The sequence below is a fragment of the Acomys minous genome (assembly GCF_964271855.1).
Source record: "Acomys minous genome assembly, chromosome: 12".
Lineage (NCBI taxonomy): Eukaryota > Metazoa > Chordata > Mammalia > Rodentia > Muridae > Acomys > Acomys minous.
Window position 1 is genome coordinate 53,728,890 of NC_140493.1, and position 72,089 is coordinate 53,800,978.

A 72,089-nucleotide genomic window follows, 5' to 3' on the forward strand; every position below is an offset into this window, starting at 1 on the left:
CCAGTAGAACTTTGATATGTGTGTTCTTGTATGGTTGGATATTTGCTCTTCAGTACATAGTGTTAAGATAATTGGAGCAGCATAAAGAATCTCTTATGCCATACTTAGTCTGTATGACCTCATCAAATTAGCTCTCCAGGTAATAATTACATGAGAGAAAAATGTCTACTCAAAACAAAGAAACAAAAGTTAAGAGCCATCAAGTCAAGTAAAGCACAAGTAATTGCCCAACAAGAAAAGCAAAGTTTCTTTTAAATAATGTCCTGATTTCACAGCCTTGTATCACTTTCCTTAATTAATGTACTGGCTGGTTTTATGTCTACTTGATACACACTAGAGTCATCTGAGAGGAGAGAAACTCAGTTGTTAATTACTGGTCAATGGTGGAAGGCCTAGCCCATTGTAGGTAGTGCCATCCTAAGCTGGTGGTCCTGGGTTCTATAAGAAAGCAGGCTGAGTAAGCCAAGAGGAGCAAGTCAGTAAGCAGCACCCCTCCATGGACTCTGCGTCAGCTCTACCCACAGGTTCCTGCCCTGCATGAGTGCTTGTCCTCACTGCTTTTGATGAAGAATAATTATATAGAACTGTGAGCAAAACAGAGCCATTCCATCTCAAATTGCTTTTGGTCATTGTGTTTCATCACAGCATTAGTAATCCTAGCTAAGACAATTATTCAAAAAAGAAAAACAGTTGTTTTTTTTTAAATAACACCCTTAGAACAGAAGGAGACTTTTCACTGTAATCCATTTTTGTTGGATTTCATTTCACTTCATTGCAGTGAGATGATCGATGTTTGCCTTCCATTTTTTTCAGTTCTGCAACTTTCTCTAACTTTGGTTTTATCTAGAAATCCAAGTTCCAACTGTTTTGAAGTACGTCATAAACAATAAAATAACTTTTCAAGTGTTTCCAAACAGCGGAAAATTAGATAAAATCTGTTTTTAGAAAAAGAAAAGAAACAAGGAGCTGTCAATAACTTGCCAAATTCCACATCTTTAATTTACAAAGAACACATATAAATCTGTAGGACTTTTAATGTTTTATGTGACACATGCATGCTCCAACCATGTAAGGGACATGGATGAGCTATTGCTCCAGCAAGCTGAGTAGCTCAGAAATGCACCTCCCTGTTGTGTGGTATGAGGGGTCAGGGCTACAGTTAGTAACAAGTGAAAGTAGGAAGAAGCCTAGTTTGTCTTAGCATCATTTCACTGCCTTCCCTTAATTGTTCCTTCTCAGTATTCTGTCTCTTTACTCTGGTGTTCAAAGGATCCCTTACAACAGACATCCACCCAGCTTAGCTCTTCAGACCCACCTTTGCTTTCCCCTCTGAAAATATTAAAATACCAATTTCCTTAGGTTGATAAGCTGAAGTGCAAAGATCAGGTCTGCTCTTTAATACTTAGTCTGAACTTCCCAGTAGAAGTTTAACAAATTTTCATGAACCTAATATTCCAGATTCTATCTTCTTTTTAATAGGTGGGATTAGTTCCTATACCACAGAGTCAAACTCTCCAGTGATAGTTCATTCCCCCAAAAGATTCACTAACACCTCAGCACAAAGAGGTAAAACTTTAATTGAGGCTATTAAAATGTGAAAATAATCAAAGGATCTCACTGATGTCAAATAAATAACACAATAAAGGGAACCGCCTGCTTTTCCTTCTAATATGCCACGTACTTAATGCAGTTATTAATATTTTGTTCATAGCACACAAAGCTACCATTATTTTGAAACTGCCCCTCCCTGGAATGGCATACTTCAACACTTATAAGCTTATATACCTGGAGCTTTTTAGATACATATATGTATATTTTATTTCATAGACTTGCACAACAAATGGGATGAAGAAAGGTGGGAATGAGGGAGATGAGATGAAAGAAGAAAAACAGAACAACATGGTATATACCCCCCCCCCCCCGCCCTTAGGAGGTAAAGGTAGAAATACCAGGAGTTAAAGGCTACCTCTGGTTATATAGCAAGTTGGGTAATACCAGCCTGAAATAAAATAGATCTTGTCTCAAATAGATAAAACCAGAATTGTGAGTCTGGATAATGTATGCATAAATCAATTTTTTTCTTTAATTTTAAAGCTGGTTTATTAAGATATCGGTGATGGACAAAAATCTAAACGAATTTAACAGCAATTTTCAAGTTAAAAAAAAAAGACAATATATAGTCATTAAAAAAGAATTTAGAAAGAAGTGAAAGTCCAGGAATGGTGACACTAGTAACTCCATCACTTGCCAGGCTAAGGTAGGAAGGTCTCAAGTTCCATGTTAGCTTAGACTATAGAATTAAAGTCACTCTCATAGGGGACTGTGTATCAACTCATATGAAAGAACATATGAAGAATTATCCTATACATGTGTTATATTCATCCTAGAAATATGAACTATCTACTCTAAAAGCTGTTGATCACAGGCATCCCAGAGACTACTCAAACAATAACAGACCATTGCCACTGCTCTTGGTTGGCCATCAAAGCTCGGTGGTAAGATCTCATTTCTGAAGACACCACAACTATTGTTCACATAAATATTGTTACTGACCAGGAAGCTTTCTACCTGATGTACTAGTAGGTGCTATGTAGGTGGCCTGGGGGTGGGGGGGAAAGAAGGTCATGAATAGTATTACCTAGCTGTAAACTCTATGACTAAATGACTGTTGAGACAAGATATTCTAAAGAGTGCAATAGTGGCATAAATACCATGGGACAACCAACTACTTTCTGGTTGGATTTAAAGCCCACTATTCAAGAGGAAATTAATGCCTTTATTGTAAAGATGCTCATGGTTTAGGAGTTGGGCCCAGGGGTTGTACCTATTACTATTGTGTTGTCAAATGGAACCAGTATCAAGCTACCCTCTAAACTTACAGCTGTCTACCAATAGATTAGTGCAGCTCTCAGGCCTCATCAGAAAAGTTCCATTGTACAATGTACAGTGACTTACTCAGAAACTCACAACTGGTCAACATACAGAGCTAGGTATAGAGAGTAAGTGGCTGTTGAACGCTCAGTCTCCAGCGGAGCATGTTTTTCACATCCCCACCGAGGCTCTGGGATTATTATGGAAGGGCAGGCATAAAGATGGTAGGAACCAGGGGTTTAGGGAAGACTGAAGCAATGTCTTCTGGACTTGGTGGGACTAGTGCAGTCATGAACCGACTGCTTTGTGTTTGCCTGCACAAAACATCCCGAATGGAGTCAATCACATCAACAGCCAAGTATGGAATGAAAACGGAGGCACGGTGGCAGTTGATGGCCCTACACTCATGAGTATGTTGACCAACAATCTAGAGCATGAAGTAGGAGCAGGAATAGGGATGTAAGAGCAGATTAAGGTGAATATGATAGAAAGATATTGTTTTGAATTCTCAAAAATTAATAAAAATATTTTTAAAAAACCCTAGATACAGCATAAATTTCTTTCAGGTGCCCACTGTGTTTCTTGCCGATAAAAACCCAAATATAGTAAATCCCAGAAGTCTCCCTCTGGTGTCCTTAAATTATTTCAGGCGATGATGTAGTGCTTGCATTGCCCCGTGTCTCAAAAATACTCTGGATTGCAGATAACTTCTGAGGTGATGATGATGTGGTTACATCACAAAAAGTTTTGTGTTGTGGTGACCTTGAAGTACTTATCTTCCTACACTGAAACAGTCTAAAGGGATTCTCAAACTATTTATTGCTTAGTGAGGATAAAGGGTTTACCTCTTTATGTAAAGTATTACACACATAAACACACACATACAATCAGACACTATATGAAACTTTATATTTTTATATTACAGAGAGACTAACTATATAGTTTTGTATTCCAACTGTGACATCAGATCTATAGGTGTCTTGTAGTCACTTTACTAACTTGAAGTTTTAAATTCTTTATATATTCCTTTGAGGTATCTTAAAAGACCCTGTCAAGCTGACTGATTGTACTCAGGAGACTCTGAAACCACTGTGAAAGGGATCTGGCCCTTTGGTTTGAAATGTGTCACTATCTTTCCCAGAGAAGTTATGAACTGTAGCCAGTAGGCTTGCCCTTTTCAGTGCAAACGATGTCCAAGCAATAGACAATTTTCTTTTTTTTACTGTTTATTTTGCCCTTGGCATGTTGGCTTCCATTTGCCTCCTAAGTCTACTCCTTAGTGTCTAGCATTTCTTTATTGCTTTGTCAAAGACACCTCTTGGGAAGGCCTTGCTCCACTTCTGATGAGCACTTTCCTGAGAACCATGCTTAGTGCCTATCTGCCTTGCTCATTGTCATTTTAGATCCTGCATTGTACAACTGCCCAGATCTTCAGCAAAGCATGGAGAGGTGAGGATGAAAATATTTTATAGTGCTAGGAGTAGACTTTAGGCAGGAAGAAGAGCTGTGTTTCCATAAGGAAGCTGACAACTTAGGGAAAAGCATGTTGACAACAGAGTTCACACACTTCCGCAGATATCTCCGACTATGGTATTCTGCCACATGTTCTATGTTGGCCTTGGATAAAGTTTGACCAACTGCATCTGAGCTGCATGTATTGGTATCTTTTATTTTGCAAACAGCCAGACCCATCTCTTTTCCTGAGAGAAACTGGCATCTGACCCCATTTCTTCTGCTATGTCCTCCTGAATATTTTGAAGAACTCGGTGCCTTTCCTGCATCTGCCTGTTAAGTAATGAAGAGGCCACATCACTAGGTCATTTATTCACTCATCAGTATTCACAGGAAACGATAAAATAATTTTCTTAATTACAGTACTCGATGCTGCTGTGTGTCTCCCAGATTTCTGTGCCTGATTTCGCCTGCGTGGCAGGCGCTCTGCGTGAATTCAACACCTTTAATTGCTGAGGAACTTTTTCTCTAGGAGAGGTAAGAAACAAAAAGGGAAATCAGCTTTCAGGATTCCAGTTAAAGAATGCATATTTGACTCTGCTCCTATTGGGTTTGGGGACTCAGACTGAGCAGTGCGTTGTGATTTGCATGTACAAACAGAGGTGACATTTCTTCGGGGCACTTGATTATTTGCTAATAAAAATGCAGGCGAAGGTCTAGTTTTCACGGCTTTCTTATACCCCATGCGGAAGGACAGAACGGGTCATCTGATGGTCCCTGGAGCACGGAGGGAGCGATGCCGCAGCCTTTCTCTGAGCAATTGAGTTTTATGAATCGGTCAGATAGTGATCGCAGAAGTAGAGTGTGGTCTTTACCGTCTCCCTCCAAATGCGCTGGCGAGGTTCAGCAGTTTTAGGTTTGTTGGGCAGAATGTTGTATAATCTCAGTCCAGTCTCTAGATGCTCAAAAGAACAGCTGAAACGCAGGATAAATTCAGATGAATTTATTGGCTATAAAGATCTTAGCTCCTAAATCTGCCAGAATTCTACCTTAGCCCTCTCTCATGTCAGTTGCTTGCAATATGTGGATTTCTTTTTTTTCCATTCTGGTCATTTCTAGATTGGTGACAGTCAAATATGTAACGTTCTGGATTCTTCCTCTTTACACTTCCACCCCACAGACCAACTGATACCATTGGTGATGAAGAGGCATTTTGAAGCCCTGACCGATGATGTCTAGGAATCCTATTAGGTTTTCTTTATCTTAAGCGTTGTTCATTCAAGTCCACAGAAAATAAATAAAATAAGTGATACATTTACTTAATTCTTTTTTCTTAATCTTTTCTAGTTTTTTAATTAATTAATTAATTATTTTTTATTGAAAAATAAAATCATTCCTATTACATCTCAATTGCTAGCTCATCCCATGCGTCCTCCCATTCCTCCCTCCCTTCTGCTCTCACCCCATTCCCCTTCCCTATGACTGTGACTGAGTATGATGCTTGGGTACCAAGTTTCTTCTTGGTAGTCTGCTATCCTTCCTCCGAGTCATTTACTTAATTCTTAAATATCTATTTTCAACACAACAATAAACCTATTTTTTCTCTTTTTTCTTTATGAATTCCTTCCTTCCTTCTCTCTTTCCCCCTTTCTCCTTCCTTCTCCTTCTTCTTCCCTTCCTTTTTCTTGTTTCTCCTCCTTCCCTTTCTCTTTTTTCTTGGTTTTTAAGAATATTATTTTGAAGCTTACAGGTCTGGGTTTCCCCGAATACTGCTAATACAACTCAACATTCCATGACAAAACAAACTGTTGGTTTCTAAGATATGCTGTAATTTGTGAAATTCTGTAATTTGTGAAATTCTAAATCTTTTGCTTGTTCTTATTTTTTTTATTTTTGAGACTCTCATACATGGTTATGCTGTACATCATTTTTACTCCCCCTTTGGCTCCTTCCATGTCCCCTACACCCTTGAATTAAGGCTCTCTTATTCTATTGTTACATTTTACACACACACACACACACACACACACACACACACACACACACACACACACACCCACCACCACCACCACCACCACCACCACCAGACTGAATTTAATTCCTGTTGCCCCACATGTACTTGAGTTTAGGGCTGACCATATAGGATTGAGAAACATATTAAGGGGCTTTTATTTTTGTTTAATGCTGATGACTGAACTCGGGGTTTTCTGAATGACCTCCTTTTAGAGGTCTAACTAATTTGCACAAGCAGGCCCTGATTGTAATCCTCTTGCTGCAGCTTCCTGAGTAGCTGAAATTACAGCCCTGAACTTTCCCCAACTCTAGCTTGTAATTTTCCCTACAGTCATGTATTAGACCAGCTTGCTGTTCTGATCGGCCATGGTCTTCTGTTACTTACATTCATGGGTGGCCTCGTGTCAAGTGAAAAAATACAGTACAGGTGAGAATTTAATGACTGAAACTTAGAGAGAAGTAATAGAAGAGGCTGGGTCCAGTCTACATTCTATCTTCTAACCAGAGAACTATTGTTGGTGGAAACGGAGAGCCTGTTTTCATAGATATCATTTTCTACGTGGTATATAAAAGTGTTATTGACAGCTGCAGATACCTGCTGGGGTTCCCAGGTTTTTGTGTCCTAGAACAAAGAATTGAACAGGGACACTCAGTTACAGCAGCAACAGGGAGGGTTTTCCAAGAAACAGTATACTCCTGGGAAGCAGACCAGAGCAAAGAGAAAAGTTGGAATTCAACAGCAATGTTATGCAAAGGATGGAGGCATTTATAGAAAACAGGGGGGGTGTTTTGGAGTCATTTGTATAGTGAAGGCTTTTTCACATACGTGGTCAGTTATATACAATTTATAATGTCACAAGCAACCTTCTGACTCTGTGCCTGCCCTGAAGCCTAGGGTCTTCAGTTTTACTCTTTGCCAGCTAGCTTTCCTCATAGACTAATTTCCTGCCTCTGTGTGTACAAACAAGATCATGACACATATAGAAAGCAGTAGGAGGTCTAGGATATATAGGGCAGAGAATGCAATTCTTTTAGACGATGGAAAACTTTGGTTTTCTTTTAGGTCTGAAAAAGATGATTCCTCTATCAAAGGAGCACTTAAACTGCTTGGGATGGCACCGGAAGCCAGGCAAAGGAAGAATGCTATTACTGGCCAGTTTTGCATGGTGTGTTTTATTTCTAGGGCATAGAGGAACAGATGAAGAAGAAGCCAAAGCACGTTGGCTAGGCAGGTTATTGGATTACTCGTGCAACTGTCCATTAATATTAATGTGATTTAGTAACTACAGGCTGTGAAGGACAAAGGACCCCAAATTGCATTTGTTTCCATCACAGACAATTCAGATGCATATTTTGGATATTTCATGCACTTGGAAACAGAAGCACTGTCTTTTTTCCCCTGAAGGACCTGTGAATTAATATTAAATAATTGACAAATAAGACCTTATTTGTTTTATTTCTCTCATTTCATATTTGCATCTGACTTTTAAATTCAGATGAGAAAAACTTTGTTTGTTTTCAGAAGTGAAAACACTCAAAAATGTTTTCCCCTAAGGGTTAAAAAGAAAAAGTACAAAACCTAATTCTTGGAAAGCACAATACTCTGAGTAAATTGGTTTACTTAAATAGGGGTGAGAATGGATGATAAAGAATGTTGGAAAAACAATAGAGACAAGATTGAGGCGTCTGGTAGAAGGTGAGCTATTAGTGACAGTAGCAGGAAGATGTACACCAAGAGTAACTACATACATTAAAATGAAGCATTTAAATAAACAATATGGATACTCAATTGTTTGCTATCTGTCTGTCTGACACATTTTAACTCAATCTGAAGAAGAAAAATCATTAAAGGATCAATGGTTTTCCATTAGCCAGCAAGTCTTTAAGACAAACATCTTCATTTTGACTTGGAATTTCACAAGTTTAGTATTGGCACATGAGAATGGGATTAGGGTGCTTGGGTGTGGAATTTAAGGTTGACAAGAATAAGACACTAGCCACTGGCCACCACCTGTAGACAAAACACATGGATCAGGAGAGAAACTAATTTGCTAATCTTGATTCATTCAGTTGTTCCAAGCAAAGTGATGTTCACCCTTATAATGAGAATGCTCAATCTCAAAATAATAAATGCAAACTGGGCATGGTGGCATATGCCTGTAATCCTAACACTCTGGGGAGACAGAGGCAGGTGGATCTCCATGAGTTCAAGGCCCGCTTGGTCTACAAAATGAGTCCAAGAGAGATAAGGCTACACAAAATTAATAGATGCTGTTTCATAAGGCAGAGTGTCATCTGAGAGCTGTGCTCGAATGAGTGGGTTTATTAAGGATATGGCAGCAAAATCAGAGAATAAGCACAGACTAACAGATAGAGAGAAACGTCAGATAAATAACAACACATCATCAAATCAAGTATTTGCAGTGCTCATCAGAGGTGACTGGAGTAGTTCAGGAGAAGAGAGAGAGAGAGAGAGAGAGAGAGAGAGAGAGAGAGAGAGAGAGAGAGAGAGAGAGAGAGAGAGAGGAAGGCTAGCATTAGCAAGTTAAACACTCATCAGAAGCCAGCTGGGGAAGCCCTGAGGAAACCGCCATGCTGAAGTTCCTAACTGAGATATCCGAACAGGGCATAGCTTTCGCTCCACATCTCCTTCCCACTGTAGGAACTTTTTAATAAATATATTATGAAATTAACAATAGTAATTCCAGTTGGAATACCTTTTATCTATTCTTATAAGCATACTTTTTACTTGAGCTGTTTTTTAAAAAAACATTCGTGTATTTTTATTTTGTGTGTATAGATATTGGCTGCATGTTTCTATGTATAGTGCCCATGGAGGAGTCTGATCCATTGGAACTAGATTTACAGGCAGTTGTGAGATGCAATGTGGGTGCTGGGCCTCGAACCTAGGTCCTTTTAAAGAGCAGCAAGTGCTTTTGAGTGCTGAGCCATTTCTCCAGTCCTATTTTGTGCTGTTTCATTGTTCTTCATTCTCTATGTTACAGAGCCCGGGTTTGGGGGAGGGTGGGGGGGTGGGTGTGGAGGTGAGAGGAGGGCAGCCAATTTGCAGACAAGGGGTATTAAAAGACAATTGAAATACACATTCTGGAGACTGGAAGAGGAGAATCCCACTTACTCTCAGCATTTGCTTTCAACAAGCTTAATAAACACATGCCAGATTGCCAATATAATGCACTCTACAAAGCCACACAGGTTTGGATTTTTTTTTTCCTCTGCTTCCAAAGCTAAGTTATTCCTCATGTCATCTTCCTTCTCAGGGCTTGCTTCCTGCAGATGGCAGTTTTGATACAGCACCCCAGTCTTTTACAGTCTTCATTACATTACTTTATTTGGCTGTGGAATACCAATAATAAGACACGGCAGTATTAATTTCCACAAAACTTCTAAATGTATATAATTGACATCACAAGCTAAGGTTTAGCAATTCATAGTCACCATCTTCATTGCCATCTCATGTCAGCAAATATAGAAATGATTATGAGACAGACCCCAGGTGACCAATAAGGGGGAAAGCTCAGCAACTCCTGAGCTGTAGTTCATCGTCTGGCTATACAAAATTTATTTTCTGTTTTCTTTACACATTAAAAAGAATGTGTTTGGTATTCTAAGTTGATTCTTTCATCATCTCAAGTATTTCTGGTGGCCAATGGGATTCACTGCAGGGAAAATGATTCATTGTGAGTAACTTGTTGCTCATATGAAAGACTTTAATATCCAATGCTAACGCCGTTCCTTTTATTCAATAAATCCAAGTCAGCATATATGAGTTGGAAGCATTTTCACTAATTTTTGGTTTTATCCTTTTTATTTCTTTCTTTCCTTTTTTTTTTTTGAAAAAAATTTATTATGTTTCTTTTTAAAAAATATTTTATTAATTTATTCATATTACATCTCAGTTGTTAGCCTATCCCTTGTATCCTCCCATTCCTCCCTCCCTCTCTACTCCCCTCCCCTATATCTGTAACTGAGGGGGACCTCCTCCCCCTGTATATGCTCATAGGGTATCAAGTCTCTTCTTGGTAGACTGCTATCCTTCCTCTGGGTGCCACCAGGCCTCCCCATCAAGGGGACATAGTAAAAAATGGGGCACCAGGGTTTGTATGAAAGTCAGACCTCACTCTCCACTCAATGGTGGAGAATGTCCTGTCCACCGGCTAGGTCTGGGTAGAGGTTCAAAATTCACTGCCTATATTTTCCTTGGCTGGTGCCATAGTTTGAGCAGGACCCTAGGACTCAGATCTGCTCATCATAATGTTCTTCTTGTAGGTTTCCAGGACCCTCTGGATCCTTCTATTTCCCCATTCTCCCATGCTTCTCTCACCTAAAGTCCCAATAGAATGTCCTTCCCTCTGACCCACTTTCCTGGTAAGTAAAGTCTTTCATGGGACATGTCCGTTGGGCTAGTGTGTCCTGATATAGGTGAGTGTATACCATTTGTCTCTTTTTGCTTCTGGGTGAACTCACTCATTATGATAATTTCTAGTTGAATCCATTTGTCCACAAATTTCGGGAATTCCTTGTTTTTATTAGTTGAATAGTATTCCATAGTGTAAATGTACACAGTTTCTTTATCCATTCTTCTACTGAGGGACACTTAGGCTGCTTCCGTGTTCTAGTTATTATGAATAAGGCTGCTATGAACATGATTGAGCATAGGTCCCTGTTGTGTGGAAGAGCATTTTCTGAGTATATTCCAAGGAGTGGAATATCTGGGTCTTGAGGAAGCCCTATTCTCATTTTTCTGAGGAAGCTCCAGATAGATTTCCAAAGTGGTTGTACTAGTTTGCATTCTCACCAGCAATGAAGGAGTGTTCCTCTCTCTCCACATCCTTGCCAGCATGTGGTGTTGCTTGAATTTTTGATCTTAGCCATTCTGATGGGTATAAGATGGAATCTCAGTGTCGTTTTGATTTGCATTTCTCTGATGACTAACGAGGCCGAGCATTTCTTTAAGTGTTTCTCAGCCATTTGATATTCCTTTGTTGAGAATTCTGTTTAGTTCTGAGCCCCATTTTATGTTTCTTTTTTAACATATACATTTATATTATTACACGTGAGTAAAATAAAGTACACACAGCAGAAAGAACCACGAGACAATCAGGAATTATATAAATGTTACATTCATAGTGGTTTGGCCACTTGTATTTGGCAAACTTGAAGTAAATGTCTTGCCTATCTTGTTGGGTCTAAATTTCTGAATGTAGATCAATATCTATCATATCTTATCTCTATTAACTTAAAACACTTATCTTGATCTAAAAAAATCTTAACCCCTAACTTGCTAAGCTTAATTGAAAGACTAAACTATCTGGTCTTCAACCCCATCAGAGATTTGAGAAGGGATAAAACTTAAATATCTGAGTGACCCTGGAGTACGGGTTAGTAGCTTCCAAAATGAAAAAAAAATGACTGAAACAGTTTATTGTCTGAACAGTCACCCAACACTCTCTATAACATTGGAGCATGATCTTCAGCCTTCTGGCTCAATATTTCTGACAGACGTATTTGCGAGACAGGAACTATGAGGACTTACTTGCCCTGTCTTGGCAGAATTTGGCCATTGACTCTGCCTGCATCTAAACTTGCTCAGAGGCTAGTTCATCTTTTTTAAAAATTCTTATTTTACTTGCCTTCATCTACCTGGTTAGGGGCAATATTTCTATAGGTGTCTGTACAAGTCTGTTCAGTGATAAGGGAAAGGATTTAATACTCTACTTATTGCTATTCCCATTTGCTTTTTGGGTTTTGTTTTGTTTTGTCCAGTAGTTAGAATTAGTGTTCCATAAACCTTATATCACCACCAGTAATAAATTAATAATTTAAGGCATAGACTATGAAGGAAAATTGAAACACCTCTTTTTAACCATCAGTGAGTAATTTTATAAGGATAACATGGCAAAATCAGAGTCTTTATAAACTCATTTTTGGTGGTTTCCAGCTTCCAATAGCATAAGTATTCCCAAGGTCATATAGAAGGCATAGCATATATGTTGATTGATGAGTAATAAAAGTATGGAGTGAAGGGAAAAGCTATTTTCATTTTATTTCATCTTATTTTTTACTTCTGAAAAATTTATGAAAGAAGGGGAATATTCTTATTGTGGGTTCTTTGATGACTTATCCTGCTACATAAGAAATCATAGGGCCAACTGACTGAAGTGCAGTCTGTTCATAAAGATCCTGCTTTCCTGCACATAAATTGTGTTTGACACTTAGGAACATTGTTAGTCATTTTAAAAAGAAAGTTTGCATAATTCTGTCATTTGCCTAATGTTTAAAAGACCTATCTTGATGGTAAAATCATTCTGGAGCTTATAGAGGGGAACATTCAAGACAGAGCCAAATGCACACCCATTGCTAGTATGTCTGTTTGCTTGCTTGTCTTTCAGCAAGCATATTTTTGGATAATTTTAGATATGAAGAGTAGTTCCAACTATTACCATTATTCTAAGCCAGAAAACATTTAAGTAAAATAGTACTATTATTATTATTATTATTATTATTATTATTATTATTATTATTATTACTGTTATCATGCTTTATATTTTCAAGAAAATTTCTTAGTTAGGAAGTAAGGCATAGCTCAATGAAATATCTCGTTTGAATGAAAATATCTTGATTTCAGAGTGTTACGCAATTCTTGACATCCCACTGAAAAACATGCATACCAGGTATCTTATGACTACTTTTAAATGTAACTTAACCCATTTAGTTAATCCATAAATTATGTTTTCCTGTTTATATTTTATATGAATGATTACAGTTTCTGAGAGTCAAATATTCATAGGCTATATTAGAGATAGTGAAAAGAACAAAGTTAAGTTTAAAACTTAAAACTATTATAACATTGATGGCTGAAGGTATCATAAAGCAGGTCATGAAAAGAAGATTTGGATACAGATGGCTCATTTTGGAAGTTCTTTAGAAAAAAGAGGTGAAGGACTCTGGGCAGTCAGATAATAAAAAAAAAAGCAAGTGTTTGGGGGTATGTTTCCAATATGGGCAGGGGAGGCTTAGCCATGCACAGACACCTCAGACGTATTCCACCAGAGATGAGTGCCTTTTATCAGTGAGCTTCGTCATTCACTATTTGCTTCTTCCAGGTGTCTTAAATCCCTTGAAATTCTTGGTTACTTGTGTTCACTGTGAGGGCTTTCCGTAGCTTTGAACAATGTGCTGGATGGACAGGCTGTCCCTTCACTTTCTTGTACTTGGAAGAACTGCAGTGCGTGAACCTGTCTACCGCAGCTGTGGTGAAACCACAGACTCACAATGCAGTTGGGAACAAGGTACCACAATGACATAATAAGTGTCAGATTTTTACAACAGATGTCTCAGCAGAAAGGACATTTTGAGAAAAGCATGGGAAAGGCAAATGACTTTCATGTCAGAGGACATATAATTAAGTTATGAAGCTTACGTTGTTTTAAGGTTACTACAAATAAGTGAATGATGTTTGAAATTGAGTAGTCCTAATGCTTCCTGGTTTTTGTGGGGGGAATCTGCACTGTAGTTAGGATGTTTCATATACAATGTTTCATTGTCATTAAAACTGCTTTTAAAAAATAAACCCATTCATCTTCATCCAGTAGCAGAGGTTCTTGAAAAGTACACCATTTCCAAGGTACTGAGCAAATTGCTGCACTTGCCTGACCTTGGTGAGCAAAAATGTACTCTCATCACTTTTTATTGCCATTTCCAGGAGATCTAAAAGGAGAATATGTAACTTGGTAAAATATCATGAAGCTAATTACCTTAGAGAGTTGAAAGCATAAGGTGTTATGTGTCACAATATAAGGAAATATTCTTCGAATGGTGAATAGGGATTGATAATCTAAAAGCAGCTCAATGAATCTTTTCTTGCCCTCTGAACATTACAGTGTTTCAAGCACACACTCCAACCGTCCCCCCCATATTAAACCTCCGTGTTCAGTTGGATAGAATGGGGTCATTTAAACAAAACTGAGATTTAATTAAGTATTGAAATTAATTTTATATATGCCAAAATGCATGTTCTCTGTTTGCTGGTGGTGTGGCCCAGGCACTGGGAAAATCTGTCTCACCAGGTACAGCCATGTTTCAGATTATGTGGCATTGAAAGGGTATCTGGGTAGTCTGCTTTACACAGAGATACTTTGCTTTTGTTGAAAAAGTGACAATAGGATATATTTGAAGCAATTACTCCAAATAGCTCCCAAGTTTCAACTATTTATTAATAACTGGTTTTTGCCTCATTAAATTATTTAATAAACTCATTAATGTCAGTGTAATCATAGATAACACAACAAGTTAGCCATCTTTGTACCAATATACATTAAATTCCTTATTAACATAAAAAAGTATCTGCTTACGCATTACTTGTAATTATCTGGAAAAAAGTCAGTAACACATGCCAGATAACAATTATCAGAATAAAATGTTTGGAGTAAATGGTTTAGAGTCAAGCTGTATGAAAATGGGGTAATTTCCAAGAAAAGAAACCAAAGGACCTGGATCTCTCAGTTTCATACTTTATTCTTCTATACACAGACACAGGAACAGTTTCCCACTGTAGAGAGAACACACAATACTGCACTTTCTTAAAGAAGAATCATTGTCCACATGGACACAGTGGTTAATTTCCCAGTGATGAGATGAGTCAGCATGCAGCCCTCTACAACTAGCAAAGGGAAACTAAAATATTCAGAGGCATGGTGCGAGAAACCTAAGCATTCAGCTGCACGGTGGAAGCGACATGCAAGTCAGCAGGTCGCGGGGGCTAGAAGCTATTCGCCGCTCTTCTGTTTCACATTTAATATGGGTTTTTGGGCTCATGAACTGGCTTTGATATCTATGCTTAGCATCACAGGATAACTTCATGACCATTGAGGACCTCTGAGTCATATACACATAAATATATGTCCTCGTAGGATGACAATGTAACATAGAAAAGATATTCACATATCCAATATAGTCTTTATTTGGAAAATAATGACTTTAAGAACACTCTGAGAATTATAACACTTAGGAGACAAATAGTACACTATATTTTCTGTAGATGAAGTTCACAAGGTTTAGAAAACACACAACAGCTTAGGTGTATACGTATCTACCTACTGTGTCTGCGTACTTCCTCATCAGCTATAAGCATCTTCTCCCTCCTAGTACCTGCTTGTCTTAACTACTGTCTGATGAGTCACACTGCAGTAGACATAGACTCATAATACCTAGAGCTGTTTCTTTTCACCCTGCACTTATTCACCTATTTTCTCTTATATGGATTGTCTTTAATTATCTAAACCAAATCTATCCTTGAAAGTCTATCCAAGCTTCTCTACAAGGTTGTTCTAATGAGTCCAGCATTTCTTGATTCTTTTCCCGGTGAGGACTTCTAAAGTTTGTAGTCTGAAACCATATACTTGTCTTTCTACCATACATTCTGCACATTTTTTCATATTTCAGTGATAATTGTTGTCACTCCGAAAACATACAGACAATGCAATAATCTTGAACGTTATAAAATTAGGTGAGTACTAGTGAGTCCTGCACTCATAATATATACAAAAGGGATGGTTGTGACCATCATCTGACACGACACATTTTAATGAGCCAGGAGAATGTTTTAAGACAATAAAAACAAAGAACAATCCGATTATAGGATTGTAAAGATAATTCTATGGGAAAAATCAGGCATTATTGAAGGATATATGTGTAGGCTCAGAACAAAGCGGTTTCTCGGGTGTGTCCAAAGTCATCCAACAAATGACATAGTCTTTAGACAGAGATGGACAAAACATGTATTAAGATAAATTTTCCAGTAATTTTTATGTCTATCAAAACAGGAGTTGCTCGTACTCATGGATAGGGATGATGTCCCGCTTCAGCATCATGATGTTCTTACTGATCGAAGACCTTTGGTTAGCTGGAACCATTTTATTCTGAGTTATATTGTATTTGTTTTTTTTTTTCTGGAAAGGTTTCATCTTTATTAATACCAGTCCAAGATGTTCTTGAGAAAGTTCATATTTGCTCCTGTTTGGCAGCCAAAGAATAACCATATGCACAAGAACTGGGTCCGTTCTTCTCTAAGGAAGGAAGAGTCTCTTCTAGGCTTCTGGGTATGTTTGCTAACACCACTGGCTACCCCATCGTCTTAGCGTAACTGTCAACACATGCTTCATGTTTCCGTTATTGCAGTTGAGGGTCTGCAGTCCGGGCCTCCATTAAGACTTACCATCACGATGTGACTATGTAGTCTATTAGCCACTAACGTCTTTTCCTTCCCTCACTACATCCAGATTTGATAGTTTTGGACAATGTACATCTTATCTGGCATCAAATGTTCCAGCCTTTTTCCATGTTTCAAGTTATAGTTCTTAAAATATGAATTAAACATATTCTAATTTGGTTAGCATGAATTAGCTTGGTATAAAAGAATGCTATTTACATATTGTTTGACCTGTCAACATTGAATAAATCCATGATCACTCTCGTCAAATGGAGATTATTTGGATATTGAATTAGAAATGCGTAGGTTAAATTTGTCAGTCAATGTAATCCGTTTGTTGCTGAAAATCTTAATGGTGAACAGTTTCCCAGTGTGCAACTCTCCTGGATGACATCCGCTGTTGAGTGACTTGAGATCATAATTGTGAAATAAACATACAAGAACAACATCACAGCGTCGTTTATGGTCTTCTTTATGTCTGTGGTAAGTAAAAATAAGAGTTAAATTAGTTATTTTTAATCGTCTTAAACTAGACCATGGAAACAATCCTTATATCAAGCCGTCTTGGGTAGACTGTTAAAAACTGCTTTATTTTCTTTCTTTTTTTTATACTTTTATTTTATTACACATGTATAAAACAAACTACAGCAGGGAGAACCATGTGACAATCATGAGAATAATGAGTTCTATACATGTTACATTCACAGTGACTTGGCCATTTGCATTCGTCTCATTTGAAGTAAGTGTTTTTCCTGTCTTGTTGGGTCTAGATTTCCAAATGAGATTCAATATCTATCCTATCTCAACTCTAATAGCTTAACTTCTTTATCTTGATCTAAAATGATCTTGTCCCCTAACCAACTAGGCATTGAAGACAAGATAGTATAGTTTTTTTCTTTTTTTTCTCCTTTATTAATTTATTCTTGTTACATCTCAATGGTTATCCCATCTCTTGTATCCTCCCATTCTTCCCTCCCTCCCATTTTCCCCTTATTCCCCTCCCCTATGACTGTTCCTGAGGGGGATTACCTCCCCCTGTATATGTTCATAGGGTATCAAGTCTCTTCTTGGTAACCTGCTGTCCAAAAACTGCTTTATGCTGTATTTCTTATGACTCTAACTTGTATTCTAATCATTGACTGAAAATTCCATCTTGAGGTTACATCATACAGGTCTGCTTTCTTTCATTTGGTTGTGAGTTTTCTAAGAATAGAAAGACTTATTTCTCTCATAAAATTTTGGCAACATTTTTACATATTTTCCGCATTCTTTTTCTGGTTTCTGACTGAAGCTTGTGAAATGTAGAGCCTTTACCTTATTCTAGTAGGAAGAAAAAGCCATATTAAACAAGTCAACGCTACATGATTCCTACTATATAAATCATGACAAAGGTAAATAGGATTTTTAGAAGCAGTAGAACAGTTTTCTATAATTTAATAGGGAATTTTATAAAAATTAAAATTTGTGTGAGATTTTCCTATACGTAATGCAATCAATAGGATATTTGTGCTTTCACATTTACTCTTTGGGGAAGTTAGCAAAGTTCTCCAGCTCTGAGCCAAGAGATACTTGTGGAAGAATGAGAGTTTGAGATGAGACAAATGAGAGACAACATTATCAATAGAGGGTTCTATGAGATTTCCCCATGTGTGCTAATGTACCACTTTATATTTGTTCAGTTCAATGGTTGTTTTTGTGGATGCTTATTTTTTTTTTTACCAGCCGAAGAAATCCAAAATGAATTTCTTCATACTCTCATGTTTGTGCCCCTGTAGCCAAAAGGTGATTTCAAACATTGGGAATGTGTTTCTTCACATGTGGGGCTGAATCAGGGCTCATGAGTGTTTTCTCACTCACATATACTGACTTCATATACAAAATTCCATTCTTTCTAAGAGTGGAATAGAAATGAAAGTAATATTGAATATGTTATTTGTAAAATTTATAAAATTATTGGTTAATAATTTAAATTATTTTTCTCTGTCTTCTTTTTACTTTTCTCTTAAAAGTCAAATTTCCATCTTATAATTTTTATAGATTTAAAGTACTTTTGAATGACATCACTCTTTTCTAAAGAAGTGAGCTGAACAGAGTAGTTAGTCCTTACTTTCCTAAGACATATCCTTTGCATAAAGCAACTCCATTATCCACTTAAGGCCTAGTTAGATTTTACTGTGGTTTCTTTTACATGGATTTACTAAGCCTTTAGCATAAACTAATCATTACTTTCAGTAGATTGTCAAGCTGTATGCATAGTTCTGTGCATTTCATCTACTCATAAATGATTTTTGAGTTTGAGTTTGTTTTTCTATTTATCTTCAAGATGTAGAATACTTGTGATCTACGTCAAAGTTTAGAAACTAACCATACTGAAGAAGAAGAAAGCATAAGAAAGGTTTGTATTTGCTTGTGTTACTCACTCACCTTTACCCACTTTCCTCAGGTGTGGAGCTTTCCCCTAAGTCCCTTAGCAATTAATAGAATTGGAAGTAATATAACAACTCCAGGAGCTTTATCAAGGGAGTCGCTTAATAAGATTATTTCACTACAGCAGCACATTTTAATTTAGTCTTTTAGTTTCCATTTGATGATATATGGTTTTGATTATCAAGGGAGATATTTTCTGAGTTAATGTAGCATGCCTTAGAAAGGTATACCTTTTTGTGTAATTCAAGCTACCTTTTGGACATTACACAGGAACGTTTGATTTTATAATGGCATTTTCTTTAAAGTTGAAACACTATGAACTGTGTTTGTTTGAACTTTTCAAGTGGTCATAAAACAAGACTAACAAACAATTTTTCAAAATTAAAAAGGGAAAACAGGCTATATGGTAAACTTCCAAAGGTTAGGAGAGTGTATTTTATTTTGTGCATATTATGTAAAACATGCTATTTTTAATATCTGATATTGTCATATGTGTGTGTGTGGCCATTGGATACCAAGAATTTAATTGTTAATTTTACAAAAGGAAAAAAAATGTATTTTCTCTCTGTAGGCCACATTGTTTAGGAGAACATAATGGATACATTCTCAAAACATGGTAGTGGAGATAATGATGCTTAAGGATCCACTAATGTGTCCAAGACACAACAAATGTTCAACGATATTTCTTTTCCTTAATGTAAGAGGTCCAATTCTCTTTGTACATAAATTTATGCACATGTGGGCATATATTTGTTTGTACCTAAACCCATACTTAGGTGATTTGAGGTTCAATCATACTAGTGCCCTATTTATATCACTCCAACAATAATAATCAATCCAGAATTAAATTAAAACAGATTGCTTAGGGTAGTGCAGAAATACTTCTGGAACGTTCTGTAAATATTTTGTTACATTGTTTTACTGCTATGGTGGCAGAATGAAGAAATGCCTTCCTGGAGTAGATGATGAAAAGTTTCATACAAGCATTGCCTAGAATGGGTCTTGTTTGACAGGCTCTCTGTGAAGTCAATATATTCCTTATCAAGAAGGTGTGAAGGGTTAATTATCATTATCAATTAAGTTTTGAAGAAAATGCATGAACTAAAGATTTAGGCTGGAGTGTGTCAGCTTTGTGGGGCCACTTAAAATATGACTTTTTGACCCAACTTTTAAAAATTAATGACCATGAAGCTATCACCAAGGCCAGGTTATCTGATTGGCTGTATCCCAGTAGGTGAGTTATGTGAAGAGGATTAGAGAAAGATGTGTAAGCCTCCTGGATGCATGCACTTCACACCTGTCTAATAATAAACAGAACACTAGGTCAGCGTTCAAACTGTAAAGAAGAGATAGTGATAATAGCATGGAATAAAGCCAGCCGACTTGCAGGGCTTTGATTTGGAATTGTAAGCAAAATATCCTGAGTACCTGAAATAAAATGGATCTGAAAAGTGACATCGGGGAGCAATGAAAGACACTTGCAGGCAAGTTAAAGCCCACACTGGAGTGGGGCATCTTCACTTTGAGGCAAAATAGCCAGAATTTGGCTGATTTCAAATAACGACTAAACTTCAAAAACAGTTTCAGAACTTTCAGCTTGATTCAACTGGAAGGATTCATATGACAAATTGTTTATGAACAAGAATGGTCTAAGGGGATTTCACCCTTAAACGTTTTGAGGGGGAAAAAATTAAAGCAGTACTTCAATACTCAGCCCGGTACTTGCTATACATTTGAACATCCATTGTATGTTAGCTGGTATCTTCCCAGCTATTCATTATTAAGAACCCTAGAGTATTGATAAAACTTAGGTTTGTCTCAAAATCAAATCCACACATCTCTATAATTTGGGAGGTATTTTGAGTTTCTAGATTTTTTTAAGTGCAGTTCAGATAATCATGAAATAGCACTGTGCTTTGTTAAATGAAATATAAAATTAAAACATAACAATCACATGTTGTGAAATTACCAAATTTATAGATGCTTGGACAGTGTGTGAGAAATCACATTTGATATGGTTGTTGTGAACATTTAAACTGATACCTAGATTTTATGTAAATGTCCTTACTCTAGGAAAGAGAGTGATTCTCCACTTTAAGTGGAAGCAAACAGTCTTTTAGTTTCCATCATTTATCCCCTCCAGAGATAGACCCCATTTTTGTGATTCTAGTTTGGATAGCAGGAAAGTGAGAAAAAAAAAAAGAAAACACTATCATGGGTTTAAGTATTCTGGGTCAAAATTTCTAACAGCAAAGCCAGGTCTGCTTGCTAGGTCTCCAGGGTAAGTATTTACTGTTTTCTCTCTCATGGGTAACAGCACAGATTCAACATGAGCTGTGATTCATTTTCATCTCATTCGTGAATCATCTCTGGCTAAAGGTTACCTCAGAAGCCAAGCAGGTGTCATCAAATGACACTTTAGTGGTTGACACATAAGTGTCAGTAACGGTGATGTCATCCAGCTCTGTGCTGAACCGGTCTGACTCCTTGATGACACTGTAATTTAGGGCCATACTGTAGTTGGCAGGTTTCTCTGTGGGCTTCTGCTTGCAATTGCAGAGCTTTCTGAAGGCTGCACGGAATTTCTGAGACATGAGGTTGTAAATCACTGGGTTGATGGCACTGTTGAGATAAATGCAAATTCTGCAAAAGAGCAAGAACCAATTTTCCTGGAAAGGGCTGGGGAGAAACGAGTTGACAACCACAAGAGTCCTGTAGGGCATCCACAAAAGAGCAAACAGAATTACAACCACAGCCAGCATCTTGGTGACCTACGGAGAAACAGAGAGAAATGCAGTTCAAACCGTGGTGGAAACAGAGCAAGATAACCCTACCTCCCCCTTTTCTACCCAGGTTTATCTTTTCCAAGATGTAGTCTATGATTGCCTTTCAGTTAGGTTGTTTATTTGGAAGTTGAACCCAGAAAGCAGGTTGAGGGAGAAGAATATGACACATGAGTAATGAACAAAAATTTGATTGAGATGACTCTTGCTTGGGCAACTGGACTCAAATTCTGTAGTTTATCCCAATGCCCCAAAGGACCTTTATCCACCATATGCCTGCTGCTATTTGTTGAAGCATGCTTTAAGGATTTAAAAGCTTCTACATTTCCAGGGCTTTCTCTAAACTTGTCTGATAAAAGAGTCCTGACATAAGGGACCACTGAGTATCTGGAATGGAAGGCAGGCAGTAGTCACCCACTTCAACGGTGGCTGGATAATTCCAGCTAAGGCACTTACCACAGGCCCCCAAAGGTGTCTGTGATGACAGTTGAGATCCCATCTCCCTAGCTGTAGGAAATTATCCTAGCATTTCTCATATACCATCTGTAAAATGGGACAACGGAACCTTCCAGCATCCACTATAGTATTATAATTGTGCAAAAAAGATACAGCAAAATTGTAGAAACCATGAAAAGTCTACTCTAGACCAGAGACCACACTAATGGTCATTTTTTATATCACAATTGCAACAGTTAAAGGAAAATTCCATAATTTTACCCAGAGCTAAACTATTCTGGAGTACAGACAAGGCTCCAGAGGTAGGGAAGTGCTTGGCATGAGGTCAGTATCTAAGATCACCCAGGAGTGAGGTTAGCACATTTGTGAGGTTAGTGTCATTTAGCACATTCTTCCTACCTTGATGCTCAGTGAGAGCTGGCATTGTCAGCTTTGGGCTTACAGTAAGATCATCTGGCTTTGATTCTACAAGTGGCTTTAAGACCTTAATCAAGTTATTATTCCATTTTGACATTTGAAGGTCTGCCTGGTTATGTTTTCTTTACTTCACAGAGTTATAGAGGAATTAAAATGATGAGTGAAATGGGACTTAGAAACTCTAAAGCACCATGAAATTCTAACATCTCATTAAGGTATTATAAAGAAATCATAGTAGCTGGGTGGCCGTGGTGAATGACTTAATTTCTGCACTCAGGAGGCAGATTGAGGTGGATTTCTGTGAGTTTGAGGCCAGCCTGGTGTACAGAGTGAGTTCCAGATAGCCAAAGGTTTTACCAGAGAAAGCCTGTCTTGGAAAACACACACACACACACACACACACACACACACACACACACACACACACACACAGAGAGAGAGAGAGAGAGAGAGAGAGAGAGAGAGAGAGAGAGAGAGAGAGAGAAGATTATAGCGTTCCAAAAACGTGATGAATGTATATAATTATAGCAGAGATTATCTTTGCATACATAGATAAATAATAATTGATTTTCTTTAAATGTAAAACTTTACACATTTAACAAGTTTTCAGTCTTTGCTTTCATTTGAGAGCTTTCAACTTCCTTAGTCCACACTTTCTAGATGTCCTGAGAGCGAAGAGTATGAAAATAGAAGAAATATGTTTTTTCTCTTTCAATATTAAGGCGAAGTGTGCTGGAAAGAGGGGTCCTGTTGAGGTTTGATGTGTGACAATGTGGACGAAGTGAGCAGAGTACAGTGTACAAGTTCCAGCTGCAGGCTGTTCAACAGACCTGGAACTAGTTTGCACCTAGCAAGTGATAGGAACCATTTCCAAAGCCATTGTTTGAGGACAAAGAGATGCGACACTTCACGGAGTGTTTGGCCTCTGTTTTTAGGGCAGAAGGATGACGCAGCTGCCAAAGGAGCTGCTACAGCTGCAGGTAGGAGTCAAGCTCTGAAAGTGTCAGCTCCATGGAGGCATTGTTGATAGAGGCAGGCGGACTCTGAGCTTATTAAAGAGGAGCAAAGGAAATTATAAATGCCACAATTTGAACACGATATTTTAAAGAGACAGAATGCTAGCAGAGACAATAGAAATGAGCAAGCAGGGTGTAGATTTGCCAGGTCTCTGTCCTCCATCAGGGATCATCAGCTTCGCGATGCGAGTGTAGGTCAGAGGCCCATGATAGGCCCTTTAATATCTTCCCACCGTATTCCTTTGGAACAAGGTCTCACAATGAACCTGGACCTCATGGATTACCTAGACTGATTGGCTAATGAAAGGCGGAAATAGACGGAAGCACAACCTCCTTATGTATAAGCTGGGAATGCATGCTCGCCCAGCAAATCCTTTGGTAGCTGAGCCATCTCTTTAGCCCTTTTACTCTTTACTGTATTTGAACACATGAAAGAAGTGTTAAACAGTCCTCATGAGAGATTTTGAATTCATCTCTCAAAACGCATTCATTTTTAAAATTAATTAGTTTATATTTATACACTTTATTCTGATCACAGCCCCCTGTCGCTTCTCCTCTCAGTCCCTCTCCTTCCCTTATCCCCTTATTTTCCCTTTCCTACTCCTCAGAAAAGGGGATCCCTGCCAACCCAAGCGAGCACATCAAGGACTGAGCCTATGCTCTTCCCCTGTGGCCTGGCAAGGCAGCCGTGCCAGAGGGAAGTGATCAAAAAGCAGGCAGCAGAGTCCATGCCAGAGACAGCCCCTGCTTCCCTTACTAGAGGACCCAATGAGCTGCCCGTTGCCTGCATCTGTGTAGGGGACCTAGACCCAACACATGCATGGTCCTAGGTTGGGGCTTCAGTCTCTGCAAGACCCTCTGGGCCCTGGTTAGTTGGCTCCGTTGGTCTTCTTGTGGAGCTCCTGTCGCCTCCAGGTCTTTCTATTCTCCCCCTGCCCCATTTTTCCACAAGACTCCCTACCTTTGCCCAATATATGGCTGTGAGTCTCAGCATCTATTTCTATCTGCTGCTGGATGAAGCCTCTCAAAGGACACATATGCTAGGCTTCTGTCTGCAAGCATAGCAGAGTATCATTAATAGTTTCTGGGGCTGGCTCTCTCCCATGGGGTGGGTCTCAGGTTGGGGCAGGCGTTGGTTGGACATTCTATGAGTCTTGGCTCTATTTTTAGCCCTGCGCATCTTGTAGGCAGGGTAAATTTTGGGTGGAAGTTTTTGTGGGTGGGTTAGTGTTCCCCTCCCTCCACTAGGGGTTGCATCTACTTAGAGGGTGTCCTCTTCAATCTCCATGAGACCTGCTACTGGGAGTCTCAGCTAGAGTCACCCCCATATCCTTCCAGGAGCCTACCCTGTTCTACGTCTCCAGCTCATCACAGAGATGCCCCTACCTAGGGTTTCTCTTCTCTCTGCAGGCCCTCTGTCCTCCTGGCTACCTCCACTCCCCAGGTCTGGTCTCCACCCTCATTTCTCTCCCTGCTCACTCCCCTAGCTCACTCCCTGTCTTCAACTTCTTCCGCTGTCTATTCCATTTCCCCTTAGGAATGAGATTTGAGCATCCTCTACACATCCTTAAAGTGTTGGATCCAGGAACTTTCTATCATGTGAATTTATATATTCTACCTGACCATTAACATTACAGTTTCTGGAGGAAAGAAGTTCCAAAGCATGTGCATGTGCCTAGAAAAATAAGGCTAACTGTGGTCTTCTAGCCTTTAGAAATATCTATTATTACTGGACTTCAAGCTATTAACTAACATTTTCCTGCTACTTTTCTTTTTGTTTTTGAAATACTGATAATATATTTAAAATTGCAAAGACAATGCAGAGCTGCTACACACCCCACACAAACGTGTCTCTATCATTATCACTGACCTCCCTTACCTTAATGTGACTCGTTCATCTCAGCTAATGAATTAATGTTGAGTTATTGAACTTTAATTGCTCCCCACATGCGTTTTCTTTCATGTTCCTATATCCTATCTAGCATACCATATTATGTTTAATTAATTGCATTTATTTAAGCTCTTCTGAGCTCTGAGTTCCTTGCTTTTCCTTATATACATAACCATGATTGTTTTGAGGAGTGTATGCAATTCCTTATAGAAAACACCCCTACCTGAGTTTGACTGATGGTTTTCTCCTTAATAGGCTGAGTTCTAGAGTTTGAGGACCAGGCTACAGAAATGAAGGATCATTCTTGACACAAAGTTTATAAGATGCATGCTATAGTCGACTTATCTAATTATATTATTGTATATTGTTTTACTGAAACTATTTTATATGTAATTAAATTCATATATTTATAATGTCCAATTTAGGGGGGTTTTAGTATTTTAAGGGCTGTGAAACAGCACCATGATCAATTTTAATTCATCTCAGTATTCCAAAAGGAACCTACTGCTCTTTAGCAGTTATGTACTATCTTCTTTCCACCTTCTTAAGACTTCAACCATGACCAACCTGCATGATACTCCTACACAGTTACCTTTTTTGAATATTTCATATGAATGAAACATAGTCATTTGTGCACAACTTGACACATTTAGCATAATAGTCATAAGGTGAACCACAATGCAGCTTATGTTGATTCATTTTTACTGCTGAATAATATTTCATAATATATATCCATATATATCACATTAGGTTCATCCATTTTTACAATTTTAATTTTAATCACTAATTGTAATCACTAGTACTGCTGTGAACATTGGAGTTTAAGTTTTATGTCAATGTGCTGCTATTTTTGTTACCTTTACGTTTGTTTAATCTATAGCAGTGAAACTATTGGTTGGTACATGTTTAAAGTGACATACAATTATATGAAATGCTATCTTAACCTCTGAAAAATTTGGGATAATTCTCATTATGATTCATAGCAAAAATACTAATTGACTTCACAGAGACAATAGGACTCAAGAAAGGCACAAAGTAAACTAAAGCTAAAATTAAAGTGTTTGAGATGCATATTTTATGCTGTTCTTGACATTGGAGGAATAGGGGCTGGAAGGGTGGCTCCCTGGCTAAGAATGGTTGCTGTTCTTCCAGAGTCTGGTTCCCAGGACACTTATCAGGTGGCTCATAGCTCAAAGGAATCAGGAGCCATGGCATTTTTTAGACATTTTCCAGGCAAGTCTGTTTGGAATGTGTTCAAAAGAGAAAGAGAGAAATAGGTGTAGTCATGGGTATACATACATACATACATACATACATACATACATATATATATATATATATATATACACATACACACACACACACACACATACATATACATACATATATATGCCTTTTTGCAATGGAGAGTAGAGAAATCATGGGGTTAGCAGAGACATCGGTTTTATTTCTTTCTTTCAAAGACAGACTATAGCACAGCACTTTTGTTTCCTTAGGAACCAGTTCCACAAAGAAAAACATTTGTGATCATGCAGAGAATGAGGAACAGGGTGCCTGAAGGAACAGCGTTCAGGGTGGAGACCGTATCCAGTATCCAGTCCATCAGCAGTGGGGATAGGCTGGATCTCCTTTGCTTGTTTAGCCACATTTAAGAGATCAACACACACACACACACACACACACACACACACACACACACACACACAGACACAGACACACAGAGTCAACTTAAACAATTATTTTTTAAGCTTCAGAATGTAAGAGGATTTAAGCAGCTAATTATTGAAGTCTCTGGGGTTAACAAAATTCTTTTATATTCCTGGAGCATCTGCACTAATATCCACTGAGATCTGTGGAGAAGCATCAGTGTTTCCATTTTGCTGATAAGGAAAAGGGAACCGAGCTCATAGAAGCTGAGAAAAGGAACGTCCCACCTGTCCGCAGGTGACAGTGGCTGTTGAACCAACACCCTTCCTTGATCCTAGTTCTTATCTTCTTTCCAGTTAATGAAAAATTTAATGTATTTATTGAGCTGAGACATCTCCTTGTTATAGCTATTGTTTGCTGGAAACTGGAGAGGATGACAGTGGTGCCAGACATCACTGGTAACCCTGGGGTCTGCCCTCCCCCACTGTGTCTTTTGGCCCCGAATTGGGGTCTTGCATTTAGTGTCTTGATTAGGGAAAATAAAGTCGTCACGAAGCAGACAGGAGTCCTTCACACCAATCTACTTCCGAGGGACATAAGCAAACAGGAGAGTTGAATTGCAAAAATAATCATGGGAAGTAATGGGAACTCGCATTTCTTAGGAGACAGCCCAGTTAATTGCAAATCATTTACTAGGCTCTGGTTTCATGCGACCTGGGGACATTTTAATTAATTGTCAGAAATCAGCTTATTAGTCTGCCTAGGCAGCCAGGCGAGTTTGATTCATACCTCTGTTCCCTAGGGAATTTAGTTGGAATTCTTGACCGATTCAGAAAAAATACCTGGAATTTGATTCTGTGAATGAGTCAGGGGGAAAAGACGCCATGTGTGGACATGGGGCAAAACACATGATCCACGCTTGGGTTCTATACTTCACTTTCAAGCATAGGAAAGCTTTGATAATGCTAAAAATGTGAAGCCTAAGCTTGCCATTAAACGTCTATTAACAACTATTTACCTCTTTGTTTAATGAGTGGTTTTCCAGGCATCACAGCAGGAAATCTTAATTTATGAGCAGACTCTTTACCAATTTTGGATTCCCTGTAGTATAAAAGTTGCTGTTCTGCTTTTGGCCTCTGAAGAAACATAAATCAAGAAGACACTTAGGCAGCGTGTCTGAGGCACAAAAGGGTAGGAGGAGTCCTTAGTGCAGAAGTCTGACACATTACAAGTGCTCAATGCACGGTTGCATTACTGGGTAAATGTTTATTCTTACCAAATATATATGACGTAAGGTTCCTTTAAATTAGGAAAATGCTATTGTTCTTGCATTTTTTTAATAGCTGGAAGACTCTAACTTTCAGAACACTTCATTCTGGAAACGATGATTGGTTAATGAATACGAAACAGTTAGGCTTTAATATTCTAATGCCTTACTTTAAAGGGCAGCAATACATTGTGTGTCTGGACTCTATCCATGTTCTTCGGCTCTCTGCATATTAACAGAGTGTTCTGAAACTGGATGTGTTTTGCTCTAAGCCCTCAGAAAAATGATCAGTGACCTTTTGCCTTTTGTTATATTAATTGAGCTGGTTGAATGATAAACTGACTTGGTAATTAAATAAGTCTGAGTGTAGCCAAGCTTCAGTGCTGACTAGGGGCTCTGGGGTTTTCCTCCTGCAGAGTGCTCTGCCGTGTTTTGACATATGTCTGGACATTCAGTTTTGAAAAGATACTTATCATCAACGGGGGGGGGGGTGCTGTGTACCGCAGGGTGAGGTCATTAGCGCCGTTTAAAAGTTGAATGATGAGACAGGAAAGTGTCTTGGAATCATCTAAAGATCAGCTAAAGTACAATAAAAGTGAGTAAAAGCCGAGTGGTGATTCATGGGGGAGAGACTGTGTTCTGTCAGATTTGGCGTTCTCCACCAGTTATGGCTCTCTTGACAGGAAGCCGTGCACAAATGCAAATCCCCGGGTTTCCTGACTCCTCCTGACACCCGGGATTGAATGTTGCACTCAGAACTTCACATTGGCAGGAAGTAGACAGTGTAAATTTTGAGTTTTATTCTGGCTCATGTCCATGAAAGACTTTTTAAGGGATTCATAGTGGAGAAATTTTAAATTGTATATGGTAATATGCTCTTTGTCGAGATAGGGATTAAGGGAAAGTGACATGCTCCCGATGATTTAAAAGTATAGGATAACGATAGTAGCACCCACAACAAAAAGGTTATTGTTTTTCCCCTCCATAGTTCTAGAAGGTATTGAGGAGGGGGGGAGACTTTTTCCCCCCCCTAAATACACATGTAAAGAAACGAAACCAGACTTTAAGTCTCAGAGGGCCACAGGTGCAGTAGGGCTCCAAGATCTGCCATTGTGAGGACACCAGAGCTGAAGTTACACGCAGCACACAGTGTGAGTCTTCCTCTGAACTACCAGCCATCCCTCAGGGAAATATCCAAACGTCATCCAATGCAAATATGAACGCTCTCCTATGAGAAGTGGACAGGGCTTCACACAGACGTCTGATTCAGGAAGAATGTGAGGCAGAAGCACATGAAGATGTCCAAGGCGAACTTACATCAAAAGTTCTCAGCGTGCAAGAAAGATGAGTACCTGTTATATAGGGGATGTACGGTAATTTCTTAACATGTCTTTGTATAAAACTGGACCACATGATGCACGCTAGTAATAGGAAGTAGCAGGTTAAAGATGATGCTCCATGGAACATATTTTTTTCATATCATTCCTGCCTCATTTGCATTGTGGACGATATAATGGTTGGTAGAACATTAATTTGTTCATGATTGAGGGCTACCATGGAAAGACATGCATATTTGACACCACACTCTTCGTTATTGTTACTAAATACTTTAAGATTTAAGACAAAACATTTTCCCTAATGTTTTCAAAACAACAAAACGAGCAAGCAAACAAAAAGTTTGGCCTTATAGCTGGAATTGGTAGCGGCTGTATGTAGCAAGAAAGTCAACAAAAGAATCAATTCTGATTTCTAAACAGGGCCACGTGCCTGAGGCACAGGACAAGGCTATTTCTATTTTCACTGTGCTACTAAATCCTGTTGGGACATGTTTTTAAATGCTTCTTATTCCAGGGTTCTTTTGTTACAAGTGTAAGCAACTGTATTCTAGGTAACATTTGTAGTTAGGCTTGATGCAGAGCTTTTCATGATGCTAGCAACTATTGTCCGATGGCAGCTTCAGGATTGATTATTTAGTCTTGAGAGCGCTGCGTGATGAAAGGCTGGCTCTTCTCCTGTTGCTTCGATGTTTTCTTGCTCACAGGAGGTGGGTATTTGGAAACATGCTGGGAAAGGAAAATCTCTGCTGGCAGCAGTGAGATTCAAATTACAATAACGTCTGAATTTAGAAAGTAAAATGTCATTCTGATTTTATTTTTTATGAGCCGGAATACAGCAGTGCTTGCATTTTATTTGCTGTGCATTTTGGGCTGCTATTGGCCTTTCCATGTGTCTGTCATATCATCCAGGTGAGGTACTGACAAACTGCTAAGTGCAGGGAAAGGCTGCTTCGCACACCTTACTTTGGTGTTCTTGGCTCTGCTCTTTAGGGTATGGTTACTGATACTGGACATTTTTCTGCTTGGAGCCAGGCTTAGAGATTCTAAATGTCCAGGCGTCTTGGCTGGGCCACTGGGTTTTTGGCTTCTAGCTAGCTGTTAACATTTCTCTGCAGATAACGATTCTTTCTGAAGGCGATATTTCCCCGACCCTGTCTATTCGCCAGGTTTACCTGGCTATAGAGTCACAATCTAACAAGGGGAACATGGTAGAGTCAGACACAGAGCAGCAATCTGTTGTCATTTATTCACCCAATCAGAGCTGGGGAACCAGTCTTAAATAGAACGTTTGAGTAACAGAGGAGAAGAAAGGTGGGGTAACTTATATAGAAAACTAAAAGTTTCAAAGTAGTCAAGAGTTTTGTGGGTCAAGAGTAGTCATTCAGGTTTTATTTCCTCCAAAAACTCTTGGACAGCATCCTTTATCAAAGGACAGACAGTGCCCTGAAAGCATCCAGTTCCTTCCGTATCCAGGTTTCACTCAGGGCAGATAGTCTGTACCTTGGTGGGACCTGTCATGAGCTACCGAGCTAATTTTCCTGTTGGCATGGAAGAATAGAGACAAACTGGAGGCTGGCTATGTCTCATGCCTTCAATAAATCACACACTCAAAAGTTTTTTCATGATTTTGGATTTTTTTCTTTTATTAATTTTTAGTAGAGTCACACGTAGCCCAGGCTCGCCTTTAACTTTCTATATCTTGCCTTCACTTCCCAAGTGATGATGGGATTACAGACACGCATCACCACACCTGGGTTGTATTAGCTCTCTAATGTGCTACGCACCTTATTCAAGATCAAGACTTGCTTATTAATTTAAGTTCCCACCCGGTGTTACTTGGAGCTCTTTTTGAGTTTTGGTATGTGGAGTTGTATGCATGGTGATTAATCATAAAGAAGATATGAAATCCCAAAGTATCATGCATACATTCTTCCTGTATAAGGATATCTATATTCGCTGCCCTGTCATAGGATCTGCGTCCTTGGCAACGGTTGACCGCTTTATCATTGTATTGACCCCAATATGCTAAGTGAGTGTTTTGCATTTGTCTTCTTATCTATTTGACTAGAAACACATTTGAGTTTCTACTTGGCAAAGCAGTGCTTGGGAGGCCTAGGTATGCTATCTAGGCTTTTGGCAGAGATTTGAACACCACAAAGTCCTCTTCGAAGCGTATGGTCCAGGTTGTCTTGAGGATTATATAGAGACTAAATGGACAGGGTATTAAGACAGAGTTGGAGTCTATTTCTAGTTCTATCCATATTGGCATGACGGGGAACAAACCATTTTACTCCTTGAAGCTTCATTACTTTCCTGGGAAACTGAAGGAAGTATGGAATGTTGTCAATAAGACAGACAGGGTGGCACACATCTGTCTGCCCAGAAACATGGAGGATCATAAGCCCCAGGTCAGCCTCTATCACATAAAAGAACCCTATCTCAAAAACCAAATAAGAATAAATGAGCTAATGTATACAACGAACCATCATAAGTAGCATGCTTATTAAGTAACAGATAAATGAACATTAGATTGGTAAGATTTTTTTTTTACTATAATCGAGACATAGAAATTAACCAAATAATACCTCTTTGATAGTAGCAATGCTCAATATATCTTAAACACAGCACTATGTACTTTGTTGAATATGTAAGCTTTAGAGTATTTGGAAGGTATCCATTTTCTTCATTTTGTGGGTAAAAGGAGACCCAAATAAGTTATTATTTCTGGAGAGAAAGATGAGTGCTAGCCCTTCCCCAAGCTGTACTCACTCCTGTTCCATTGCCTTCCTCTTATTTTTGATGGTAGCAACGCTCCATGCCCATCATGTTCTTGCATTCACCTGACTCCTTATTCATGGCTCCTTTTCCTTCCTAGAACAACTCCTTTCCCCCCTAGAATGATGAATCCAACCCTACCCTACTTGTATTAAGTAAGTAGAAGAATTCTTGAAGTAGGTACAGTAAATATTCAGGAAATGAGTGGGGAAAGGGCTCACTGATGCTTTGTTTAGCCTTACTGCCTCCACCGTGTTTCAGGAGATGGGTTGGAGATGCTGTGGTCACACATATCACTATTGTACTGTGTCTCCTTTCTTCTCTGGTATATAAAATTCTGACAGCAGGAGTAATATTTTGGGCATATTTTTAGCTCTACCCTAAAACAAATTTTATTTTGTTTTTTTTTCCTAAAACAAATTTTAATTGGCACAAAAGTGCTTGAAATTACAAGTTAAAATTAGAAAAAAATAGAGTATTTTCTGTCAAAAAGAGAGATGGTTGATCAGACAATTTATGCTGACCCTTCAAAGTTTTTCAAGGGATAGTTTGTTAATCTGTGAAAATGAAGAATTACTGGGTATATTATTATCTAATAAGTTATGGGTCTGTGATATGGATTAAAAATTGCATATTTTAGCTCTGGTACCAAAGTTTAAACTTTAATTTTTATCATTCATTTTCTAGAAAGTTCTACATGTTGTCATGGCTGCACTTGCTTTTAACAAACACGGGATCTACTTTTATAAAGAGGAAGAGACCCAAGAATTATTAGGTCAGCAGTGAGGCCTTGGAAAAGACAGATTTCCAATTGATGGATGTGGGATTAGGGTTGCGACATCCTGGTTCTTAGCAAACCAGGAGATCAGCTTCCCTATCAAGCTTGCCTAATTTGCCAGCTGAAAAGCCTCACCTAGTCCACAGCAGCCGTTCTGCGTTAGCATCCTTGCCAGAGTACTTAGTAGTTATTAGACCCAGGTCATTACTATTTCTAGTTTTCCTCTTTCTCTTCAGTAAAATGGTGACAGAAATTTTGTCTCTCTTCTATGGATATTGTTGGGAGAAAAGTAGTGACAAAAGTGCCCATGTCAGTCCTCAGAACAGAATAAATACTGGAGAAGTCAAAGGAATTTATAGGAAACACATTACTTACTGTGCTTCAGGCTTCGCTGGAAATACTTCATATATGTTAGTTTATTTAATTTCTACAACAGCACATAGGAAAGTACTATGATTACTTCCATTTAGAAAATAATGGAGCTTGGGCTCCACTTATGAAGGATAAAACCAGTGTCTAAGCCAGTCAGAGCAGCATCATGTCTCATCTCCCCTACAAAGGTAACTTCTGGTCCCCAGGTTGGGAAATTGTTTCCCTTTCTTTCACAAGTGCCAACACAACATTTGGGCAGAAGATCAGTCATCACAACTTCTCTTAGCCATCACTCTACCTAACGGTCCCTATGCCAGCATGGGGGAGGGTTTCAGCTCTTAATTAGAACACTCAAGACATTTCCTTTTAGAATGAATGTTAATAAAGCTTAAGAAATAAAACTGATTGGTGTTACTAATGCCACACTTCTTTGCTTAAAAGCCAAATGACCTCTGTGGGTCAACCTGCTGTCTTAATGTTGCAGCTGTAAGAAAGACTTGGCTGAGTTCCAAGCATTGATTTTTTTTTTTCATGTCTGCATGCAGAATCAGAATTTCAGGATACTTTAAAAACCGTCAGTTTAAAAAATCACTAGTCTACCTCATCCTTTTCGTATTCCCCTTATAGTCACAAATTTACTTCAAAATCTTGTGTATTACATTTTGCAATAGTATTTGTGTTTACTTTTTATTTTCGTATTCCATTTCCTAATAGAATGTGAGGTTCATAGGATGAAACTTTGCTCATTGTCAGTTTCTCAATTTGAAATTTGTCACTAAAATATTTAAGGAGATAGTCAATGTACTTTTTGTGGTAGAATTACTACATTAAACTGCCATGTACATAGGGAAAGGTGTCATTTTCTTGGACAAACACAGCCTACTCTGTCTTTGTCTCATATTCAGCACACTGTTAACATGGGAAAGAACATGAGGTTGTGGGTCAAAGGCTGTGATTACATACTAGAATTAGATTTCTTGCTCTTCTAGTTTTTGAGGACCTTGAAGCTGCTAAGCCTCAAATTCTTTAGTTAAGCCTCTATTCTTTAGTAGCTATGGCATATGGCAGCTCCTTAGCACCATGCTTGGCACACAGAAAAGACCCAGCAACATTACATACTATAAGGTTAATACATCCCTGATGCCAGCACAAGTGGACAGATGGCTCTGTAACTGGCACTGTCAGAAAGACCAGACAAACAGTGTGGTGTGAGCCACTGAAGGAAGACTAAGTTGGCATGTTTTGACAGTGCTTCTTTTTTTCTTTTATTTACTTTTATTTTTGTTATTAATTCATTCATATTACATCTCAATAGTTATCCCATCCCTTGTATCATCCCATTCCTCCCTCCCTTCCATTTCCCCCTTACTCCTTTCCTCTATGACTGTGACTGAAGGGGACCTCCTCCCCCTGTATATGCTCATAGGGTACAAAGTCTCTTCTTGAAAGCCTGCTATCCTTCCTCTAAGTGCCACCAAGCCTCCCCATCAAGGGGACCGCTTTGGAAATCTATCTGTCACTATCTCAGAAAACTGGGAATAGGGCTTCCTCAAGACTATTCCACTCCTTGGAATATACCCAGAAGATGCTCCAGCACACAACAGGGACATATGCTCAACCATGTTTATAGCGGCCTTATTCATAATAGCCAGAACATGGAAACAGCCTCAGTAGAAGACTGGATAAAGAAACCGTGGTACATTTACACTATGGAATACTACTCAGCTATTAAAAACAAGGAATTTCCAAAATGTGTGGACAAATGGATTGAACTAGAAATGATCATAATGAGTGAGTTAACCCAGAAGCAGAAAGGGTCAAATGGTATATACTCACTTATATCTGGACACTAGCCCAAGGGGCATGTCCCATGAAAATCTTTACTTAGCAGGAAAGTGGGATAGAGGGGAGGACATCCTATTGGGACTCTAGGTGAGAGAAGTCTGGGAGAATGGGTTAACAGTGCTTCTTAAACTGGGATAAAAAGGTGTGGGGAGTGTTTTAAGAGAAAATCTGAAGGCTTTCCAAAAGTCTCCACAGTCCAGGAGAGCCTACAAAGCCGCCCCACCTTTAGAAGGTGAAGCAGTTACTAAAGAAACAGTTCTGTGTTACAGTAGATTGAGAGTGGAGTAAATGCTGAAAACAAACACATTGTTGAGATAAAATACATTCACATCTTTATGATGACTGTAAACATGTCAAACACATATACGATTGGCTAGCCAGTACACAATAAAAATCACTGCTTGCTCCACAGGCTTTTATGCATTGTATTTCCCACAGCACTAATATGGGACCATTTACCAAGCTGTTTTACCTCGCAGTGCTGACATTTAATTTCTGTTTAGGGAATGCTTCTTTGTGAATTCTGTGCTTGCTGGCCATTATTTTTCAAGGTGCTTTTATGAAAAGAATCTGAATGTTTCTGAAAAAATACACTTCTTATTGTTACAAAATACCTGGATTCTGTACTTTTAATTTAAAAGAACATATTTGGGCCAGTTTAGGTCAGTAAAAAGGCGGCCTTACTGAACAAATGGGATTCAGATAATAATAGCTTACCTTATATAGATAGCAGGATTATTTGATAATGGACATTTGCAAAGTTACTGTTTCTTTTCTCAATGCTTTTAAGACATTCTCAATGACCACTAATATTAATTTGAGGTAAATTAATGCTCTCATAGCCCAGAAATTTGTAAGAAAATGTTTCCTTCTAGTACTTGAGTAGTAATTATTTGAAACATTGTTTTAAAATCATGAGTGATTTTCAAACTTATAGTATGTATACACAGAGAGATTTGTCTATTTAGAAATATGATAATGATGGGGAAAATAAGCCTAGTGCAATTCAATATTATCTTGAGCATTATTCTGAGGAAGTGGGTGCAGACCGGGAGCAGCCGGCAATAGAGACTGTTGTTACTCATCAGTTTAAAAGACATGGCCGACCACAGTGGTTTCTCACCCTTCCGTTTTTGAGCCTGCCCTGGATTTTGAGTGACTGACACAAAAATCTGAAGCATTTCCCTCAGGAATAAAACAGACATCCTGTGGTGCTGATGTGTGAGAGTGATGCCCTGATAGAGAAAGGTTTTTGGTTTATTTCTCTAGTGCGCTCAGTGCTTGCGGCGAGGTAAACACACAGACTGTGCTCGCCTGTGAACAAGGAGTGAAGCGCTCTTGAAGCTAACTTGCTTTATTAAGAGCATTTACGTGTCCTGGCGCTGCGTAGTTTTGAGATGAAGTCAGCAGCAAAGTCAAGAACTGTGGGGGCTTTTATTCCAGGTCTAATTTCTTTTAAGTGGGTTTCCTGAGTTCTTCAGAGACCAAGTGGAAAGAGCCGAGACATCTGAGTTAAAGAGAGAAGAGGCTCAACACCTGATATATCCGCTGGGGAAGTAGCTTACAAGGCATGGGGCATGGCGGGTGGGGTGGGGGCATTTGGGTGAGCTTTTGTTTGATTTTTCAGTTTGGCGAGGCTTCTATTGATTTGGAGTTAGGGCTTCAGATGGAATTTTTTTAGCCATTAAAGAGAGCAGGTCCCAGTGGTAATGCACCCAGTCTGCGTCAGTCTAGCCTTAAGGCTCTTGCATCAGAGAAGTGAGTAGAGAGCTACGTGTGAAACTGTACTAATTGTGATTCCTACTGCATCTGAAAAGAAACAGCCTCAAGGACAGGACCAGCTTAGCTTGTGGAGAACACACTGGCTCATCCAAATGCGGTTTAGTGGGAATGAGTCCAGGATAGACCTACTGGAAAGTGAGTGTTTACATGGCAGTAACAGATTCAGATGTCCAGTAATTTATGATTTTACTAACCACTGATTGAATTTAACTCTCTCATCGCCCCATTCATTATCTTTCTCCGCTGTTTTCTTCAATGGACAGCTATGTCTTGTTCTAACAATGTACAAATAATTCCTTGTGTTCTATGGGCTCTTTCTCACAGGACTTAAAGGGCTTTGATTCCTCTGTCTTCAGAAGCAAAGGCAAATAAACGCAACAAAAAAAAATGCCTCGCCTCACTTCTCCATGTCACCTGTTCTCTTTCATCATCAGGCTTGTCTATGGCTGCTCCTCCAAGCTCTTTCTCCATACGGGTCCTACAATCTTCCTATAGCATCACTCATTTCCGTCAGTGCTTTATGGAGTTTGCACTCCCAGCATTTGAGTATTTTTCAGTGCTTATCTTTATGATTTCTCTTGATCACTATTCAAACAGTCTCCTCCTGGCTTTCCTGCTTACACTAGGGTATTTCCTTCTGTCTTCACAGTTGTTTATCCCTACAACTCTGGCTACTTTCAGGTTTCTTTACTCTACCACAGCATTCTGTGTGTGTCCGTTTGTGGGCCATCATGAGGATCTACATGCTACTTGCTCAGACCTCTGTCCTTATAGCACGGTTGTTTCTTTTGAGCCTTAAATCTAAATTCTTGACTGTGCCTGTGCAGACTCTAAATAGCTAATATGCAATGCAAGTTTGCCCTAGTTGGAATCTGTTGTGGTCTATTTATTGTCTTTCTTAACATACAGTACACTCTGAATGAAGAATAGTGTTCACTCAGGGTTATTGTCTCCAAGTACCCAATACTCTGGAATGTGCTTTAATTGTTTTTTTTTACTAATCTTAATTACTTTTGAACAAAGGCATTGCTATTATAATCTCTTGGACAAATGTATAAACTGAGGCTGAAGATTATAAATTAAATGGCGCACAAATGCAGTATCACTTTCTTTTCCAATAGTCCAAGTCTTGCCTTTGAACTGTTTCTTTCTTTTTCTGCCCATCTATTCACAGTATGTCCATTAATCCTATTCCAAATGGACTAATGCCTTCCCTTCCTCACTGCCGTTTATTTTGAGAACCTCTCTGCTTGATGACTCACATTGCTGCAGATATCAGCTAACAAATGTCTTTGACCCTGCCTTTCAATTATTTTCTTATATTGAAGATAAAGTGATATTCATAGATCTTGTTGCAATATAGTTTAAGCCTTGCAACCTGCTGGTGATTTTTCCTAGCCTGTAAATCCTGTCTAGCCCCTTCAATAGACCAGATAAAGAACTTTCCCAGCCCTTTTTTCCTTCATTGGTCTCAAGGAGCCACTGGTAGGTCCCTGGCAGGGTTGTTCTTCCAGGACTTTTTGTCTTTATGCGTATAGTTTCCTCTGCTGAAAACACAATTTTTCCATTCTGTCCTCAAATATCTATTAACTTTAAAAGGCTCATCTTAGGAGTCCTAGTTTCCACACGGATCCTTGGTTGCCCTCTTCTTCCCAGCCATTAGAATGTGATGCTCACTATTGCAGTAAGCCAGGCCCAGTGTCTCACTTTTCCTTCTGCTTGTCGATCCAGATGTAGAACTCCCAGCTTTTCCTCCAGCACTATGTCTGCTTGTATGATGCTAGGCTCTCTGTTCTGATGAAAATGGACTATATCTCTGAATCTGTCAACAAATTCCAATTAATGGCTTTCTTTTATAAGAGCTGCCTTGGTCATGGTGTCTTTTCACAGCAATAGAACACTTACCAAGATAGTTATTATTTTACTTTCTTTTTTGATGGCTGGATTCCAAACTCCTTGTGAGCAGGAAATTTGCCTCACTCAGACTTGAAACCTGGTGTCTTGCATATTATTATTATTATTATTATTATTATTATTATTATTATTATTATTACTATTACTACTACTATTATTATTATTATTATTATTATTATTATTATTTCTTCTTCTTCTTCTTCATCATCATCATCATCATCATCATCATCATCATCATCATATCATAGATGAAAAAGTGCAAATCTGTCCAGGATTTGTATATCTGCTCTTTATTTACTCCCTCACAGAACAACGTGCTAGAGGTCATTGTGATGCCTTAATAAGATGATGCTTAACACAGAGTAGGACTTCCACTTTGCACTGCAGTTGGTTTATACAGAAGAACTGATTTGATTGCACTTAGCATGAGATATGAATCTAATTGATTCATAAAGAAATCTCTAGAGATTCATCCTGGTACTTTATGATCTCTAGTTAAATATTTCTCCTATAATTTTACTGTTACTCTGAGCCTATTTCCATCTTTCTTGATAAAACATAAAAAGGACCAGGGCGTTCTTTTTTCCTAACCTGTCTCTTATCTGTGTCATCATTTAAATACTTGTAAAGTAGATGCAGTTGGAGCTGAACGCCATCGGAGGACGTGTGATGGGTGTCAGCCTTCTGTCCCTTCACTTCGTGATTTTCAGAATATCACGGGTGCTCAGCATTGCCTCACCTTAGTGTTCACAGTCTCATGATGACACCGCGTATCTTGCTGGGCCACTTATTTTCTAAGCTAACCACGCTGTATGCATAAATACACGGAGCTCTACCTGTATTCACAAATCTCCATAAAACTCAAGCAAGGATGGCTCCAATTGGAAAGACATAAAGGATACTTTGCCTGGTCACAGCTACTAAGCATTATGCCCCGGGCCGTCTGTGCAGGTCGCACAGTCAGAAAGGACTTGTGTTGTTTAAAAGAGGCTGCGACATTTTATTTTTCTATACATTTTGTTTCAACTATATATATGGCTATCATTCTCTTACATTATTTATCCAACTTCTATGTCTTTTTCCTTTGAATTTATTTGAATTCTTCTCATGCACCACCCTTCAACCCTACAGTGTTGCAACTGACTCCAGTGCAGCCCATGACTCTTGCTTTAGCTCAGTCCCGTGTCCTTTCATGCTTTCCAGCTGCTTCCTTTACTTATCTGTTCCTTCCAAACTGGACATCCATGGAGAGGGAAAATGGGCATCTTACCTTTAGTGAAGTCTCTCATCCTCTTTTGCTCCCTAAGTGCAGCATTAGGTGTTGGTCTGTCCTTCCCTCTTTAAATTCTTGCCACACCTTCTTTCTGTTATTCCAGTGATTCCTAAATCTATATATTTGATGCCGACGACTCATTATCTAATATTCTCAACTCCTACATACTGCCTGGAGTCTTAAGGGAAACGTCGCATTTAATACTGTTCATTGCTATTTTGCTTAGTTTTAAAAAATCATTTCCAATCATATAAAAGAAAATTGCAAGTAAATATTTGATTCTATTTCCTTCATCCTTCACGAGCAGGGTTTACTTATCACTTACGGTTCCAAGCAACAAAAGGCATCATGAACCCTGAGATTAATGGAATAATGCCTCTATTATTGTGAACATATGGTATGTGGGAGAAGTATATAAAGAATAAAAGTATCAATAGCAATATGGTGTGCTATCCCAGTGAAACAAAGAGAATGGAGAACCTCAAGTTCTACCCAGGAAGATCAGAAAACCCTGAACCAAATAATGATTCACTAAGGGATGGACTGAGAATAACAGACTCAGTAAGAGCTATCAGATGCTTAGGAATAAGAGATTACTGGCTTCAAGATGTGTTAGAGTGCAAAGGATAGGGGGAGGAGTTTGAGAAAGTAATGAGCAAACAGGTCACAAATGTCCCAGGATAGCATGATAGTAGCGAGATTTCAATATATAACAAATGAAAATATCAGATGATTTTAAGATGAAGAGTAAATGGCTTCGTCTGCATTTTAAATTATTCTAGTAATACTCTGAGTTGAAATGAAAGAGAAAATGAAGAGTCCGGGAAGTTGCTTTGTGAGCATCTCCAAGTTTGGTGAGATTTGCCACCTCACCTATGGTGCACAGAGGAAAGCATCACAGTAGAATTGAGGAAACTGCAATAGAGGGGAAGAGTTTGAAAGAGATGCACTTCAGAGCAAAGAGTGTTTTCAGGAGAAGAGGCAGTTTTGGAAATGGGAAACAAAAATTGAAAAAAGAAACTGATTATGGTCCTAAAATACTACCAGAAACCACTGAAGGCCTGTTTAGAGTGGCACTCCAAGAGTGAGGTGGCCATGATTTGTAAAATGGCTCTTCCTCTAGTATTGCTCCATGCATTGTGTTTTGTGTTCTGGACTCGCTATTTCAACTTCACTCTATGTGTCTGCTGAGTTTCTTTCCCATGCTTCCATAAAATGAACATTTGGCCCATATGTTAGCATACTTCAGAAAGAACATCCCTCATACTGGGCTCTCTTCTATTTCTTTATTCATAATATTTTCATTTCATGCTCTTTCTTTCCTTAATCAGAAATTAATTTTCTTCTGTCATTCTTTTAAATCATTTTTCTCAAGCCTCCATATACCTTTTATCCTTCCAGCTCCAAGAAATTTATTTAGCTTCTACTAAATTAATCGTTGAATTTTCCCCTTGCTCCTATACTCTGGAGCAGAAGTACTATTCTCGAACCCTAGCTTTATTACTAGAGATGTGATATGGGGCAATGACTAAGAATTCCTATTCTATGATTAATTCCCACTTCTCAAGATCGTTGTGGAGATTTACTGAGCTAATACGTTTATTCAAAGCACTGGAACAGTATAAAACCCATAACAAGAAATCAATGAATACTTAGCTTCTGTTGTGTATGCATCTTGGAGGTGTACTAAGTGTGCATCTCTCTGAACACATAAAATAGGCTCAAAAATGATTTAGTATTCTTTCTCTTCTGTTAGATGTTTTGACTATATATAGTATAGAAATATGTTAGTTTATAGTTTTGATATTTTATGGATGAGTAAATAAGCAATATTTAAAAAAATAAGTACCTGTGTTAGACACCATAGGCTAGCCAATAAAAACCCCATGGATTGGCTTATCTTGTTTTGAGTTGTTGGTCAATCACATACTATAGACCCAGAAATAATGCAGCCAATACCCTTATTTATCTTATCGATTATGACAGTAATGTTCTATTGCTAAAGAACCACTGACTTGAAATAAAATTGGTACTGACTTGGCATATTTTAAAAATTGCTCTTATTTCATGTGAGTGGTGTTTTGCCTTCACCAAAGTCTACGCACAACATGAATGCTTGGTGTACACAAAGGCCAGAAGAAAGCCTCAGATACCCTCTCACTGGAGTTACAGATGGTGTTGAACCACCATGTGAATGCTGGGAATTGAATTGGGGTCCTCTGGTAGAGCAACCAGTGATCTTAATTATTCTTTCCAGTCCCTTGACTTGGATGGAAGCTTACTTTCTACTAGATAGCTTTGATAGTTCTAGAATGTTCTATACATACTACTAGAGGATAGAAGTAATCATGAATCTTACCTGCCTGTGAACCCTGTGAGCTTCAATAATGACTTATGTGGAAAGACATGATCACTGTTACAATAGTGACATGAACATCATGGGACTAACCAACCACTTTCTGATTGCATTTAAGGTCCACTCCACAAGATGAAACCCATCCTTGGCATTTCATGAGGACCAAGAACCTGTTGCTAGACATATCATAGGGTCTATTAAAGAGCCTACAAGTATTATTCTAAAAACAAATATTTTATTAAATTAACCCCTAATGATGTATTGTACACATACATTAGTGCATTTCTCAAGCATGATTGGAGAAACTTCTTTCTGCAGTAGATGAGGATTAACACAGAAACTAACAACTGGTCAAGATACAGAGAAAAAGTGACTTCAGGGTGGTTAGCCCTAAATCGGACATCTATCTCACATCTCTGCCTCCCACGGCTCAGGGTCCATTGTAGGAAAGGAGACAGAAAGATTCTAAGAGCCGGAAGTTTTGAATGGCTATAAGGAAACTGTTTTCTGGTCACACCAGGGGAGTTGCAAATATGAACTCACAGTGCTTCTGACAGTATAGTCTCAAGCCGGACAAACCCCCAGCATGTTGATAGGCATGGAGTCTCACCCCTAGTTGAGGAGCTGCCTAAAATTAATAACTTCTGGGAGAAGAAAAGTAAATTTTCTTTGGGGATATGGGTTAACTACACTGCAGTTGATAGGTACACACCTAAGAGTATATGGGCAGCACAAACTGAACTTGATGGGATTAAACAAACAAGCAAACAAACAGAATGAGAATGCACAATGTTGTGTAGATAGAGAAGGGCATAATGCATTGTAAGAAATTCTTAAAGAAGTAATAAAAATACACAATTTACGTGTAGTGTCACCTTTTGAGTATTTTTGAAATAGTAGGCATTACTTCAGGGCAATCCAAGGAATGACATGACTGATGGAAGGAGTGAACCAATTTGTGCAAGTTGTTCTCTGGCCGCCACACACACAAACACACAGAGAATGAAATAAAAATTAAAATTTAAAGTTTAATCAGTTAGCATACCAAAAGTTATAGAGATTGTAGCCCGACTTGTACTGTGCTATCTGGAAATAGAAAACATGATTTCCTGCCTCCTAGTATATTTCTAGTGTATGGAATCCTTTGATTTACCCATAGCTTAAGCTGACATCCTGAATACAACATCCTAAAATACATTGAAGTGTGAAAGTGGAGAGGGCCTTACAGGGAAAGGTACAGAATCACATAAGTGAAAATTTGCAAGGCTAAAATAAAGGTGTGTGTGTGTGTGTGTGTGTGTGTGTGTGTGTGTGTGTGTGTGTGTGTGTGTGTTAGTTGATGTATTAAGATCTATGGAAAAGAAATAAATACAAATAAACATGCTCTTCTGCTGCCTGCATTCTGTGCCATGTGTAGTAATACCACTGAATTCCAGCTAAGGCTCTGTCTTCCTTACCTGTCAAATTTCATTGTTAAATTTTGCTTTTTGATTTTGCTTTTACATATTTCTATTTTTTCCTTTCCTTTCTTTCTTTCCTTTTGGTTTTTCAAGATATTGTTTCTCTGTGTAGCCTTGGCTGTTCTCGACTCACTTAGTAGACCATGCTGGCCTGCCTCTGCCTCCTGAATGCTGGGATTAAAGGCGTGCACCACCACACCTGGCACATGTTTCTCATCTGCATTTCTTCCTACTCACCTCAACCAATTGCTTTTTACCTCAAGTCTTTCATCCTTCTTGATGGATTGTGATAGCCTCATTTCTGGCTCCTTCCTTCTTGCTGGCTAGATCAAAAAATTTTAAGAACCACCTTCCAAAGGTTAAGTTCCATTTTCTGCTGTCACCAGGAAAGGCTGTAGTGGTTCCCCAGTGCTCTATGACCAAGTTTAAATGCTTTCAGATGGCAGAAAACACCTGCTAGGGTCTTATTCTGGACACCTTGGTTGCACAGATGACTTCTGCTCCTATGGAAGTCTTTGCTTTTTGTGTTGGCTTGGCCAATGCTTGCTTTTATGAACTAGAGTAGGTCTTACCGCATCTGAGGCTGGCTCTCCACTCTTAAGTGCTGTCATCACCCTCTATTGTTGCCTCATCTGTACACTATAGACCTTAACTGCCTGCTTCTCCCTAGTTATTAGTGTCAATCTTTTTCATCTTACTGTAAGTTCTATATAACAGTGACTGGTACTGCCTTTGTAAAATAGCATCTGGCACGAAGTTGGTGCTCAATAAATGATTATTAAATTAAAGAAACAACAGGTGAGGAAAGCCAGAAAACACGATGAGATTTTCAAAGCCAGTCAGAAGAGACTGGAAATGTTTTTGTTTTAAAAGATGTGATGTGTGCAAAGTATTTTAGGAAGATTAATCACTCAGGGACATTCACCCGATCTATTTCTGTCTTTGCATTGGTGTTCATATTGTCTATCTTCCCTGGGTTGCCATTGCTTTAGTTTTTGCCCCTTCTGTTAAAAGCAACTCTTTCATTTAGGAGAGGATGTTTAAAGCGTGTGGGGAAAAGGCAACTAGATTTTGTATTACAAAGTGAATTAATGTCTAAGTCTGCAGTGTTTCTGAGTTAGCCTTGTCAGCATTGTAGGAAAAAACTTCCTGCAAAGGTCTTATCTACTAACTTAATCACCACCCAGTGATTAGTTCTACTTGAGTTATTTTTTAGTTTAAAGAAGGATTTATTGGGAGAGATGCAGATTTTACCTATAATTAATTAGAGAGGGATATGGCAGACATAGGCAGTATTTTCTCAAGGGGCAAAATAGAGTGTTGGGCATCACTGAGATCTGAAGCACACATGCATCTGCTTTTTACACTTTTACTTACATTGCATGTTAAAAGTGACAGCTTTGAGGTGCAAGCACACAAACAGAAACACGCAGGGAAACATTTCACACTTATCCAAATAAAGAGGAAGGACTTTATCATTAGACTTATTGATTTCTATAGTGAAGTCACAAGAAACAAAAGTGGGTTGTAAGCCATGCTTTGATGGCACTGCGTGCAGAAGTGGGACAAGAGGCTGACAACCTGCTCTTGCAAGGCCTACGCTCCCAGCATGCACTACGCTACTGTGTTCTTCCGCGTGGAAAGCCTACCACTTTCCACACTCAGATCTTGCACAGTGGAGGGTGCAAGGTCTTACAATTAAGGATATTGAGAGGTACGGAAGACAGACAGGTTACTAATTCTGAACGGCTAAAATTACTAAATCAGAACTCTCTGCAGAACATTGTAGTAGGATAAGAGAAACACTTACGGGGGCTGGAGAGATGGCTCAGTGGTTAAGAGCACCTCCCACTCTTCCAGAGGTCCTGAGTTCAATTCCCAGCAACCACGTGGTGGCTCACAACCATCTATGATATGATCTGATACCCTCTTCTGCAGATAAAGCTCTCATATGCAATAAATAAAATAAATAAATCTTTAAAAAAGGGAAAGAAAAAGAAAAAACGCTTACGTGTGTACTGCTAGCTAGGGCATCAGCTGTGTAATTCTGCCTGAGAATTTCAGGAAAAGACTTTACGGGGTGCATGAGAGATTGATTTGAGATTTGGAGGACAATTGGGAACCTGCCAGATGAAAGCCGTTCCGGCTGAGAACAGAGCATACTCAGAGACCTGAATGTAATTCAGTGTTGCTGGAGCAGAAAGAGTAAGTTGAGAGAGTCCTGGGAGATGAAGCAGAGCAGTATGGGAAGGTGCCAGGATTTTACTTGTTATGCCAGGTAGTTTAAATGTTAGGCTTCAGGGAACCCCCAAAGCTATTTTTGATAATGTATCTGTGCATGGGAGAGATCATTTAGTCCACAATGTACAGAACAGTTGGGTGGAGTGAAACGGGAGTTGGGGAGACTAGTGGGGTGTGCATTGAGACAGAACAGCAAGGGGTGGCAGTGGAGTTCTTTTGGTTCCTGATGTAAACAAGCCTATCATCTGCTAATAAAGAAATTTTATTTCTTTCTTTTCTATTTGTATTATCTTGAGCTCTGTTGGTTGGCTTACAGTTCTAGCTGTTTTTAATAGGAATAGGGTGAAGGAGCAGCCTTGACTCATTCCTGATTTTAGTGGAAGTGTTCTCAGTTTTCCTCTGTTTAGGTTGATCTTGGTTGTGTGCTTGCTGTAAATTGCTTTTATTATGTTGAGGAAGCACCACCCCCTTGAATCCTTATTCTCTAGAATTTTTATTCTGAAGGGTGTTACATTAGTCAAAGGGTTTTCCCACATCTAATGAGCTCATCACATGGCTTTCCCGTTCCAACCTACTTATAGGATGGATTACAGTTACTAATTTGTGCATCTCTGGGATGAAGACTGTTTGATCATGGTAGATTATCTTTTTAGTATGTTCTTGTATTTTATTTGCAAGTATTTTATAGAGAAGACCTGCGTCTATGATGACGAGGAAAGTTGATGCGTAATTCTACTTGTTGGGTCTTTATATGGCTTATGTTTCAGGGGTCACTGTGGCCCTATGAAAAGTATTGGACAATGTTTTATTACTCTTAATTTTCCATGTGTTCCACAAGACACTGTTACTTTTGTAACATCATAATTACTGCAACCATCATCAGTGTCATCCCCATATGGTTTCTTGCAGTGGGTGGAGGTTAATACAGAGATACACAACTGGCCACAGAGCAGAGAGGTCACAAGTGATGAAGGAGGGATTGTCCACAAATGGCCTTAGCATCTTCTTCCAAGGCTCAGAGAACATCAAAGAAGAGAAGGAAGAAAGAATGTGAAGAGCCAGAGGTTGGGGAGGGTTGTTTTGGACCTGTTTTCTGGGCACATGGAGATCGCCACACCCACAACCTCACAGGAGCTGCGTCTGGCTGTATAAACCTTGCACAAAATTGTCAGTAAACATTTCTGTATGGATGCCGGAGCGGTTAACAAGACCTCAAAGCCTAGCTGAAAACTACTGGTAGATGACGGCCACTGAGAAATCCAGAATCAGTTTTCTTCAGGAGTGTGGGCTTTTCTACATGGCCTGTGGTCCAGTGGATGGCCCATGCCTGTGTGTATACATACAGCAGTGACTGGACTCTGACTTAGACAGAAAATAAAATGAAAGGGAGGCAAAGTTAGGAGGAGAATGTGAGAGGGAGGCCTAGCAAAAGTTGGAGGGGGTATTGGGAGTGGACATGATCAAAACACATTGTTTGCATGTATGAACTTCTAAACGTATTAAAGTGCATGATATGTAAAAAAAAATGGCACTGCATAGTCTTCCTCATTTGGCCCCCCATGCCCAGTCTATTGTCTTTCATAGAATACTGTGGTCGATTCAGGATTGTTTGTGTACTTGGCCAACACAAGGCTCCTTGAGGGTAGAGAATTTATTATCCAATATCCTTGCAGCTTCCACTTTTAGGGTTGTATTGGGTTCTTCCTGCTTGTGAAAGAACATTTAATGACATCATAGAGGGTATTGACTAAAAGAATGAATGGCTGTAAAATCTTACAAATATGAACTCAAGTGTACATTTTGCCTTTCTCCTACTTGTTTTTTTTTTTAAAGATTTAAAGTGTAATTACAATAAAATAATGGCATTTTGTTTTGTCACTCTTAATATTGCTAGAAAAATTTCTCTCATTTAAAAAAAGTTATTTGTTTATTCTTTTCACGTATATTACATCCCAACCACATTTTTTCCTCTTATTAAAATCAAACAAGACTAAGAATGTGTTACGGATTTAGTCTTTACCTTACTGAAAATTTGGATATATATATATTTCACAAGGCACTGTATAAATAAGTATGATTCTTAAGAATAGACGATTTTAAGATTTTTTGCTGTATCAGCCAAACTGAGAATTCTGTAGTGGTACAGGGTTTCCTCTGTTGTAGACATATACGAATATATGTTCAACGGTGAAATCTTGGCTGGAAGCTGAAAAATCTAAAACAGCAAACAAACGGGGTGTACTAATCTAGGATGAAGTACAGAAAACACACAGCTGTGGAGGTTATCATCCAGTGCATTTATGAGGAGTGTCCTATCCTTAAAACAATAGATGAAATAGGAAATGGAAAACAATTTTTTTTTCAGGGCAGAGTTTCTCTGTGTGGTCCTGGCTGTCCTGAGGTCACTCTGTAGACCAGGCTGGCCTTGCACTCAGAGATCTGCCTGCCTCTGCCTCCCAAGTTCTGGAGTTAAAACGTGCACCCCCCCTCAGGTGGGAAGCTATTGTTTAATAATAAAACCAAAGCGGCACATTTAGCTACATGTGTGTTAAGTGACAAACTACTCTGTGGGTGTTTTTTTTTTTTTACTTAGAGTTTTTTTTAATTGGTATGAATGTAATTGAGTTTACATGATTGAAAGAAATAAAACAACTAAACTATGTAAACAGTCCCAGTAAACTTGGGGAAACTTTAATGAAGGTTTAGTGCTGAAACCCAGTACTCATTGCCTCGTAAGGTCAGTCATTGCCTTAGCTCCCGGGTGGAAGGCATGATTATATTATGCTGAACTGGATTTTGAGGGAGAGGGAGGAGGGACTCCCTAAAATGTGCATGGAGTTGACAACTGCATGATTCATGAAACTTAAAATACACCTTTGTGCTCCCAACTCCTACAGCCGGGACATTCCACTATCATGCCTCTGCCTCTTTCCTTTGTTTTTGTTTGTTTCTTTATTTAAATAGAGTCTTAATGTGCGCCTTGGGGTGCTGAGCTCCCCCACTGCCTGGCCTTGAACTTATCTTCCCACCTCATCTTTCAAGTGCAGAAATCACAGGGTAGCACCACTGCACTGGGCTTCTTCGTGCCTTGTTCAAGATCGTTTCTTTATTTTCTTTATTTATTTGTAAATATTTATTTATCTATTTATTGTGTATACAGTGCTCTGCCTGCATGTACATCTGCATGTACATCAGATCACATTATAGATGGTTGTGAGCCACCATGTGGTTGCTGGGAATTGAACTCATGACCTCTGGAAGAGCAGACAGTGCTCTTAACCACTGAGCCATCTCTCCAGCCCCTGTTTCTTTCTTTAAATACACACATATACATATATAAGTTTTGAGACTATAATTATGTAGTTTTCTCTTTTTTTTCCTCCTTCCAACTCCCTTTGTGCGTCCCTACCTTTCTCTCTTTCAAATGTTTGACCTCCTTTTCTTTAATTGTTGTTGTTGGTGTTGTTGGTGTTGGTGTGTGTGTATGTGTGTGTGTGTGTATGTGTGTATGTGTGTGTGTGTGTGTATTCCTAAATATGTAAATACAAGACCTGTCACTTGGTACTAGATAACTAACTAGTGTGCTCTTCCCTGGAGGAGACTATTTCTCTTGCTTCCAGCATCCCTTAGCTGCCTGTAGTTCTTTGTCTTAGAGTTGAGGCCTTGGGAGCTTTTCACCTTCCATGTTAGTCAGCATGACTACAGCTACTGATTTCTTCCTTGGTGTTTCTTTAAAGAGAACACAGTGGGCTAGAAAGCGGACTCAATTGGTAACGACCTTATTGCACAAATATGAGAACCCAAGTTTAGATTTGCTGCACCCATATGTGGTGCTGCTTGGGTTGGTAACCCCAGCACTGTAAGTGCAAAGAAAGGAGACCCTTGCCTGCTCACTGGCCAGCTAGTTTCCACAAAATGGACAAGCTCTCTTAGGAAGAGATGCTGCCTAAAGAATAAGACAAAGAGCCACTGAAAAATATATCCTTTGTCTATCTCTGGCCTCCACACACATGTACATAGTTATATACAACCACACACACAAGTGTGTACATATTTATATACAACTACACACACATACACACAAGCACACACAAACATGTACATATTTATATACTACCATAACACATGCACACATAAGCATGTAAATATTTATATAACACTACACACACTATATATACAGAGAGAGAGAGAGAGAGAGAGAGAGAGAGAGAGAGAGAGAGAGAGAGAATGTAGAGGATAACATTAGAGAAAGACTAGAGGGAGGCAGGAGGAGAAGAAAGAGGAAAATTAGAACCTTTGTTTCTACAAGCACACCAAATGTCTAGGGGCTGCTTCAGAGCAGATCAGGAGAGTGCAAGAAGATTTAACTCTTGAGAAACAGCTGACAGGTGGGGAGAGAGCAAACATGAATGTTGTCTGGTGCATTCACTTGCTTTCAACAACAACTGTACAAGTGGATTGTTTTACCCATTTTATTGATGAGAAAACAGGGGTTTAAAAACTCATTGGGTGGTGATTACTTTTACTTTTCGTTTTCTTCAAGCATATTAATTTTAATATTTTGGGAGTAAAAGTTAGAAGCAAGCATAAATATTATAGTGGCTGTAATAATTTAAACTGAACCGATTAAAGTAGAAGAAAAGAAATATAAGAAATTGACAGTGATAGTCTTTGACAGAGGGCCCTTGTTTCCTTATTCATAATTCCCAAACTGTTCCATAAGACACTGTTACATTTATAACATCATAATTATCAAGATTCCCATCAGTATCTTCTCCAAATGGCATGTGCTACTTTAGAAAAGGAAGCTTTCTTGTAGAGATGTTTAAAGCACTTTGGAGAAGTAACAGCTGGAATATTAAAGACTGGGTTAATCAAATAAACCTATAATAAAAACACTGACAGAGTCTCTGGAGGCTTCTATTAAGGCTAGGTCACACTATTTTCCTCCTCCTATACTGTAAGACAAGAGAAATTGCTAAGGGGTGTGACTGAAAACAAAACCAGAAGAGTTTTTAACTAAAAAAAGAGCTTCTGTGCTTGCAAACATTTTAAAGATTCAATAAATTATGCAGAGATACACAGTCAATGATATATCTATCTATCTATCTATCTATCTATCTATCTCTCTCTCTATATATATATATAGAGAGAGACGGCCTTACTTCACAGTGCAGAACAGAGGAACTGCATGCACTGCACTGAGGGATGCTGTGAGCTTGTGTAGGCAGAGCTGACATGGTGCAGACCCAGAGTCACACCATCCACTGTAAAACAAAAGGCAATCCCTTCACATGCCTTATAACCACAGAGCGGAGTAGTGCTGAATTGAATTTATTTCAGCTCAGGTGGTTTACTAAAATCTAATCAAATGTTCGAGGAATTGAAAAAAATGTTTCTGGTCTAGATTTATTTTTTTTAAGTTGAGGATAAAAGTAAAAAAAAAAAGAAAGAAAAGAAAAGAAAAAGCAAAGAAAGCATCACGTTTGTGTTTCACAGAAAAACAATCTTTTATTTTCCTTAAAAAAATGTAGCTATGTACATTTGATTTAAGTAACTTGGCTAGAAAGACCTGGCCCAGATAAGTATTTATTAAAATGTAAATTACACTTGCCTAAAAGAAAAAAAAATCAGAGAGAAAGATTAAAATAAAAGTCCTTGGGGTATAGGACATGGAGATTTGAGCCTTATGAAGGCTTAAGACGTTTTCTAGAAAAGGAAAAAGCCAGAGCATAGGTCACTAAGTTTGCAGCACATGGGCCCCACTTACAGCTGTGACCCCGTTTGCTGCAGCGGCACTGTCCACCCCACTGTGAGCCTTCTACCATGTTGGATGCTCCTTTCCCCATCCTAATTCTCCCATACCCACAATGCTTTAAATTCTCCCGACAGAGCTGTGCCTCTTAACCTTTGGGTCACAACCCCTTTGCGGGCTGAAGAGACCCCTTCACAAGGGTTGCCTAGGGCCACTGGGAAACACAGATATTTACATTATGATTCATAACAGGAACAAAATTACAGTTATAAAGAAGCAATAAAAGTAACTTTATGGCTGGAGGGGTCACCACCACATGAGGAGTTGTATTAAAGTGTCACAGCATTAGGAAGGGTGGGGCACTGATCTGGAGATGCTTGCTTCCGCTTGTATCACCACCAGCTACCTCATGGGTAACTTTCTGCCCCCTGCCCACTGTCTCTCAAGCGTCAAATCTTTCTTACTCACAGCTGTCAGTTTCTCATGCCTAAACGCTCTACGATGCCCTCACATGCTCACCATTCATATTCTTTGGTAAGATTGTGATGTGTAACATAATTAGCAATCTAAAGCACATCATTAATGCTGATAGACGCTAATGACTGTAATTGAAAGGAAGGACATTAGGCCAGACAAACAAGCTTAAAAAAAATAACAAGAATATTAATGTGAGTATAAGGAACAAATTGTCTAATTGACCTACCTAGCTGCTATTAAGCCATGTTTGATTCCCTCATTAAGATGTGCACATTCTTTATTGTCTTATTGTATTGTTAATATTTGTCTTGGCAGATGGCCAATCAATCTCTCTCCATCTCTGTGAATCAAGCTTTGGGTAATGGCCAGCTATACCTTGTGTGTGGTAGCATTGCTGTCTACAGAAACAAAGACATCTATCTTTATAACAAATGAGTGTCACATGAGTGAAATGTCACATATCATCTAAAATGCTGCATACATTCTCTTTAGCTCCATCTTACACTTCACTTCTGTAAGTTTGCTCTGACATGTGTGTGAGTACATATGTGTAGATTAATCCAGGCACAATTCGTAGCATATTAGGTAACCTCGAGCCTAAGAAATTATAGTATGGATGATCCACATGCATGCTTCTAAAAGGACACTTCATTCTCCTACCTACATAAATAGAATTAGCCGTTTTCCTTGAAAAAAAAAAAGATGCAAGTGATTAAAAAAAAAAAAAACCAAAATCATTGATTCCATGGTTTTTCTTTTCATTAAGAGAGTATTTACTTCATATTCGTTATATCCGATAGAGAAGGAGAAAAACCTGAGAGCTAGGCTCATGAGTATTCTAGGACAGTTGCATAGACACAAATGGATGAGTGCATGTTATAAAGCCTCCCATTTTTACATCATCTTGTACGCAAGATGCTTTAGTCACTAATAAGACCATCATTCCACAGCAGCCACATGCTGTGCATTAGGTTGTCTGGAAGCAGGAAAGAGTTCGAGTTATGCTAAGCTAGAAATTCTACATTAAAATTTGCTTATGACTGATTCATCTTGATGTTGGCCATTCTTTTGAAATCCATGTTTCTTTTTCTGAGGAAAATGTACTCTGCATGCTAAGGTAACTTGGAGAGAGCTAGAGAAAAGGGTTAGAGACTCATCTCTCATCAAGATCAACCAACTAAAGCCAATGACCCATCTTTTGTGGCAAACTGTTGTGAGTAACTGCACACTGTGAGAAAAGTTTCATTATTTCCACTCACTGATCTATTTTCAAATCCTCTTGGTAACTGGGCAGTACAGTTCCTGAAAAGTAATTCTTTGTCATTCCACAGGATTTTTCCCTACAGAGGCCAGAAGTTTTCTGAATGTTTTGGTAGCATTTTTAGAGAGGTGCAAGTGTTTTAAGTCAAGATTTCTGGGGTTCTTTCTACAGTCCCCCATATCCTAATAGGGAAGTGCTTCTTGCTAAAGTGCTATCAAATCCCCCCATTTATTTTTAGATCTTCAGTTGATCCAGAGGTTTGCTTAATATGCAAAGCAGCAGCTTATCCTGTGAAACATTTGCATGATTGCATTTTGGTTTTGCCAGCAGCTAAGTAGGACAAAGTTGATCCCATCTGACAAAAACTCTATCTCACATTTCCTCTCTTGGCTTGGAAGTTTAGCTTTGCTTACCTGCTTCCTGGAAGATACGGTGCTGTTGAAACATCTGTTAGTGGCATTTAAATTCATATTCTTGTTCTGGTGGGTTGAGTCATTTTTCCACATCTTAGAGTTTTCTTTAGGGTCTGAAGGAATGGGGTTTAAGAAGAGGATTCTGGCTATAAATCCATAAAGCACAGTGGCCAGGATCATTGGCACAACATAAAAGACACCAAAGTCCATTAGGTAAATAGGTGAGTAGTAGTTCCTGGAGATCTTGTAGCCACAGGATATCACAATAGCATCTTTGTAGGTGCTAATATTGAGATCCAGCAGGAAGAACCAGAGCATACAGTAAATGGACGTGAAGGCCCAGACAAAGATAATGATTTTTTTGGCCCTGGAAAATGTGCAGAGAAACTGGGCTTTGATGGGATGACAGATTGCTATGTACCTTTCAATGGTAAAGGCTGTTATTGAGCATGAGGATGCATTAATTCCTAAGTACTGGAGATAAGTAATGCAGAGACATCCCACATAGCCATAGACCCAGGAGCCGTAGATGCTGTCAGTTATGTTGGGGAGGCCTGCAGCTACCAGGACCATGAGATCTGCCACAGCCAGACTCACCAGGTAGCAGTTTGTAGGGGTTCTCATGTGCTTGGTTCTCATGACCACCAGGACTACCATGATGTTGCCCACAATGCCCAGTCCACAGATAATAAGTACAAGTAGGATGGTGACCACCTGGTACTCGAGGTCCACTGCTGCTTGGGGCTGAAGCTCGGTTTGGTTCAGTTCACTGACTGTTTCATTCTCCATCTTCAGTGGCTTGAAGTGTCTCCGACACAGAGACTCTTTAAAACATCTTTCCAGTCTTTGCCTTTTTTTTTTTTTGCAGTAGTTCTTTGCCCTGTGAAAAGTCACATGCATGTTCAGTCACAATGCCGCAGTTTCCAGTCAAGCCACACTCACAGGCAACTCATTTCCTTTCTTTACACTTCTGAGTTTCTACAGTAATGGGGTTCCAATGTACTTCTGAAATCTCTTTTTGTGTACTTTGAGGCAGAATGAAGTAACTGTTTTGAGCACATCAAGTTAACTCTCTCTTCACAGGGGAAAACAGTCTTAAGAAAAAAAAAAGAAGCAGAAAAGGCTCCTGTTTTGAAACTGGGTCCAGTTGGAAAAACAAAAACAACAAACAGGCAATTCCAAACTTAAAAAAAATGTGCTAGCTGCAAAATAAATACAAAGGAACCTCTCAGATGCTCTGTAAAAGTACAATGAAGAAGAAAAAGATACCAGTTGAAAAAGCCAAAAGGCACAATGGTCAAGCCTGGTGAGAATATAGCTATTGCTTCTGGCTCTTAGGAGTGAAATATCATTGGTATAAAATAGGAAGCCTTTGCACCTGACTCCCCCAGCTCCAAGTCCCCAGCCTTAATAGAAGACAGTTTCTTCTCTTACCTTTTTATTCTGTCACGTTGCCTGTCTCTCTGGGTAGATGAAGTGGTCCAAGTTTCCAACCCTGCAGAAAAATCTTGTCTAGTCTGTCTGGCACGGAGATCACTTAGCAGATGCTCGGTCTTCAGAGCGGCAGTTTCTCTAAACCCTCACATCCCTTTTCAACTCATGACAGACCATACAGCCGCAGTAACAGAAGCAGCAGCAGGCTCGGCAGTGAGGCTGTCAAATCATAGATCTTCCCTTAATGAGAGCTCTCTCTCTCTCTCTCTCTCTCTCTCTCTCTCTCTCTCTCTCTCTCTCTCTCTCTCTCTCCCTCCCTCTCTCTCTCTTTCTCTCTCTCTCACACACACCCTCTACACACACATTCACAAGTGCCAGTCAGTCCTGGTTGATTCATAATCTTCTCCTGGGGATTTACTTTTAAACATGTGGCTGATACAGCGCTCAGGGTGGAAGTCTGATCACAGGTAAAAGGACCCAGAAGCAGCTGATCCTGTAGGTAATGATGCTCTAAGTTCTGCAGAAACTCCTGTGCCTGAGTTGCTTGGAAATATATTTTTACTTCTTGCTTGACAGGATTTTAGGAGGGAGCAAAACCTTCTGGGCAAAGAAAAGCCCTTGAAGCTTGCAGTGAAATCTGTCTGCAGTGAAATCAACCTCTTTCTCTGCTAGGGAAACCCTTGGACTGTTCCTCCAGTAAACCAGTAAAACTGCCTCCTTCCTTTCATGTTAGACGAATGACAAATGAGTTAAAATCAATTTTAAACCATTTCAACTGTGAGCTTCTGAGGCTCATAGAAAAGTATTACTTCTTAAATGACTTAAAGACTTGGGGTGGTGGTGTATCCTTGGTATCTCAGAGTTGGAGGTTAGGAGGTCTGAGTTCGGAGCCAGTTTGGGCTATACAGCAAGACCTTGTCCAACGAGGGAACAAACAGAAACAAGTAAACAAAAAACAAAGAGATAAGATTAGCAAACAGAATAATTGAGCATAAAGCCACCGATGACAACTCTTAGAGCTCGGAGGTCGTCCACTTGGTCCAAGAACCCTTGCCCCTTATGTTGTCAGGCACAGGATCCACCTGCACCTGCAGAAGCTTTATCTCAACATGTTTCTAAGAGGCAGAATTATCTAGTGAAACTCGACGCGTCACTGCAGTACCAAGTGCTTGAGATGAAGTTTGTTATGGGCTCAGTGTCGTTTTAGAAAGGCACACGCGAGCTTGATTTTCAGCTCTCTAAAGTCATCTGGGACATGTCTGTAATGTGGCTCTTTTCTGGACACCAACTGAACACACCAACTGCTAATGTTCGTGAGCTTTTGTCTGACCAGCATACAATGAAAAAGAGCCTTTAGCTGGACTCCCAGCATGTGGCACCAATTCTCTATTTTACAAACTCAGATCCTCGGTAGAGGGGGAGTCTATTCTAAGGAGACAGGACCACAAGGGCATCAGAACTGTGCCCAAAGCTGGGAAACAATGAGACTGAAGCAAAACTCAGAGTCACAGTAAATGGCCTGTACCCTCTGATTCCTGCAGGAACCCCTTAGAGCCCATTTCTTTTCTCAAATCAGCTGTTGTTACAAATTAACCTTCCAGAAGCCACATTCAGGCTTCCGGTATGTACGGCTTGGCCTGAACAGGATCAGCTCAAGTGTGACTTAAAACATTTAGATTCTTTTTACCTTTCAACATTTAGAAAATGCATATTAAAATCAGGACTTCCTTTTTCTTCTCACAAAAATCCCAAAGAGTCCAGTGCTGATGGCCCTATAGTCCTGCGTGGAGGTAAACTGAGGACAACTGGTGACTGTGGTGAAGGTTGCCATAGTCCTTGAAGTAGGGTGTCATCTCTGATCTCTCCCACTCTCAACATGCCACAAAGCCTTCTATCTGTCTGTTACACAGGTCATGTGTATCAGTGCATGACCTCTGCCAGTATTTGCATTTTGCCCTCTGAATTTTTTTGCCCTCTGAATTATCCCCTAATTCTGAAAGAGGCAAGGGAGGAAACCAGTCAAGGATACATTCTTTCATCCTGGGTAGATTTTTTTTTTTGCCTGAATTTTTCCTTCAACCAGTTTAATAGACAGACCCTTTCTCCCTGGCCTACAGGGCAGCGATTACTTTTTTTTTTTTAACCTGCTAATCAGGATGAAAATACTTTCTTCCAGGGAGGCCTTGTCTCCTTACTCTATCCTGGCTTGACTACTATTTCAAATTAAAATCCTGCTTCAGAAAGCTAACTTGCCCTTCTCCTTCTTCTCTTTCTCCTTCTCCTGGGGCTTTAACCAGCCTTCAGATCTCGTAAGTGGTGTGGTGTGCTGCTGTGACTACTGTGCTATGTATCTTCAGTACTAAGGGAACACTTGCAGGCTGGGCAGTCAGTTCTTTCCAGTCGCCCTCCATGGCAACTCTCTTCTATTGGCACCCTTCGGCATCTGTATTCTAAATAAACACTCAGCTTCTGTTTCCTCTCCAAACAGATGATTGTTACATTCCTATTATGTGATGGGCAGTTGGTAGGTGCACATCACACTACCCCTTCCAGTAGTTCACAGATCTTGGGAGAAGCAGGCTTAGGAACACTTACATGATTTGTGCACTTGAAGTGGATGTTCAGTGGGCCGAGCTAGGAAAGGAAACAAAAGGCACTTGTGGGTGGCTCTACCGTGGACAGAGGGATCAACATGAGCTCTCCCAGAGAAGGTAACATCGGAGAAAAGCACAGCTCCTTTAAAAGAAGGGACATGACATGACATCGTGACTGATGATGATGAGGTATACAAGACTGAGGAGAGTGGCAAGGACTTCATGGGTCAAGAAAAATTTCACCACCTCCTTGACCTGGAGAAGTTGAGCTATAATGAGAGCCACTGAGTGACTGCCAGGTAGGGTGTTTAATGAGAGGGTTCTTCCTTGACTATCACTCACGGTATCTTTGAGCCCTCTTCTGTTTTCCTTTAAATTGTTCTTTACCTTCTGGAAAACATTTCTTCACACACCTGACTCAATCCCCAAACTCATCAGATCATTATGTAATACATGTTTTTAATCAACTTCATGGTCCTTAGAATGTTATACTCTGAATTAACTATGATTTTATAAAATAGGTTTTTGTTTACAAAATCTTAACCAGCTAAAATATAACATTTTTTTAATTTTCAGCGAATAACCTAAAAATAAGATAAAATGATAGCAAACCTTGTCTATGCATTAAGATTTCTTAACAATAATATCTTAAAGTCTAACCAACTGTCGTCTTTATTTTGTGTGTGTGTGTGTGTGTGTGTGTGTACTTCTAACTAGAGAGAAGTGAAGGCATTTTTTGGAAACAGTAGGTGAAGACACAGTTAGGACAGTACATAGATGATAAACCTACAGTGACATCACACATGTCAAGTCTACATTCTGCCTTTAGCTCTGGCCCTTTAGGCAGGGCTTCTCAATCATGCACCATGTTCTTCACAAGGAAAACAAGCATCAGAATTCACAAGGTACCTCGAGAGGTTGTCTTAGTTCCTAGCTTGGACTTGTTCATTTGTTGACTGGTCTCGGCGTAGACTTCTCCTTTGAGCTTGAGAAAAGAGCGAGCTCTTCTTTTGGGCAGATCATCTTCTCAGTTAGATGACTTGCTCTTGGTATTTGATTTTTCCTTTCCTAGTTGCCACAAGAAAGGTTCCATTTATATAGCCAAAACTCCTTCTACAGGACATGCATGGCAACATGCTATCAAAACCATATGAGAGATCCATAAAAGAATTATCCCTATGTCCAGGAGTGGGTGGGTGGTTCTTCACTAGTTATCACAGCCCACTAATAAGGAACTATTTACACTGTCCATGTTCATCATTTTAGGCTTGGGGAGGACGGGAGGTAGCATTGAATTGCCATAGCTTGGCAAGAGTTAGAAAGACAACAGGCTCATAAAACGATGGGCAGAGTCTTATGGAGAAATCGCATGCAATTTTCTGGACTCTAGAAATAAGAACTATGGCATAATTTTTCAAATTAGTCCCTGGATCTGGGATGGGAGGAAACAAAGTGTAACTTCAAGGTAAGTTACGTCCACAACACAGGAAAGAGCTTTATGCTTCCTCTATGCATGTATGGGTCTAATGACAGACAGACCGTAGAGTGAAAGAGAAGGCATTTGACAAACTGTGTACTAAAAATTAGTCAAATACATTTTTATCATGCTGAAATTTATATATTAGCTGGAGAAAATTTCTGGGCTTTGGTTAACAAATGAAATTTCTTTATGTACTTGGCCAGGAACTTGTGTTTTGCCCAGTGGAAAAGATATATCATCTTGCTTGTTCAGAAGTGAGAGAAACTATATGTGTTATCTGAGCTGGGCACAAGCAAGCTACTACTTTCATGTTTATGTACCTTGAATATTTTTCTATTACCTGATTCATGCTTTTGGAGAAATTGAGATATTTTATTTAAACCCAAAATTGAAATGAGCCAACACACATGTACAGCTCCCTTCATATGGTGTGTATACACTGTCCTTATCTGGCCAGATGGACCTCCTGTCCAGGAAAGGTTAACACTGTTTGAACAAGGTTCCCTAAAGTGTTACTCAAGGATATGACCTAACACATGATTAAAGAATAGACTTTAATCAAACTGTCTAGATCGTGAGCTCACATTTAGTTTGATTTATTGCATGTTTTATGAAACAATAAACTGATTTCCAAAAATGCATGTAACCTGAGGAAGTTACTGTAAGAAACCAAGTGTGATATCTGAATATTTTAGTGCATCGTATCTAGTTTTTACTTTGTCTTATGGAAATTTTAAGTCTATTTCCCCTTCATATATGAACAGTTATATAAATCTTTATCATTAAAATGGTATTTTTCCCTCATTGAGTTCATCAATGTCAAACTTGACTTTTGGTTACTCTCCTGGTCTTATGTTTTTATTAAACCATTGGCACATATGTGTATATAAATGAAAACCTATATATACGGTTTCCCAGAGCTTTTAGAAAATCAGAAGGATCAAATATGGGCATATACATTACTAAAAGAAACTTCATTGGAATGCAAGTTCTGTAGAAGAAAAGGGTCATTTTTAAATGAATTTTCTGAGTTGTAACAACTACATAAGCTTCTTATAGCCATATCACATGAAAACTTCTATCATGCTAAAATGATCAGTATGCACTGTTCCTGAACTATTCTGCCATCAGCGAATCATGGCTCAGCTTTCTATTCTAGAATACGTTTGTCTTACAGAATTGTTATATAAATGGAATTATAGTTTATGCATCTGGTTTCTTTTAATTAGCATAATTTAGTTGTATTTAACCAATACTTGTAAGAATCAGCATTTTGTTCTTTTTGTTCCTGTATGATATTTCATTGTATAAATATATGGTATATGACAAAGTTACTTATTGGTTCCCTAATTTTAGAACTCTTTGTGTTCAACATAATTGCTAGAGCAACAAATTTCCTTCTTTAACCTTAGTGGATTGCATTAATTTTGATATGTGATAATTTTATTCTCATTAAGTTCACTATATCTTGTGTGTGTGTGTGTGTGTGTGTGTGTGTGTGTGTGTGTTATGATGTGTGATATGTGTGGTGTGTGTGTATGTATGTGTCTAGCTACAGACATGTTCAGAGGCCACAGTAGGATTTTTGGTGTCTTATTCTATATTACTTCCCCTTCGTCCCTTGAGACAGGATCTCTCAGTGAACCTGGAGTGAGGCTAGAATCCCAAAAGCTCAATCCACCTCATCCCCAGTTTCTACACTAGAAAATAGTAGGGTTACAGAGACACACTCACCTTTTTATACTACGGTGCTGGAGATTTGAACTCAGGTCCACAAGCTTGCATGACAAGCACTTACCCACTGAGCCATCTCCTAGATGCCAATTTGTTTTACTTCCTGGCTTTCTTTTAACTTTATGACCTTAGGAATGGGCTACTTAATTTCTAGGTACTTGTAGATTGTCCAGACATGTTTTTGTTATCTACTAACTTTAACTCCATACCATGTATGGTTTCAATTCTTTTTATTGTGTTGTGATTTGTTTTTAGATCCTTGAACGTGCTTTATCTTGATGGAGAGAGATCCCATGAGCTCTGCTCTGGCCTGACAGAGTGTTCTATAAATATTGATTGGCTCGAAATGGCTGATGGTGCTAAGTATTCCACATCCCTTTGATTCTTCTGCCTACTTGTTCTTTCAAATTCCTGGATATGGCGTGGAAATATACAAAGGGAATTGTGTATTTCCCATTCCTTTGTTGTCAGGCTGTGAGTCATGTGTTTTGAGGCTGTGTTGTTTTGTCTCCTTGGTGATGTCGCATTATGGTCTCTATAGTGATGTGCCTTAGCCAAACCACCAAGAAGCTCACTGGATACAGAAAGAGATATTTTTATAAGTTAGATATTACTTTGAAGGAGTTAAGTGGTGTTTTAGCAAGGATGATGGTATCAGTTTTATTTTTCACAATGCCTTCATGTTGATAGAGTAGTAAATAGAAATTTTAATTGCTCACTGGTCACTGGACACAATGTCTGAGAAGTGTATGGTATATCATCATTAACTTATCACAGAGGCCTGATAGGCTTTGGTCAGATGGTAAGGGAGGAGGACCCCCACCTGTCTGAGGTCTAGAGGAGGAGAGTAGAACGGAAAAGGGAGGAAAGGTGGGAACAGGAAGATAAGAGTGAGGGGATTTCAATCGGGATGTAATATGAATAATAATAATGATAATTATAATAGTAATAAAAATGAAAAAAAATCTAAGTTGATTACCTGAGGAATCAGGTAACTAATTTACAGAGGAACTATTGTAATACACTGTCTTACCCTGTGCTGTGTTAGCTGACATATCGATTATTTTCTGAAAGAAAGGATAACACACAATATTAAAGCTAGATACCTACTCTTCCTCCACCCCCACAAACACTGCAAGGAAGCCAGTTACTAGAACTAAAATTTAGTCAACATTTCAAATTGTTAACATTAGCTGAATGTTTGGTGTTACCATGAGGTCACCCTAGCACTGGAGCGCAGCTACTCACATTATATGGCTTCCTGGAACTGTTGTCTGACAGCCCATGGGTGGCCCAACCCTTATAGAAGCTGGGTGTGGAGAGAGAGCTTGTTGGGAGTGGTCATGATAGGCATTGGCATTTTATTTGAAGGAGGTAAGATAAACCTGTCCCATTGAGAGGAATCACACTTTAGATAACCAAAGCCCACTTTAATAGTGGAAATATTAAAATATTAGTGTAACAGAAATAGCACTGATACTCCTGAGATGTCTTCCTATATATCCCCTTAAAATTTCCAGCCCATTAGGAAAACGTCTGTGGCAAAGACTGGCAGAGAAGAAGCATGGTGAATGAAGTAAGACGATTTCTCACCCGCAGTGTGGAGGCTTGCCTGTCCATCCATTCACAGTGGTTAAGTGCGCACTTATCGAGTGCCAATTATTTGGCAGGCTATATGCCAGCACCTGCAGCGACAAACATAAATATAGAAAGTACTGAGAAGTTCCTAGCCTGGCCTGAGTGACTTAACATAAACTGCCAATTATAACGCAAAGTGTCGGTTGCTACCACTGAGGGGTGTGCATACTGTCAAGCCAGTTTAGAGATAGAAATGAGTGGGATGGAGAAGTTTTTCAAGACCTGAGAGAAGCCAAGCCAGACATAGGCAGGGGTTGGGGGGGTGTGGGGGTGTGGGGGTGTGGGGTGGGGGGAATGGTGATGAGAGCTGGGGTGTAAAGAAGAACCCTCACAAAGCAAGCTCTCAGGGAGAACGCTTTGTGCCTAAGTCTTTCTCTCAGAGCATCCCATGGTGAGCTCTACTCCACTGCTCAGGCGAAGGCTTGATTCCAAGAGCCTAGGTTTGCTGCATGACTCTTGGCTTCCATCCTTGTTCACTGAATGCCTGTGTGGCTGAAAGTCCTTTAACTTCTGTGTGCCTTAAACTCCTCACATGCAAAACAGGGTTAGTAAAAGTAGTGGAAGGTCATGTCCATTTTTTGTTTTTTGTTTTTTTTCTAACATTGAGTGAAATTATTTAAGTAGAAATTGTCAGAACTATGTCTGCAGTTGCTATTCTCTGCAGTTGCTGGAATTCAGATAGAAGGAAAATGCCTTTCCGGTTGTGTTGATCTTTGAGGTGTGGGCTTCTGAAATCCTACTCAGTTTATTGGTGTGTAAAGTGCCAATTGCAGGAAGATGAGCAGTCATTTGCATCATAGAAAAGATCCTTTTTAAATGAAAATGTTCTTGAAATGAAGGGCTGGGCTTACTGATCCTTGTGACTGGAATGTTCTGCTCATTCTAAAAAAAAAATAAAGCAATTCATTTTCCTTTTAGCTAGCATAAATAGATACATAAAAAGATACTCATATTAACTTGCAATGGCATTCCATGTTTCGCTGTGAAACCAAGTTAAAGTTCCATGAGAAATTTATTTTAATTGCAGACAACATGATTGAGTGTTATTTTGTAGGCTTCTCATTTTGTTTATGTATATAAAAATAACAGGGTAGTTAAATTGATCATAGCAGTTCTGACACTTAGAACAGAAGAGACACTGTTCTAAGCACTTGATATATGATAATTCAGTTAATTCTTGTAGCAACCCCAAGAGATAGATCTTATTAGTCACATAAATTTGCAAAGGAGAAAACTAAGAGGTTGAAAAAGTTCTCAAGGACAGAGTCAATGCCAAGTTGGAAGTCTGGCTTTAGAAGCTAGGAAACGTATGAGGGTAATGTATGCTCCGTATCTCACTGTGGCTCTGTGGCAAAACATTTGTTTGAAAGACGCTATCAGGGAGGGAAGACGAATGGATGCATCACCCTCAGAATCCCTAGGCAGGTCACCATCTCTGCAGTCAATGGTCTTGGCAAGAACCCCTAGCATCAGTGTTCAGGTTACTTTTGGGTTTTAGCCAAATGATCTAATCAATTTAAGAATGAAAATGTAATAAAGTGCATATAAAAGAATAAACCATCAAAGCCTTGAAGGGTATGCTTTTAGAGACTTCTAAGATGTGCCAACTCTAAAAATTCAGTATTATTCACAGAAATTTTTTTAGGCAATGAATATTATATGCCTTGATATATTCTATGGACTTTAGATAGCAAAAATAAATACAGGTGACCTGTTGTCCTATGAGAGAAATGACCAAACAAACAACACAAATTACAATAAAACCTTGAAAGTATGATGACAAGAGTATAAGGAATTACACAAGCTCTTCAATTATACATAACAGTGACCACTATTGTGGCCTGCAGGGTCAGAAACCCTCATGAGTTCATGAGTAATACTGCACCTTGACCTCCATCTTGAGACTAGAAAGAGGAGAGATGTATTTCACACTGAAAAAAGAGTGTGTGCAGTAAAGGGAAGGAATGAGAAGACAGTTCATGGATTGCTCTGATCCAGTCATCGACCACCACGCTTTCCTGTGCTGAGAATATTGTTGGACAACATTATTTGATGCTTCCTATGTCTTAATAACTGAAAACAGGCTGAACCTTAGCTAAGTTTGCTTTCTCTTATACTATGTACAATTGGATGTATTTAAGGCAAGAAAAATAAAAGGGTCCCCAATATTATGCTTATTAAAAAGTGGGGAAGAGCCTGGAACATATTGGCACAGGAGACAACTTCCTGAACAGAACACCAACAGCCCAGACATTAATGTCAACAATTAATAAATGGGACCTCATGAGGCTGAGAAGCTTCTGTAAGGCAGGAGACACTGTCAAGAGAACAAAGCGACAGCCTACAAACTGGGAAAAGATCTTCACCAACCCTACATCTGACAAAGGTCTAATATCCAAAATATATAAAGAGCTCAAGAAATTAAACACCACCAAACCAAATAACCCAATTGAGAAATGGGGCTTGGAACTAAACAGAGAATTCTCAACAGAGGAATATCAAATGGCTGAGAAACACTTAAAGATATGCTCAATCTCCTTAGTCATCAGGGAAATGCAAATCAAAACAACTCTGAGATTCCATCTTACACCCATCAGATTGGCTAAGATCAAAAATTCAAGCGACACCACATGCTGGCGAGGATGTGGGGAGAGAGGAACACTCCTTCATTGCTGGTGGGAATGCAAACTAGTACAACCACTTTGGAAATCTATCTGGTGCTATCTCAGAAAAATTATGCTTATTCTTAATGAGTCCTCCTTGAAATGGATTATCTAAGGGGCCAGTGCACTCCAATGTCCTAAGTGTTTTCTCACTGTTTGAACAGATATGCTGTGGGCAGCAACTGTAAAACTTGCCTTGTTTGTGCTTGTTCCCACTTGGTTATTACCACTTCCTCCAGCTGGAACAAGCCAGAAGAAGATTGACTCCTCTTTCTAGACATAGGTTTCTAGCAATACATGACAGTAAGCAACACAGCTCTTGACAACAGTGTGCTTTGTATCGATCCAGTGTCTTTGAAACAAAGGACCCTAGCTTTGGAAGAACAGGGAGAGTGGTGGGATTATAGGTTATGGAGACAAAGTACTTGACTCTTCCTCCCAAATCTTTAGGAGATAGCGAGATGGCTCAAGAGAGTAGAAATGTTTGAGCACAAGCCTAACGTTCTGCATTTGATACCTGGATTTATCAAGGTGACAGGAGAGAATACTAACACTTAACACCTACCTCCTTTCTGCTCTGTCCCTGTGTCTGTCTGTCTGTCTGTCTGCCTGTCTCTCTGTCTCCCGCCCTCCCTCTCACACACATATACACACACACACACAAAACAAAACAAAACAAAACAAAACAAAAAACAAGAAACCTTAGTATCCCATAAATCAAATGGCCCTGGGATATTTCCTTCCATTTTTCTCATTTGGAAATCAGGGTTAGAATAAGTGACATGTTTTAATGTTGGATTGTACGACATTTCAAGTTCTGCTGGAGAGTCACAGAAGGTTCTGGTAGCTCGAGTCATGCCATAGCATCTCCACCAGCTCATTATTTCGAAGACACTGAAGCGAACATTAGTTCCTTCCCTTGATAGACAAAGCTTTATTTTGATCTAGACTGTGCAGTTGGACCTGCGGCGTGTGCACCTGGGCTTTCATTGCATCTGTAAAACTTCACAGCTCGTGTTTACTGGATGCCTGGAGGCTGCTGGTTGTGACCTCTTCTTTGCTGTCTCTATTGTGTTCCTTTACTTCCATTGTGGAAAGCACCTAGCCTCTTGTGTATACAAGGCTTAATGCTGATGGCTTGTATTTATGAAGAGATATATAAAGAAACAGATACAATTTGTACATAGATGTCAACCCACCAACCACGGGACTGTTGAATCTCTCTCTGCAAATACACAGTCACATCCCTTGAGGATAGAATGGTACCTCATATTTGATACTGGCTCACTTCTTTTTAGTTCTTATGTATGCATATTAATCGAAGAAGAAATTAAGCAGAGCTCTGCCGTGTATAGATGTATCTTTCACGGTCCTTTTGTTGTAAGTTCACACCTTTTATCCATTATCCACTTAGTTGTGGTTTAGGAAATGCTGAATCCTGCCCTGGCTGTTGCTATAGTGATTCCTGAGAGACAAAAGCCAGGCATGAAGTATTCAGGTGTAATTTTTTTACCAAACTCATGTTTAAATTAAATGTGGCTTTTACTTTATTTATTAAAACACTTGAAATCTGGTCATCTGGGAGGGCGAAGCTCTGCTTTCTTCCCAATTACTTTGCCTTCTCTTTGATTGCTTTTTTATGCACATGTGTGTTTAGCAAGAGCGACACACCTGCAGTGGCTCATTCCCTGCAGAGGAAAGCTCGGCCAAAGAGAGGGCACTGGCTGATCCACCCAAAGCTCTTAGTTCTCTGAGTTCAAAACTCTATTCTTTGACAGGAACAATTAACAAAAGAGAGTTCTCAAATGTGAATATCCCTCTTTTCTCCTAGAATACTCTGTGTGTGTGTGGGTGTGTGCATGTGCATGTATTGTATAAAACTGTATGTCCCCTGTGCACAATTGTGCATGTACATGTGGATTTCAGAAGAAGACATTGGGTGCCCTTTTCTATCATTCTCTGATTTGTTGAGTTGGGGGCTAATATGACAGCAAGCAAGCCACAACCATCTGGTCTCTGCTCTTCTCTTGCCATACAAAGGTTGCAGGTACATATCTGTCCATGCCTGGTATTTTATGTGGATGCTGGAATCTTAACTTAGTTCCTCTTGCTCGCATTGCAAAAACTCTTATCCAATGAGCCATCTCTTCAGAATCTGTCTCCAGATACCTTTTACATCAAACTAATCACGCTGTGGGAAATCACTTTGTAATTCAGTTCTGTATAGAATGCTTTCCCTCATCATGGCTGGTGTTCAGTGTTCATATCTCTACGGACGCCCTTCAACATAAGCTAATCTGCTGGTGGCATGTAACAGATTTCATGCTGTGCCGTATTTCAGGCACATGTGTACATGATGGGCACATGAAAGAGATGGAGACAGGTGGGTGGGTGGGGTTGTTTTGAACAGTGTAGATGACCAGATCAGCAGGTGGGACAGAAAATTTGTTTTTATTTCTGTGTATGTGTCTTTGTGTGTGAATACGCGTGTGCATCTGGGCTCAGAGGAGGCCAGAAAGGGTAGCCGACTCTTTGGAACTGGAGTTACATGCAGTTGTAAGTTGTGATGTGTGGGAGATGGAACCAGTCCAAGGCCCTTTGAAAGATCAACAAGTGCACTTAATTAGTAAGCCATATCTCTGGGCCAGGAGCATGGAGTTTGGATCCTCTTCATTTCTCTTGCTTAGTACTTCATGAGCCAGGTGTTCTATTTTTCTTTAGTAACAATCAAAAGTAGGAAAACCAAAAAACCCAGAACAGCCAAAACAATCCTTACAATAAAAGATCCTCCAGAGGAATCTCCATAACTGATCTCGAGCTATACTGTAGAGCAACAGTAATTAAAACAGCATGATACTGGCATAGCAATAGTATGATTGATCAATGGACTAAAATTGAAGACCCAGAAATAAATCCACACACATATGGACAATTGATTTTTGATAAAGAAGCCAAATCTATTCAATAGAAAAAGGATAACATCTTCAACAAATGGTGCTGGTCTAACTGGATGTCTACATGTAGAAAAATGCAAGTACACCCATATTTATCATATGCACAAAACTCAAGTCCAAGTGGATTAAAGACCTCTACATAAAACCAGAGACACTAAATCTGTTAGAAGAAAAAGTAGGGAAGAGTCTAGAACTCATTGGCACTAGAGAAAACACTCTGAACAGAACACCAACAGCCAGGCCTTAAGGTCAACAATTAATAAATGGGACCTCATGAGGCTAAGAAGCTTCTGTAAGGCAGAAGACACTGTCAACAAAACAAAGTGACAGCCTACAGACTGGGAAAAGATCTTTACCAATCCTACATCTGACAAAGGGTTAATATCCAAAATATATAAAGAACTCAAGAAATTAAACACTACCAAACCAAATAGCCCAATTAAGAAATGGGGCTCAGAATTAAACAGAGAATTCTCAGCAGAGGAATATCGAATGGCTGAGAAACACATAAAGAAAAGCTCATCGTCCTTAGTTATCAGAGAAATGCAAACCAAAATGACTCTGAGATTCCAACTTCTATCAGAATAGCTATAATCAAAAACTCAAGTGACAGCACATGCTAGCGATGATGTGGAGAAAGGGGAACACTCCTTCATTGCTGGTGGGAATCCAAACTTGTACAACCACTTTAGAAATCAATCTGGTGCTTTCTCAGAAAACTGGGCATAGGGCTTCCTCAAGACCCAGCTATTCCACTCCTTGGAATATACCCAGAAGATGCTCCACCATACAACAAGGACATATGCTCAAGCATGTTCATAGCAACCTTATTTATAATAGCCAGAAACTGAAAACAACCTAAATTTACATCAGTTGAAGAATGGATTAAAAAAAAAGTGCTACATTTACACTATGGAATACTACTCAGCTATTAAAAACAAGGAAATCCTGAAATTTGCGGGAAAATGGATGGAACTAGAAATGATCATACTGAGTGTGTTAATCCAGACCCAGAAAGACTCACATGGTATATACTCACTTATAATTGGACACAAGCCCCAAAGGGATGTCCCATGAACGTCTTCACTTACCAGGAGATTGGGATAGATGCAGGGACCTCCTATTGGGACTCTTGGTGAGAGAAGTATGGGAAAATGGGGAAATAGAAGGATCCGGAGAGTTCTAGAAACCTACAAAAAGAATATCATGACAGGCTGATCTGGACCCAGGGAGGTCTGCTCAAACTACTGTACCAGCCAAGGACAATGAATGCAGTAAACATTGAATCCCTACTCAGATCTAGCCTGTGCACAGCATATTCTCCACTGTTGTGTGGAGAGTGGGGACTGACTTTGACATGAACTCTGGTGCCCCATATTTGACCACTTCCCCTTGGTGGGGAGGCCTGGTGGCACTCAGAGAAAGGATAAGCAGGCTACCAGGATGAGATTTGATAGGCTGTGACCATATGGTTGGGGAGGAGGTCCCTTTCTGTCACAGACCTAGGGGAGGTGAATAGGGAGAAAGAGGGAGGGAGGGAGGAACGAGAGGCAATAACAATTAAGATGTAATCTGAGTAAATTAATTAAATTTAAAAAATTAAAAAAAATTGAGAGGTTTGGCCTGCTGCTAAATCACCTGTTGTATAGCAATCCAGTTCAGCCAATATAGCTCAAAAACAGTCTTAAACAATATATACAACCATGAAGGTAGCTGTGTGACAATAAAACTTTGTACATTAGCAATGACTTTGGAATCTTGTGTGCTTTTCATATACTATATAATATTCTCCTTTTGAGTCCCCTTTATTCTTAGTTCATTGTCAACTGAAATAGAAGGGTTTTTGTGGACAGAAGGTATTAGTTTACAGATTTGGATAAAATGTTAAGAAAGTGGGATTTGGGTTCATAATAACTGCTTTTTGAATACTGGATTATTTTTTTCTTACCCAATTTACCTTGTACAGTTAATTCCCATGTCACTATCTCCTGAGGTATACACAGAAGTTGGTAATAGAGCAAAATCAGAGGAAATATTTTAGGTTAAAATAAGGGAATATGTACTTCTTAGAGTTATTCTTCACAAGATGTACTAATTCAAAGGAGTGATTATGAGTTAGATAGGCCTCTGTGTACTATGGGATATGTTTGACCATTATAACTAACTGAAATAGGAAGACATGATGTCTCTGGAAAGAGATCATATATCCTAGAGTGAGGCTATGCCCCCTCTCTGACTTATCTGAGGTCAACAGAGCATCACAAGCCTTTCTTTGTCCACCTGCTCCTGCCCACGTGCTCCTGGCCACCCTCAGTGGACCACTTCCAATGAATGAGTCTCCAAGGAAACAGCTGCTTGTTCTCTACATTCTGGTACCTTCTGTCACACAAAATTTAATCATTTTTATTTGCTCTCTACTGCAGTTTATAAGTGTTGACACGGTGCTTTCAGGACTGGTCTCATCATTTTTAGATCTTATGATGGCCATGTTTTATACCTCATAAATCTAGAGAGGCAGATTTTTGCTGAACATTATGCAGCTGTTGGGCAACAGAAAACTGCCCTTTTAGAGTCACACATAAAAAACACAGTTTTTTTTATGATACTTATATTTTCTGTGATATAACTGCTCCCAATATTTCTCACTCCTGTTCCCTTCGGAGAGTTTAGGGCTGAGGAAATTTGGGGGTTGGTTTGTGGAAGAGAGAGTCCTATTTGAAAGAAGCTTGCAAATACCTACCAATTTTGATGGTAGGCTTCTTTTTTTCTTTTTGTATGCAGTGGGATTTTAAAAGTCCCTAGGCAGGTTTTCTGGTATACCAAAACAAAGCTTGATTTAATTTTCTTTAAAGGAGGATGAAAGTCACAGAAAGGAATATAGTACTAAAATACCTTCTTTAACTTAGGGGTCTCAGATATCAGTTTGTAAAACTTCAAAATGGAGGCCAATTCTAGCAGTTTTAATTGTTTCTTAACAAATGTGGCAGATGGTTTCTGAGACTGATCATTTTCATAGGTTAAGCATACAAAAATTTTAGATGAGTGTGTTTTAGGAGTGAGGATGTAATTAGTGAAATTATTCATC

The 72,089-nt window shown here is 39.1% G+C and overlaps 1 protein-coding gene across 1 annotated transcript; it reads right to left on the bottom strand.

The window, feature by feature from the left end:
* Positions 1-14,823: 14,823 nt before the first annotated feature.
* TRHR (thyrotropin releasing hormone receptor) lies at positions 14,824-56,157 on the bottom strand. The gene is made up of 4 exons (XM_084748952.1): positions 55,942-56,157; positions 54,508-55,387; positions 21,376-21,762; positions 14,824-17,042 (listed from the first exon to the last, which is right to left on the bottom strand). The coding sequence occupies exons 2-4, from the start codon at positions 55,294-55,296 to the stop codon at positions 17,037-17,039; spliced, it is 1,182 nt and encodes a 393-aa protein (XP_084605078.1). The 5' UTR covers positions 55,297-55,387; positions 55,942-56,157; the 3' UTR covers positions 14,824-17,036.
* Between the last annotated feature and the right edge of the window lie 15,932 nt (positions 56,158-72,089).

Coding starts and splice junctions, on each gene's coding strand:
- TRHR (XM_084748952.1), bottom strand. CDS start 55,296: ATGGAGAATGAAACAGTCAGTGAACTGAACCAAACCGAGCTTCAGCCC. Junction 21,763..54,507: donor CCGTATCTTCCAGGAAGCAG/GTAAGCAAAGCT, acceptor GTTTCTCCGTAG/GTCACCAAGATGCTGGCTGT.